At 49.0% G+C, this 70,584-nt stretch overlaps 1 protein-coding gene and 1 long non-coding RNA gene across 3 annotated transcripts; one reads left to right on the forward strand and one right to left on the reverse strand.

Moving 5' to 3' along the window:
* Positions 1–27,254: 27,254 nt before the first annotated feature.
* CXCL12 (C-X-C motif chemokine ligand 12) lies at positions 27,255–42,173 on the reverse strand. Of its 2 annotated transcripts, none has more exons than XM_039223625.1 (4): positions 42,069–42,173; positions 37,983–38,100; positions 35,700–35,786; positions 27,255–30,484 (listed from the first exon to the last, which is right to left on the reverse strand). In XM_039223625.1, the coding sequence occupies exons 1-4, from the start codon at positions 42,127–42,129 to the stop codon at positions 30,469–30,471; spliced, it is 282 nt and encodes a 93-aa protein (XP_039079556.1). In that variant the 5' UTR covers positions 42,130–42,173; the 3' UTR covers positions 27,255–30,468. The 2 variants fall into 2 exon arrangements, with proteins under 2 accessions (XP_039079556.1, XP_039079557.1); XM_039223626.1 differs by lacking the exon at positions 27,255–30,484 and adding an exon at positions 32,947–33,086.
* Positions 42,174–43,403: 1,230 nt separating this feature from the next.
* On the forward strand, positions 43,404–44,170 carry LOC120225424. The gene is made up of 2 exons (XR_005526803.1): positions 43,404–43,581; positions 43,807–44,170. It is a non-coding gene; the product is annotated as an uncharacterized LOC120225424 (long non-coding RNA).
* The last annotated feature ends 26,414 nt before the right edge of the window (positions 44,171–70,584 follow it).

Raw genomic sequence — 70,584 nt, forward strand, 5'->3', positions numbered from 1 at the left:
GTTTGAGAAGCATGGCTTTCAATGAAAGAGAAAGGCCTCAACCTGGCATTCAAGCACATTCATAATCAGGTGGCCAGCCCCATCCCCTGTGTTTGTTCCATGCATCTCCTTCTGCTCAGTCAGGTATTGCTGGTCAGGGCTGCCAAGTGTGTTCTTGCTTCTGCATAGCCACTTATCCTGTGTCTGCCCGGAAAGCCTGTATCCTTTCACCTTGCGCCTGCTCCTGTCCCAGCGTCTCTGTGCATCCTTCTCTTACCCAGACCCTTCCCCATTCTGCTCGATTCCACCTGCTTCAGAAAGCCTTTTCTGACCCCACTTGTCAGGACATGTTCATTTCCTTCCCTTGCTTTTGGAATAGCCTGTGAGCCCATCTCTTCTGGTGCTTATCACAACATTTCTGTGCCTACACATCTAAGTCTCGTGTACCCTACTCAGATGCAGGCTTACACAGACGCCGGGCAGCACAGTGGTTAAATGCACATGCTTTGGATGCTGGCTGGGCTGGTTTCAGTCTGTCCTCTGCTACTGTGAAATAGTAATATTTCGTATAAATACTATGTGCAATGGTTTTTAGGCGTGTCTGAAAATGCTTTAACACTCCTCTTGTTGAGTACAGCCTGGCTGTAGGGACTCGCTGGTAGCAAATAGAGTGTGGTGGATGTGAGGCACCACAATCAGAAGTGCGGTCAGAAGGGGCCATACTGTTGCCTGGTTCTGTTAGGATGCGCTCTCTTGGGATCCAGCTAGTCTTCCTAAGCAAGCCAATACAGAAGTTCCAGCGGACATCCCCAGGTGAGGTTCCATCCAGTCTTATATCAACAGCCAGACTTGTGAGTGAGTGACCCTCCAGCTGACTCCTAGCCTCATCACTGAGCCTGGTGACCCAGAACCACAGGAGTGAATAATGAAATGATTGATGTTGCTTCATGCCATTAGGTTTTGGGGTGATTTGCACTTATGTTAAAAGCTAACGGAGACAATGGAAGAATTTCGAGTACCGCCTGGTGTGCAGTAAGCACATTGAGAGGAGCCATCTTTTGGCTCATTGCTCAACCATCCTCCAATCTAACCTACATTTGAATTCCAGCTTTTGCTTATATGTGATGTTCCAAGTTGCCTAGGTCGACCAGATATTTAGATCCATGACCCATGTGCTTGCTACAGGCTCCTCCCAAAGCTCAGGACAAGGCAGCAGTTCACCTGGCAGTTGGTCCTCCCTGAGACCTGGTTCAAATGTGACCCTGACTGTCTCTGTCTTGTCTCTAGTAGGAAAATGCGTGCAGAGGCCATGCCATGGTTTCAGGGCTCTTGGCAGAGATGTACTCCTCAACCTGTTCTTCACTGGCTTCCTAGGCAATTTTCAGGAAACTTTTTTCCACCTATGATCTTGGTTCTCAAAGGGCCATTATGAATATTAAAGTGTGCAGCTGTAAGACATGAACTCATATTCCTTGATACTCCCTCTGTCAAAAGGTGGGCTGCATCCCCTGCTCCAACCACCCATGAATCGGGGTTTGACCAATAGAACACAGGAAGGGATGCCTTGTGACTTCTGGGGCTCAGCCAAAGAAGGCCTGGACACTTCAGCCTTCATCTCTTCCAATAAGCTCCCTTGAGATTGTCTTTCTCAGGTGCCTATTAGGATTTTCTAGAGAAAAAGAACTAGATACATAGACATATATATATATGAAAGAGAGAGAAAAAGAGAGAGAGAGAGAGGTGTATTTTAAGGAATTGGCTTGCATTATTGTAGAAGCTGGCAAATCCAAAATCCATATAGACTGGCAGACTGAAGACCCAGGAAAGACTTGATATCACACTCTTGAGTTTCAGGGCAGTTTGGAGGCAGAATCCCTTCTTTTGGAGAGGAGGTTAGTCTTTAATCTCTTGAGTCCTTCAATTGATTAGATGCGACCCACCCACATTATGGAGGGTACTTGATTTAAATGTTAATCCCCTCTAAAAAAAACAAAACAAAACACCTCTCAGTGGCATCTAGATTAGCACTTTAACAAATATCTGTGTACTGTGGCTTAGTCATGTTGACACATAAAATTAACCATCACGGGTCAGCAGTCACAGCAGAACCCAGCATGTCAGCCATCCAGCTCAGGTGTCAGACACTGAGTTAAAGCACCTCCAGATGAATCCTGTCCAACCCCCAGTTGTTAGCATCATTCCTGACCATCCAAGTCTTCTCAACTGTGGCCCCAGAGATCAGGAAGGGGAGACGAACCAGCCTTCTCGGCATTGTTCAAACTCATGACCTACATAATCTGTGAACACAGTGAAATGGGGATGGTATTATTTCTCTGCATTTGGGGATGGTTTGATAGAGAATAATACAGAACTGGAATACTAAAATCTTTAGGAGGAAAATTCCAATGTAGCCCTGGGATTAGCTAGGGGAAGATTTTGTTGGTATGGCTGAAAGCCACAGCTCTCCAAACAGTTCTCATTAAAGCAAATCATAAGGCTTCTCATCTTTTGCCGTCTCATCTTTCTTTGTTTTTCTTCCCCAGAAATCTAGCCTTCTCTGAAGCATCCCAAGAGCTCTTAATTGTTGAGTGTTAACTCCCCAGTCCTCTTTATTTCATCTTACGTGCCACTGAACCCTCAACAAACCAGGTATATAGGCTGGATCAGTTTAAAGCTTAAAAAATCCAATTATGTACAGGCAATGGAGTCTTTATTTGATAAATAACTTCACTGAGAATACATTGGGGGTTACTCTGTTAATAAAAAGAAAGAAACGTCATAATTACTGGAGTTAGAGAGGGATTCTTTCCATCTCTGAAGGATCTCTTGTGAATTTCACGGTTAGCCCTGAGCTGGCCCAGAGCCACCTGTAATGAAGGACACTGGGAACATATAAAAATAATAAGATCACTTTGGAGGAAAATGCATTTCTTTCAGAAGGAAAGAGAATGCAACAGGCTATTTCCCAGCTCCCACTATCTAGGTTGGTATAAAGAGCCACTCCTGCTTTGTGGAAGGAAAGGGAGGAGAGGGATGGAAAACCTGGCTGTCCACATTGTGACATGGAAGGATTCATCCAGGCACTTCTCGTTAAATTTTTCTGGGAGATACGCTTGGAAAGCTGTCATTACAGACCTGGTGTATCTTTAACACATGAAAACATTGATAAAAGTGAAAGAAAGAAAGAAAGAAAGAAAAGAAAGAAAGAAAGAAAGAAAGAAAGAAAGAAAGAAAGAAAGAAAGAAAGAAAGAAAGAAAGAAAGAAAGGAAGCAGTAGGCAAAGTCATGCTTCTTTCTACTTGGGCATAAACGGGTCACAATCCAGTTGAGAGAGGTAAGAATGACTGTGAAATGGATTGCATGAAGGGGAATCCTGATTCTACCTTTTCCTCTGGGGGCATCTCAGAGCCCTGAGTTCTGGTCGAGACTCAGGTTCTTGGTGCCGTTTATTAAGACAGGAAGAATGGTAAGCTGCCGAAAGGGCTTTTGAGACACTCGCTATCAGCATTCTGATCAAGACTTTGCATAAAGCTGGAAGGAATTTCAAATGCCTTGTTCACGGAAGAAACATCCCAAAATTAACTTGGCCAACCCAGAAAGATGGGAAAAAATTAGCTAAACAAAAATGCAAAGAGGCTACCTTGGGATTAATCATGGCTCCCAGACCATCCTGCAGAAGGAAGGACAAGAGAGAACTTGAAAGCCTTAGGCATCCAGCAACCATGCATCTGGGGGTTTCCTGGAAGATTCCAGAGATCTTGGGGCACGTAGACCACCTGCAGTCCTCAGAATGCACGTGACTTCTCTGCACTGCTCAGGGTCCTGCACTTTCGTGGCCACATTTCAGGGACTGTAGGTCCTGGTGGCAGAGGATGGGGCGTCCCTGAGCCCACAGGCTGTCAAAAGTCCCTCTGATAGGGTGCCAACCATGGGTAGGAGTCACATGACCCAGCTTCCCAGCCAGAACTACCATCTTAGACCCAACCTCCTGTCCTCCCGTCTTAGTTACTAGCACAGCTTTGGGGCATAACATTTTTTTTTTTTTTTTTGCATATATCTTTCTGTGCTTTCTTTCCTTCAAGATAGGGCTCAGAAGCATCAAAGTAACACAGATTCCTCTGAATTTCCTACACATTGTTAAGATGTCCCAGGGGTTCTTTGGGGGAAAATCCCAAGAGTTTTTTTTCCCCCTGTTTCGGAGTGGGTGGAGGCATTCTCAATGGTTAAAAAATACATGTCATACGCTTTTTAAAATTAATCAATTGTTCAGGGGCACCTGGGTGGCTCATTCAAACTAAGCATCTGACTCTTGATTTCGGCTTAGGTTGTAAGTTCAATCCCCACAGTCCCAAGCTTAGGATTCTCTCTCCCCCCACCCCCTCCACTCTTCCTATGCTCTCTCTTTCACTCTCTCACAAAACTTAATTAAAAATAAAATAAAATGAATTGATTACTTGTTCTTATAGTCAGATGCATACCAACTACCCTCTGGGTTGAAAAAGTGGCCATTAAACACAGGGTCATCTGGAACCTGACAGTATAGATCCTGCTTTCAAATTTCCATAACCTGGGAAGGAGGGAACTTGGATTTCAGGACTTAAAGGAAATGGCAGGAACCTGCTTGTGAACCCTTAATTATTGTATTGAATGCTGAAGCTCACGATTATTTTTAATGAGCTGGGGTAATGGATCCAAGATTTTAAAATACCAAAATTGCTTAACTGGGAATAAAGTCATAGTGCACATATGAAGGGCAATTATTGATTTCTGTTCTGGATTTCTTATGAAAGGTGTTGGGAGTACAAACCTCCCGCAGGGGCTGGTGAGGTGGGGCTCTCCTCCCTAGGGACCCCCTCCTCTTTTTAATATTTATTTATTTTGAGAGAGAGAAAAAGAAAGCATGAGCCGGGGAGGCTCCAAAGCAGGCTCCAGGCTCTGAGCTGTCAGCACAGAGTCCCACAGGGAGCTCAAACTCACGAACAATGAGATCATGACCTGAGACAAAATCAAGAGTTGGACACTTAACCGACTGAGCCACCCAGGTGCCCCAGAGACCCTTCTCTTTTAAGGAGTGTTCACAGTGGGCTCTGAGGATGACTTGCCTTTTAGCCACTGATCTGGGTGCCAGGGAGAAGGCAGGGGGAACAGTGTGATCAGAGGGTGGCTGTTCGTCTCTGTCCCAGGGACCTGGCAGAGACACCATGGTGCAGCCCAGACGGACTTCTCTGGGAAGCTGTGGTCTGTGCCACTATGAGGTACTGGGTACACAGTCAAGTCACATGGACATATTTTCAAAAAGAGCCTTCAAGTATTACATGACTTGAACTATGGCCCTTAACTACGAGCAGGATTTGAACACGTGAAGAAACCACTCTTCAGGTAGGGAAGAGCAAAGGTGAGCACGCGGGGAAGGTTCTAGAAAGAGTCAAACCGGAAGATGAGTGGGATATCTGCCTAGACTGAGGGCTGTGCACAGGCCGGGAAATCCTGGAGTGTTAGACTGAAGGACGCGTTACAATGTTTTCTGGCTCTGGGAGCAGTTCAGTGTCTAGGTGAGAGCCCAAGAAACAGTGCAGGGATTCGCTGCGGCCTCAGCACCTGCTCCTCCCCCCCCCCCCCCCCCCCCCCCCCCCCCCCCCCCCCCCCCCCCCCCCACTGCCCCTGCGCTGTGCCACCTCTCAGCTCCGTTTCCTCTTGCGGCATGTGGTGGAGGGGAGAGGGGCATCGGCGTTGGGGTGCAGGGTGAGGGGAGAGAAGAGTACCTGCCTCACGTGGTGACCCGGGAACAGCAAGCAGGCTGATGTATGTGAGGTGATTAGCACGGGGCTGGACACATGCAGTAGGACACGTTTGTTCATGTTACATCACACAAAACCTTGGCTCAACGAGGATGTAACAGGCACACAGGAGCCGAAGGGAAAAACTGAAGAAGGGACAAGAAAGATACTGCTACAAATGCGGTTCGGAGAAGGAGAAGGAGCAGCAAGGCGGGAGGACCGGGGTCCCGGGTGTCACAACTGCGATTTCCGGTGGGTGGACAGTGGTGTCAATTCCTTCACTCAGGGAGCAGCGTTGGGCACCTCCCCCCGCCCCGCCCCACCCCATGCAAGGAACCAGGTGATGTGTCGCGAGATAGGGGAATAGAGCAGAAACAAAACTGCTTCTCCAAAGCCATTTTCCTCTTGCTTCTTATCTTTGTCGTGTTCCTCCCTATCTCTGTACATCACCTGATGCACCAAGACCAGAGTTTAGTAAGTCTGAGGGGTCAGTGGGGCATCAGGCTAAGGGGTGACAATAGAAAATGTGAGACGGGGGGCGCCTGGGTGGCTCAGTCAGTTAAGCGTCCGACTTCGGCTCAGGTCATGATCTCATGGGTTCGAGCCCCGCGTCGGGCTCTGTGCTGACAGCTAGCTCAGAGCCTGGAGCCTGTTTCAGATTCTGTATCTCCCTCTCTCTCTGACTCTCCCCTGCTCACACACACTCTCTCAGAAATAAATAAAACAGTAAAAAAATAAATAAATAAATAAATAAAAGAAAATGTGAGACTGAATTTTGGGCATGAAATGGGGACAGAGTGGAGATTTAAGAGCCATTCACATGGACCGAGTTCTGCAAGGTGGAGAGTGGAGGGAGGAGGGAGAAGAACACCGGGGAGACAGTCAAGGCTGGGGCTGAACCTCTGTTCTCTTCCTCAGTTTCCTCAGGGAGGAGGCTCCCCGAGGGAAGGGACAGCTTACTGCCCTGCGGCTCAGTTGCCCAGGGGGCTGGGCAGGACCTCCTGGGAGGCTCTCCTCTGCAAACAGCCTCAGTCTCAGGAGCTCTAAGCTACCCATCCCGCCGAGGCCCACACACATTGCCCCCCGCTTGGCAGCCGCTAAAGTGATTTTCTTAATGATTTAATTAAATAATTTTCTTAATTTTTAAGCAAAACACACCTGTGTGTTTAAATGCATGTAATCCCTGGCCTATATACTGGTTGACTTAAAAGTTTCTGTTAGCACCCGTGTTCGAAGTCATTCAGGACTCAGATGCCAAGTAGAAATATCCTCCATCCTCACCTCTCCCCGCCCCACTCAGGCAACAGGGACATTTACCGAAGGGTACGCATCAGACATGCAGAGGGAAAAAACAGCGGAGAATCAGCTCGGGACGAAGAAAGGCAGCACAAGGACCAGAGTTGTTCTCTTTTGGATACCAGCGCCAGAAGGAGCCCCATCCTGCTACATTCTCTGTCCTTGCCTGCCTACACTTACAGGTCACATCTCCCACAGGGCATCCCTCTGCCCATCTTGGAAAGGAAGCCCTCAATTACCAGGCCCCCTGCCCCAGCATAGATGCCATGGCTGGGATCATGGAAGAAGAGAGAAGATTCTGCAAAACGGAGTCTCTGTGCTGTTACGAAGAGGGAATGGATGCTAGGAGGTCTGAAAACAGCAATAGTCACTGCAGAGATCTAAGGAGCTCTTCACAGGCACCCTGGCCCCTGAGCAGAGCCAAGGACCAAAGGCCCTCCTTGGTCCAGGAACATTGGCCTCCGGGAAGAATGGAAGGAATCAGAACTTTTGGGAAGCAGTACATGAGCCTCCTAGAGAAAAGTTCTGTGCTCCTGGGAGACAGTCACTTTACAGCAGATCTTCTAAATTTATTGAGAGATGATTGGATAAATGCCATGGCCTCATTCACTGGGCCTCTTTCTAATTCCCTTTCTTATAGAACCCCCAGTCTCTGCCAATCTCAGAGTCATTCTGCGAGACCGAGTCAGTGATGGAAATGCAGTGTAGAGATCGCTATTGCCCTCCCCCAAGAGTAGTGGCTCCGAGTGTGCTGCTAGGACCTGAGGCATCAGGTGGGAACCTTTGGAACTCCGTGACCTGGGGAGAGGGGAAGAGAGCCCCAGACCTGGGGCACAGGCGCTGTAGCCTCTGAGCCTGAGTGGAGGAGGGGCTCTGTGGTCACCCTAGGGAGACTGGCCAGGTGGCTGATACCTCCCCACCTGGACGCCTCACCCGAGGGGCTATGCATCACTGCTGAGTAAGTGCCAGCTCTCAGCTGATCCGAGGAAGCTTCTGGCCTATTTTCCTGATTCGTGGCAAGTGTAACCAGCTTTCTTGATAGGGCCAGGGGGAAAGGGAAGTTTGCTTTGGCCAGACACACGGTTGTTGGGGCTGGCAGTTCCAAAATTTACAAGACAGGCCAGCAGCCTGGAAATTCCCACAAGAGTGGATGTGGCAGTCTCCATTCCAAAAGCAGCCTAGGGGCAGGTCTTTCCTTTTCAGAGAACCTCAATTTTTTTCTCTTAAATCCTTCAACTGATTAGACAAGGCCCACCTACATAATGGCAGATAACTTGTTCTATTCAGTCTACTGATTTATTTAGTTATTTTTTATTTATTTCTGAGAGAGAGAGAGAGAGAGACAGGATGAATAGGGGATGGTCAGAGAGAGAGGGAGATACAGAAACTGAATCAGGCTCCAGGCTCTGAGCTAGTTGTCAGCACAGAGCCCAACGTGGGGCTCAAACCCACGAACTGTGAGATCATTACCTGAGCCAAAGTCAGATGCTTAACCGACTGAGCCACCCAGGTGCCCCCCAGTCTATTGATTTAAATGTTAATCACATCCAAAAAATACCTTCACAGCAACATCTAGATTAGTGTTTGACCAAACTACTGGGTACCATGAACTAGTCAAGTTAATACATAAAATTAACCATGACATCTTCCATCTCTTTATCTGTGAAAGGGATGAATAACACTACCTCCTTCTGTTGGTTATCAGGAGAATGAAAAGAGCTATTCATAAAGTGCTGAGGTGAAGGTCTGCACGCGTCTGCACAGGGTAAGCATGAGCCGGCTTTGCCTGCCACCATCATCCTAGAGGAGATGCTTGGAAGCCTCCAATACACTGGATTAAAGCTGCGCCCACACAGATGCGGGGTCATCAGAGTGGCCCCTGAGGTTGGGGGGGAGGGGGTACTTCAGGGCACATCTCCACCTGTTTCCCCAGCGCCACCTTTTATGAACCTACCTGTGCCCCTTCGAACTCCCTGTCTCTTCTGCAAGGAGCCAGGGTTTCCCTTCCCTGGCTTCTTGTGCCTCTCATCCTAAAGGGCCAAATGCTCCCTGCCCTGAGGGGCTGTCCCGTGGCATAGGAGGCTGTGCAGGCAGGGCACTGTACTCTTATCCCACCCCCAAGGGGTCGTTGCACAAAATCTTGCTTGTTTTCGTGTCTGTTTTCCACCCACTCCCCAAGGTCCTCAAGGTTGAAGACGTGTCCTTATTAGAGGCAGTTTTGCGTGGTGGTTACGGGCAAAGACTGGGGAATCAGCACTTGCTGGCGGGCTCTGCCACTTAATGACTAAATGGCCTTCAGACTTGACTCAACCTCACTGAGTCTCAGGTTCTCCGTCTGTAAAATGGGAGCAACACTCTCCACACAGAACTGTGGGGAGAATAAAGGAGACAGAGGTATAAAGTAAGTGGTTAATGATCAGTGGCTGTTGTTATTCATCTCAGCAGCCCCTGCACACAGCACAGGGCCCAGCACGTGCCAGCAAATGCCTTGTTTATGTGCAACACGTTCGTCCTGAAAAACTGGAAGATACGTCTTTGCCCTGTGCTGGGCGCTTGGAACAGTGGAAAGTCTGTACAGGGAGCACACAGGCTTTCTTGGGCCTCCTGGACATGTGAGTTTACCCACCTGCTTCGAGAGGCCACAATTTAAAGTAGAGGGCTGTGAGCAGCAGACAACTCTGCTGTCCGATTTCCCTGAGGGAGCATGCGTTCTGCTTACAGATAACTTGCCCTTGCCTTCTTCCTCCTGAGCTTTGTCAATGACCCTGAGAGGCTGATGCTCTTATTCTCCCCATTTAACAGAGGAAACACTGAGGTTCAGAATACTGAAGGCCATGCGACTAGCTACTAGCCATGTGACCTCACTTCCAAAAAATGTTTCTTTCCATTCTTCAGCACTGCTTTCACGTGGAGATCAGTGTCACCAGGATCCATGCAAATCGCGGCAGGACCGGCCCAGAGCGGCAGAAACGGAACACCCTACCTGGTCTTCCTTCTGAGGGCCCAGGGTGCTGGAGAGCAACGGGAGGGCCGCTTCGGGTGCCGGGAGGACCACGTGCTGATTCCTAGGGGACTAGGGACATGAGCCCCCCCTCCCTTACCCCTCACTGTCTCAGGCTCTGGCTGCCTTCCTGGGGAGAAGAGCACAGGCTAGAAGAGGGAATTTCTGATGAGACCTGTTTCTGGAAGGAGAGTGTTTCTGACTAGGGTGTTTTGCAAGCAAGCAGTGCACAGAAGTTCTAGCCTATGAAACTGTGTAGTTTAGTGCCTTCAAAATTTCCGTTCCATTTAGTTGGTTTAGTTTAGAGAAATTATATAACCACTCAGTTCTTTCTTTGCATCTTCCTTCATGTCTCACCTTCCACTTCCCTTCCCTCCTTTCTGTTTCTTGCCTTTTTCTCTCTTGCCTTCATGTTCCCTCTCTCCCTTTTCCCCTCCTCCTCTCTCTGTCTCCTTCTCTCCGTGTGTGTGTGCGTGCGCGCACGCGCATATCTCTCTCCGCCCCACTCCTGCACAGTGATTGTGTCAGGAAGGAGGAAAAGTGTGAAATTCATTTTCCTGTACCAGAGATGAGACCTCAACCCAGCGGAGAAAATGTTCAGGACACAGAGACCTACAAGGACTTAGGGCTTATCAAAGGCAGTGGACTTCCTGTTTACACAGCTCTTGGTCCCCGGGGAGGCCCAGCTGAGCTGGCCAGCTGTGGCCTCGGCCAGCCGCCTGGCCTCAAAGCCCAGGATCCCACTGGTTGGTGTCAAGCCCGGCCTCTTATCCCTGGTTCTGGGCCTGCGGGGAGCCCAGTGCGCATGTGCCCCCCACGCTCCCCACACCTGGATGTCTGCCTCTGAGTGTGTGCTGCTTTCAAACCCTGCTCCTGTGTCAGGGGTCCCGGGCCTGAACTCAACACGAGGCTGTGTAGGCATTTCCACCTCCATTAGCCCTGTGGCGCAGCAGGTCCACGGGGCTGTGTGGCCGCCTGGGCTGTTCCTGGCCCCTCTGTCCTGGAGCTAGGTCCCCATGTCTCCAAACTGGAAAGGCACTTGGGGACCATTCATCCAGCCAGTCCTCTCATATTCATTACACACCTACTACATGCTCTGCACTGTCCCTCCAGGGCCCTGGGGACACCTCAGGAAAACAATGAGGCTCTGTCCTCATGCATTTATGTTCCCAGACAATGAATACAAAATTCATTGTATTTTGAAAATTACCAAATTACCAAATTACCAAGGAAATGCCTCTAGACCCTAATTGCCTAAATGGCCTGGGGGCAGAGGCTTAAGTGGTAGAGTGGTCTGCCTGGGTGATCTGGGGAGGCCTCTCTGAGGGGGTTTCCTTAAATTGAGGGTAAGGAGGGGGCAGCTGTGGGAAGATGGAGGGGGCAATGCTTCAGGCAAAGAGAGCAGTGCAAATGTCCTGAGGAGGGCGCAAGCTGGGCTTGGTCAAGGGACAGAGAAGCAGCTGAGGAGATTGGGTGGCAAGAAATGGCTGGGGAGAGGGGAGGATGAACTTTGGAAGGTAACCAGAGGCAGAGTCCTGTGGGCCCTGGAGAGGCGTTTGGATTTTATTCAAAAGGCGCACGCGCGCGCACCCACACACACACACACACACACACACATACACCATTGGAGAACTTCACTCGAGGAGAAGAGTTTGAACTCATTTATGTTTTAAAGATCAAATTGGCTGGTTGTAGGTGTTGATCACCCAACAGAAGGAGTAGAGGGTCTGGTGCCACAGGGAACCTGTTGCTTGTCACACGTCACATGGCTAGAGACAGGGCTACATGGTGGAGACCACGGAAGTGAGCCCTGAGCTACACAGATGTTGCAAACGTGATCTCCCTGATTTTCCCGCAGATCTGGGACTGCAGATGAGTAGAAGGGAGAGGACAGATGCAAGAGTGAGGCAAATTCTGCGGAGCCACAGCTGTCCCCTTGCGCGCCATCCTGAAAACTTCCCTTGCGTCCACCTGGGATGGACGAGGAAGTGTCTTCCACCTTTCAGGTGGGGATACATCCAGCTTCAGGCCTACTTTCCTAATGTCACATCTGGTGATGCCCACTCGGTGGGCGTCCAGCTCAGCATGCTGACTCACTAAGGCTCAGGTGGCGCCTCTAATGGTGGGTCAGGTTGCCAGCAAGGACAGGGTACTGGTATAATGAAATTGTCCACGTAGGGACCCAGGGGGGAGACGCAGCTTCAATCTCACTCAGGAAAAGACTCTTCCTGAAGAGCAAATGTTTGTTTGTTTGTTTATTTTTAGTTTAATTTATTTTTAAAATTTTGATCCAAGTTAGCATATGGTGCAACAATGATTTCAGGAGCAGATTCCTTAATGCTCCTTACACATTTAGCCCATACCCCCTCCCACAACCCCTCCAGCAACCCTCTGTTTGTTCTCCATATTTAAGAGTCTCTTATGTTTTGCCCCCCCCGTTTCTATATTATTTTTGCTTCCCTTCCCTTATGTTATTGTTTTGCATCTTAAATTCCTCATATAACTGAGGTTATATATTTGTCTTTCTCTGACTTAACTAATTTTGCTTTGCATAATACCCTCTAGTTGCATTCACGTAGTTGCAAGTGGCAAAGTTTCATTCTTTTTGATTGCTGAGTAATACTCCATTGTGTGTGTATACATATATATATATACCACATCCTCTTTATCCATTCATCCATCGATGGACATCTGGGCTCTTCCCATACTTTGGCTATTGTTGATAGTGCTGCTATGAATAGCGAATGTTTAAAAAGCGCCCCCCCACCCCCACCCTGAGCCAGTCACAGAACCCTCAGGTGACCTACGGCAAGATGCTTGTCCCAAATTGATCTAATAAGGGATCTTTCTTCCTTAGGCCTCGAGTGGTGATGTCTCTGTACATGGAGTGAGCTTTGATGGCAGGTGCCCAGACTGCAGATATTCTGCCAACAGTGACAAAGGCCCAGGTAAGGGGGCTTCGCCACACCAAGGCAGAGCAAGTAGGGCCTCCTGCTGTCTGGACCACACAGCAGGGATGGACAGAATAAGGGCTGAAGACCACAGAGAAGGGTCCAGGCCAGACTGAGACAAAAAAGCCCCTTTGCCTCAGTGAAAAGGAAACCAGAGGTGGATGTACCATAACCCACCCACTTTCCTGTGCTCATTGACGCTCTATATGTGGAGCAGCATTTATAATTAAAATGAAAACCATCCCCACATTTCAAACGCTTACTGGGTGCTTATTATACTAAACATTTTGAACATGTTATCTCATTTATTTCCCCCACAGACAGTACTCTTCCAATGACAAGGTTGGGGCACAGAGAGTTTAGGTGACCTGTCTGAGGTCACACAGGCTAAGCCTGGACCAGAGTCAGCCAGGTCTGGGAACAGCCCCGTGATCATACAGTACGCTGAGTGCTGCCTTTCCTCCTCCTTCTTTTTTTAAAATGTAATTTATCATTAAGCCTTTCCTTCTTTATCTTTGCAGATCGCTTTTGCTATAAAAGCAACGTGGGTTAGTTACAGGAAATACAGACAACGTGGGAAAATACAACATGAAAGTGAGTGTAGTGGTCAGGGTCCTGGCAGAAAACAAATGGCATGCTTACGTTAGGGTCACTTCAGAAGAGTTTAATAAGAAGACTCCTTACAAAGGTGTGACAGGACACAGTGTCACATACCTTCCTGCCCCATCCACCAGAAGGGAGAGGGAGCAGTCACTGGATGCACTAGATGTAGCCCTGGACAGAGCTCCAACCTTCCAGCTGCCAGGCCCAGGGGTGGCCTGGGCTGAAGGTTCCCAGGAATTGACATCCTGCCCTCACCTCTGGCCCCTGCCCTCACCTCCTTCACTGCCCTCACCTTCAGCTGGTGATGCAGATGGCAGTGCTGGCCATAGGGGACCCCAGGGCAGAGAGCAGGCACAAGAGAGTGGGGTTGGGTCTGGGGGGTGACAGAAGATATTCCACACAGTTCCCCTGAATCCCTTCTCATAAAGTGACCTCATTTGGTGGCAATGTCTCTAGACACAGGCTTAGAGACTGAGTCTCCAGGACACTCACTAAATCTGGATTGTTCCTTCAGACCGAAGCCCCCACAGCTGGATGCCCCCAGTTCTGCAGGGAACTGAGTAGAATGAAGTCTTCTGGATACACTTAAGGAGTCCCATTAATGGAGTGAGAACAGTGGCGACATTAATGAAGGGTAAGAGGAGGCAGGACCATGGAGGCTGGATCCACAGCCTGGAAGTGGCAAATGGGCAGGATACTGGTCCCATTAAGGCTCCAGCTCTGGTTCCGGAACTCTACCTCTGGAGGCCCCTCCCGCCCCTCCCAGCTCTCTCCTCACCCTCTCTGCACATGCACTGAGAACTCTCTGGGCAGCCAGGTGAGGCAACAGGAAAGGCAGGTGTGGTCAGGTGTGGAGGCCAAGGGTATGGGAAGCTTTTGGAGAGCTTGAATTTGAGTTGGTTTTTAAACAATCCTGCTGGCTTTGCTGATGTGTTGGATGAAGGTGGGGGTGGGTGGGTGGGGTTGCCGATGAGGAATCACAGGTGTTTCTGGGTTTTGGAGTGACGCCTTGTGGCTTACTGAGATAGGAAAACTGGGAAGGGAATTACTTGACCAGGAGAAGGTGGATGTGAAAATCAAGACTTCATTGTTGTCTATGCCAAGGTGAGATGCCTTTGGTGTGCAAGCAAGTAACTGAATGCATGAGTTTGCAGCTTAGCTGAGAAGTCAAGATGGAGGATGTGCATGCATGTGGGATTCTCAGAATCATTTTTTTTTTTTTTTTTGGATTGAGAGAGAGAGTGTGAGTGGAGGAGAGGGCAGAGAGAGAGAGAATCTCAAATAGGCTCCATATTCATTGTGGAGCCCAACTGCGGTATCGACTCCATGACCCTGAAATCATGACCTGAGCCCCAAACAAGAGTCAGACACTTAACTGACTGAGCCCCCCAAGGGCCCTTCTCAGCATCTTGATATCAGCATTTGGATCTCAGCACTGCCCAACCTTGAGGATTTTAGTGGCTGGGGCTTGGGTAGATTTACCTTCTTCCTCATCAAGTGAAATCATTCTCTCTCTCTCATTCTCAAGGTCCCAAGGCAGGTGGAATGGGAAGCCTGGGAGGGGACACCAGATGGGTCCAGGATGCCTTGCTTTGGGGCATTTGGGCTCAGTGCTCACTGCCTGGGAAGGGCAATCTGACCAGGGCCCCTCACCAGGGCCTCTCAGGCCAGCCTCGAGAAAAGTGCAGGGTCAACCCCACCCAGCCCCATAAAGCCTTTTATTACACACGGTGAGGAAAAAAGATGTTTCAAGGAGCCAGTGGGTTCAGAATTGAGAGAAGTTTCCACTGGTAGTAGAGCCACTATCTCAGAATCTGGCCACAAATGCTTTTCATAGTCACTGGAATTCAGGGACATGGAGGAGCTTTTTTAGGGCCTAGAAAAGGGACCTAGAAAAGCTTTTTTGGCAGAAAAGGGACCAAATTTTATACATCGTCTGGTGCCAAACTTCATATGACCTTCCCTCCCCTCCCTGCCCATCCTGTTTGGTTTTGTGGAGGGCTAGTTAGAAGTGAAGGTGTCATAGGGACTTCCCTCCTTGGGGACAAAAACAGAGTTCAAGGAGAAGAGGCATGGGAGGGGAGCTGGGCTCTGAAGTATTAAAATGTGCAGACATGGGCCGGCATGGGCCGTGAGCCAGGAAGGGCACTGCACCCCATCCAGAGAGATACTGGGGAGAAAATTGAATAAGAAATCAAGACGGTAACTCCCCCAGTCTTCACATCACCTGGATGGTGCAGCCTTCACTCTCAGGTGTGCTGAGATCAATGAATAGAGGATAGAGCACACAAAACTCAACTCTATTTAAGGGAGAATTTCACAGTAATCAAATTTGAAAGAAATATCCTGGACTCCCCTGGGAGACAGGGAACTCCCTGCACTGGCGGGGAAGGGTGCAGGTGGAGGGGGAGCCCAAGAGGCAGGGTTAACACTCCAGAGGATGGGTGTGACGTTCAACCTTGACATCTTATGGGTCTCCTGCCCTGGCACCCCTGGAACAGTGCACGATCACTGCCTGCTGCATATCATCCAGCACTTTTAACTTTGAAGGCTGAATGCTCCAAACTCCAGAGCACAGGCTCTCCCTCACACTGTAGTCCTGGACCTGCAGCATCACATCACCTAGGGCCAGTTAGAGACGCACCTGCACCTGGCCCCACCCAGACCTGCTGAATATGAAGCTCTGGGGGGTACAGTTAAAAAAAAAAAAATCTGTATCCTAAGAAGCTTTTGAGCGATTCTCTTAATCTCTTAAATTTGAGAACCACTGGTCCAGAGCAGTGATCTCTCAGTGTGAGATAACCCACAGAACAAAACATTGCTGCTGCCTGCGTCTCATCTCCAAGACTGGTTTCTCGGGTCACAGCCTGGGAGTCAAGGTCCTGACGTGCAGCTCGGGCTGAGAGCCTCTGGCCCAGGCCGTTCCCCAGGGGTCCTCTGCTGCCTCTACGCTTGCTTTTCATGTCTGCTTTTCAGTGTTTCTTTTACTAAATCCCCTTCTTGGATTTGCCTTCTTCTCTTTTCTTTCATAGAGTCACTGAAAACATGCTAAGGCAATAATTTCCTTTCCAAACATTTGTGGGGAAGGAAGTGCTAAACAACATAGATACTTGTGAGCAAATCCTTTGGGGGTTTGCACAAGCATGCTAAAAATCCTGTATTCCAGTTTTCCTCGCGCTTCAGTGTGCAGTCCTGTTTAGTTCTACACTAAACTTGCTATACTAAACTGTTTTATTTTTCAATACAATGAGTACTATGCTTTATGTCATATATTAACATATACTGCAAATGTAACCCACATGAAAGTGTTTAGAGAAATCTGAGCTTGCCACCCTATTGATGCTAATTGGACCAGTGAAAACTCCTCAGGGCATATGGGCAACAGTTACAGAAACGGGGCACTACTTTGTAAATCACTAACATGTGACAGTTTGCTGCCTTCCTTCTTGGTATAGTGAGTTAGGTTTTGACCAAAGAGAAGGGAAACAGACTTAAAACGGGCTGCACGATGGGCAGAGACTTTCAGAGACTGTAGAATGGCCAGCTGCTCTCAGGAGATGTCTAACAGGGCCAGCTGAGAGGTAAGTGTGAGCCCCATGGATGACAGATGACGGAGAAGTCTGTGGGCTGTGAAGGAAACTGGGTGGGGAAAAATGGTTATCAGGGAGGCATCCCGGGGAAGGGGAGGTTCTAGTGAAGGCTAAGTGGCATCGTGGGGTGGAAGGAAGGTCTGGGAAGAGGCCTTAGACCAAGGAAAGGTGTGCTTCAGGACCCTGGGGGAAGCAGGAAGGAGCCCATGTGATTGAGGATAGGGAAGGGAAAAGGGGGGTGGAGCGGAATGCCCTGGGAGGTTATTGGAGGTTTTCAAATAAAGGAGGGATATGATGCATGCAGAGCATTTTTATTTAGTGCCTACAGAAACCTCACTCTTTCCTGGGCACAGGAGCAGAACCCCAAAGCAAGGTGAGACTGATGTTTTTGCCCCAGAATCTAACACGTTGCTCCCTGTGAGGTGCCTTCCAATCTTCTGTGAGGAAAGCAATCATTGACTCTAAAATCCTAAATAGTTGAAGGCCATTGTAAAGGCTCTTCTCACATGGTTTAAATTTAAATGTGTGATATTATTTTATAAATTCTGTTTTCCATTCATTTCTTTTGTCTGTTTGTTTCTTCCAGACTCATTAAAACTCTGCATATCATTTTGCCCCGTGGATGACCTCCACTGGCTGTGTCCAGAGGGTCAGGTAGTCTCTGTGTTTCCATTTCTGGGTTCTGGGAAATATTTGCAAGGGTCCATGAACCTGCCCTTCACTGCACTAAGTATGGGAGACACACCCAAAGAGTCACAGATCAAGGTTGGAGCTGTTCCCAAAGGCTGGCAGCAGCCTCCTGGCTAATCGAGTGTTTGGGTTTGGCTAAGTCACTAAGATGAGATTTCTCATAAACGTCTTTAGTCCCTGACGCAATTCCAAGCCCAAACCTGCTGAAGATAGCTTTTTTGGTCTTGTTTTATTTTACTTTGATGCTGAAGGGTGTGAACATGTGAACAAAAACTATGAGGAAGGAGCAGTGTAGTGCTGGGAACCTCACAAATTTGTTCCGCTTTGATCTGATTTCTGTAAAACAACTCACGGTGTGTGGGGGGGGGAGAAGAGGAAATGGAAATCATTTCCAAGCCGCCTTGGACATTTCTGGACATCTTCTTAACACCCTCCAGGCGGGGACCAGGTTGAGGGGATTTTGTGCAAAGACCCTCGTGGAGGGCACTTGTCCATCTTATTTTACTTGGAAATCTTATTTATTTATTAATTTATGTTTGGATAGGGGGCCATCTGGCTGCTCTGAGAAGGGGTTTCTCTTTGCTACCCTGGCATTGCCAGTGCTTGGACCCCCTCTCCCCACCTCCCTCCTGGCAGGACAGCTGGTGGAATGAATTTGCTGATGCTAGAAAAATTGGGAGGGAAGGATGATTGGGAATCAGAACTCCCAAGGACACATATGTTCAAGACTGTGGAGGCCTGTGGTTTGTGAACCATCAGCAAAATTAAGACATGGTGAAGTCCAGACATAAGGTTTTCAGTTCACAGGTAAAGGAGCAAAACTGATTTTCGAACTACGTCCTTGGCGGCAGACTTATAATCAGATGTGCTGTGTGTGCCAACACTTAACGGGGATGGGCAGCTGTGTGGAGCCCCTGGGTCCAGCCTAGAGACCAGCCTGTCTCAATCCTCCTGAGCCTGCAGGTCTGGAGGCTGGAACACGTGCCAGTTATACATCCTCAGGCTTTCGTTTCAATATTTTGTTCAACAGGTAATTAAAATTTCTTGCATTGAGTTAGTGGTGGCCCCAGGATGGACACTTAGAAGTTAGATATCCATGAAATTGGGCAGAGCTGGTGGCCCTTGCTGATGGCTCCAAGGTCAAGGGGAATAGAGCCCAAAGCCCCGGATGAGTGGCGCACCTTGTGAGAGGGCTGAGTTCGGACCTAGGAGGACCCTAAAGGTGGCAAAGGGAACGGAGGAGGCAGGCTGAGCCCAGGATGGGTGGACTGTGGGCCTGTGTGCCCGAAGGCCAAGACCAGACCCCTAAGCACATGAACTTGGAATGACTCCTGAACTCTGACTTCATGACAGCATCCTACCTTTGGGTGCTTCAAACAGCTTAGGCCACCCCAGCAGGAGTGCCAAGGGAGACGGGCCTGGGGGAAAGCTGAAGCGAGGAATGGAGAGGAGATCTTTCATCCCAGCCTGGCTTCCAGCAAAGGAGCACTCTCAACACGGACAGCTGAAGGAACAGACGTCCCTGGGAGCAACTGCCACTTCACTAAGACCTGGATTTGATTACAAATGGAGAGCTTGGGCGGCAGCTCAAAGCCCAAGGAAGAAGGGAAAGATCTGCAGGGTTGCATGCGGGACCACGCCTTTCCTGGGATGGCTCATACCCAGCCGTTTCCAGAGAGGACACAGAATGAGCTTTGGGGTCAGGCACACCTGTGCATGGACGCCAGGGCTGCAGCCCAGCGCATGTGCATAAGCAGTGGCTGTCCCCCTGCACCGTTGTGGGCCTCCTTGCCCTTATCTCTGCCTGGGAGTAGCGACCTCTTTATAACACAAATCAGTCAGGTGCTTTACTCATGAAGGACTACCTTCCGGATCCACTTAGAAGCACAGAACAAGAGGCTCCGTACAGGGTAGGGATTATGGTCATGGGCCTTTGGTTCTGAAAGATCATCATTTACTTGTAAAGCCTAAAGCTGTCTAAGAAAGAAGAAAATGCCATTAGGTGTATACACTGTGGGTGTAAAATGTACGCTGATTTTAGAAATAGTCATGCTTTTAAAAAATTTTTATTAAATCAAAGAAATCTGGTGTCCTCTTCCAACTTCTTTCCTGCTACTCAGGGAGGCAAGGCCATATTCATCATCGAGTTTTATGTGCACAAGAGCCGAACAGTTTTTTGAGCATCGTGGACAACAACAATTGGATTTGATGCTATAACACACACACAAGCACACATACACATGTGCAAATTTTTCTAGTAGGTGTGACATATGCCGATGTTTTCCCTACTCTTCTCTCCTTCCTTTGCCATTTGATGTTATTCCACTTTTTAAAAAATTGCTACTTCCTGACAGTCTATGATGATTTCACAGCCTGAGCTTGCCAAGCATTTCCTCTCGTTTAACTCCCCAACGTACCCTTGGGCCTTACAGAGCAGACCTCAACCTGAGCCCAGCAGCCCCTGACTACAACCTCTGCCTTGGGGGCTTTGTGAACTGTAAGAAGATGGTGTCAGGTACACTGGAGCCAATCTCCTCCGGCCTCTCACGTCCCAGCTTTAGACTTCTGTCTCTGTGTCCTTCACACAGAAGGCTGTCGTCTTGTGACTGTGGGGAGCACTGAAGGAGGAGGTATCCAAGAAGCACCTCTGTGGGCTGGTAGGCACAGGCTGCTCCAGAAATGTCCGCAGGGTGGAGAGCACCTGACCAACGTGTTTGTTTGTCCTCAAGGGGAACTCTGTCCTAGCTACTTAAGGAGAAGCGCAGTGAATGCATTAGCCTCCAGTTCCCCTTGGCCGCCTGAGCACCGGGGCAGCCCCACACGGAGGAAGAACTGGAAAGAGCTGGTCCCTAGCAGGCCTCATTTCCAAGAGCCAACGTTTGGACATGGCGCTCGAGGGTTCCCAGAGCGGCCGGAAGGAGAGCCGCCTCCCCGGGAGCTCAGGAATGCCCCAAATGATTGTTTCCTCACGGCCTACAAGCCCACGTGACCTGGGCTGATGCTCAGGGAAATGCTTGGGAAGAGGCCGGGAAAAGGTGGCTGCATCTAGAGCTTTCCAGACTGGCCCAGTCCGGTCATTTCTCCTCTGGAGCAACATCCCCAGCTAAATTGCAAAGCTTGGCTGTGCTTGGGAGAGCAGAACACTGCCTCTGCTGCCGCCAACCTTTCCTGAGTTCTCCTCTGACCTCCTCCCCAGAGGGCTGCCCCTCCTTCTGTGAGCATCTGCCTTAAGTCAAGCCAGCGGCAGCCATGTTGGACTGAAGCCTCCCCACTGGGCAGGTCAGTGGGAAAGGCATGGAGAACCCTAGAAGTGAAGCATGGGATCCTAATGGTGAAGGGCTCACTTTTGGAGCCAAATAGACCTAGGTCAGAATCCCAGCTCTCTCATTTCCAAGATGTGTCCTTTTGTGGAAAGACACAACCTCAGCTTCTGGTAGTTGAGCCCTATTTATTGTTCTTTTCCACCTGGTGGTGGTGTCTTTGGAATCATGCTCCTTATTGCCCTGGCTGTGTCCTGAGGTCTGGCCAGCCATCCACTGCCCGAAGCCAGGCCTGGGATGAAGCTCTAATAGCAGAGATCCTGTCCCCAGGAACCACACCCCATGTAGCTGTCCTTCTCTTGGGCCCCTGGCTGCAAAGTCCAGACTCAGTGGACCCCAGGCCAGCACTGACACCCCTACACTCTGCACAGGAAGTGTGTACAGGTCCCCACAGGAGGGAGGAGAATCCAGGAGGAGGCACTCCTGGGGACAGGGATGATTCTTTGATCTGGGTCACAGGAAATGAATCACTATAGTTTGTCATGCTCTGGGGACTCCAGGTGGAAGGGACAGGCACAGGGGATTCTAGAAAAGTGGCAACGTGTGTGTATGTGATCACTGATATATGCACATTGGAGTGAGGTGAGTTTGGGTCCAAAGAATGACTTCACAGTGTGCCCTTGAGTGTGCGAACAAATGCATCATCTTGTAAGGTGAGTACCGCCATCTTCATTTCAGAGATATGCAAAGAAAGATTCCAATGCGTTAACATCCTGTTGATTTACCAGGAAGTCATCCCAAAACTATTTCTTTAGCATCTTCTATGTTCTAGCCACAAAGTGAGCAAAACAGATCAAGACCATCTCTTCCTGCATGGTATTAACCTTCTCATAGGGAGAAGCAGACAGTGCACAGGTAACCATGGCTGAAGATACTATGGCTGGTTGGGGGCAGGGAGGCCAAGCAGGATAAAGGGGCGGCGCTCATCAAGGAAGGGCTGCTGTGCAGGCTGGGGCAGTCTGCAAAGGCTTTTTGACAAGGGGATGGTGAGCAGAGACAGAATGAAGGGAGGGGTAAACCATGTGGTATCTGGGCAGAGGCCAGCTAGCACAAAAGTCCCCTGCCAGGGGCAGTCCTGGCCTGTTCAAGGGAGAGGGACCCAGTGTGGCTGGAGCAGAGGGTGAGGTGTGGTCAGAAAGGTGACAGGGGCTGGTGGGTGTAAACCTCTGTTGGTTGAAAACTGGAGGCTTGGGGGGTGCCTGGGTGGCTCAGTTGGTTAAGTGTCTGACTCTCAATTTCGGCTCAGGTCATGACCTCACGGTTCATGGACCCTGAGTTAGGCTCTGCACTGACAGTGTGGAGCCTGCTTGGGATTCTCTTTCTCCCTCTCTCTCTGCCCCTCCCCTGCTCATGCTCTCTCTCTTTTTCAAAATAAATAAATAAACTTTACAAAAATACTAGAGGGTTGTACTAGGGGCACCATAGCCAGGCAGCATGGCAAGCCCTTCTCACTACCTTGAGGGGACATTGCAGGGCACGAGGGTGCGCTGATGGGAGCTGGGACCAAGATGGTAGCAGTGACAAGTGACTGGATGCTGAATATGTTTTGAAGTCATTAATTGGGTTTACTAATGGTCTAGTTTAGGGTTGTAAGAGAATAGAATAAAATCAAAGATGGCTCTAGGGTTTTGGCCTGAGCAACTAGAAGGAATGGAATAGTCATTTGCAGAAATGGAGATGAACCAGTTGGGGGAAATGTGGATATCAGGAGTTTAATTTCTCATTGATTATTTTCATAGGAAGAGCCGGTGTACAAACCTGGAGCCCAGGAGACACATCAGTCTGGATTCCTTAGCCCTTGCATGGAGTTCAAGGCCAAGAGAGTGAATGGTGTGAAGTGAACTCCATGCAAGGCCAGTCACCTGGTGTGAAAACAGAGCATCTGAGGACTGAGCCAAGGAGTGTTGTGTTTAGATGGTCAAAGGAGGAGGAGGAAATAATAAAAATGAGAAGGTATGAAGCTGAAGAAATAGTCAGGAATGGTCTCCTGAGAGCCAACCAGAAAATGTGTTTCAAGGAGTATGATCAATACTGTCAAGGTTGCTGAGAGACCATGGAAACTGAGAATTGATATCTGAACTTTGGGTTTCCCAAGAGCCCAGTGACAACCTTGACAGAGGGCAGTTGTAGTGGAATGAGTGGTAGGATCAAAATTCTAGTTGGGAGTGAGTTCAAGAAAGATAAGAAAAAGAGGAGAGAAAGTGGACACAGGAAATATAGACAACTTTTCTGAGAACTTCCCACGTGAGGGGAAGCTATAGGAGATAAAGGTATAGAAAAATATCATGTAGGGGTTGGTTTTCTTTCTCTTGTTTTGCCTTGATGGGAGATCTTACAGCATGTTGGTATGCTGATGTAGAGTGAAAGGTCTATGATGTAGGAGTATGTGGGGGGGGGGGAGGGTTGGGATGGGTGTACTTGGGCAGGTGAGAAGCGCTGGGCTCCATGGCCAGGTGCAGTGTGGCCAGGGAGGAGGTGGCTTCCTGTGAGGTGAGAGCAGTGGCTGTGGAAAGAGGCTGGGTAGGGGGTAGACAAGAGGTGCAGCTCCTGGATTCCCCTTCGTATTGTTGTCTTTCTTTCTGACTTAGAAGCCAGACCATCAGCTGAATGTGGAGCTGGGTAAAGACAAATAGTCAAAGGCAGAGAAGAAAGTATGGCATGAGCACCTAGGAAGGGGAGGGGCTGATGGGACTGGGAAGTGTGGTAGGGTCCTAGAAGCACAGAGGACTGACTCCTAGTTAGTGTCACAAATTTAGAGAGCAGACAGTGGTGGGAGTATAGCATGGACTGGGTTGATTTTCCTCAGTCTGGGTTCCCAGCAATGGACAGCCATGAGTGACATTTCCTGCATGTCCGGGACTCCTGCTTCTCAGCCACTCCTCTGTGCCCCCTCCACTTACAGGAATAACAGAAGCCTGGGGAGTGTCAGGAGCTTCAGCTAGGGCTTCACTCTGCTTTGTTTCTGTTTGGGTTCATGGGCCGAGATGTAGCTGCAACTCATCTGCTTTTTTTTTTTTTTTTTTTTTAATATTTTTTTATTTATTTCTAGGAGAGAGAGAGACAGCGTGAGCGGGGGAGGGTCAGAGAGAGAGGGAGACACAGACTCTGAAACAGGCTCCAGGCTCTGAGCTGGCAGTCAGCACAGAGCCCTACGCGGGGCTCGAACCCACGAACTGCGAGATCATGACCTAAGCGAAAGTCGGACGCTTAACCGACTAAGCCACCCAGGCGCCCCGCAACTCATCTGCTTTAAAGTGAGTGTCGACTCCTGAAAACTGAAAAGAGCAACCTCCTTGACATTTGAGAGCAGATCCAGTCCCGGGTAGAATGCCAGGCCTTGGCTGGGGCTTGACCAGAGGCTGCCATCCTTGAGCCTGTTGATGCCTCACAACGTGCTCCCACATCAAATGTCTGTTAAACACCCACTATGACAAGCCCTCTTTGAGGTACTGGGAACACTGGTCCCCGCGTTCCCAACAGGACTCTCTAGGGATAGACTCCACCTGAGAATTCTGTTTTCCCAGTTTGTTCTCAGGGGAGCTCGCACAGGCTGGTGAGGTGACCACCTCACTACAACGATGGAGGGCAAGGTGGGTTGGTGCTGGTGGGTGCTTTCAGGGGCGGAAGATTCTAAACAGAATCTGTGCACCTTTGGGAGGGGGGTGGGGCTTCGGAGATGCCTCTGGGTTATTTATTAATCCCAATACGACATCAAGCATGAACTTAAATGGTCCTTTCTTGGAGTGCCACCTGAAGCCAGGGAGAGGGCTCAGAGAAGACCCCTGGGGAGGCTGGTGAGATCTCTAACATAGCTCCTGTGCCAGCACCAGCCCGTGTCCTGATCTGCCTTGCCCACTATACCAGCCTAATTGCCCCCAGCAATGGTTATTTGGGTGTAATTAGCAGAAAATCTTTAGCACTCGAGGGGGATTTATGTGGCACATGGGCACATGGGAGCCCAAGGGCAGGGTGTGTGGCTGGACCTCACCAGGGAAATTCACAGCCACTTCCACCCCTCTGTGCATGGTTGCATCTCACTTCCGAGTAGGGCTACCTGGCTCTCATCCCCACTTCTGTCTCTGAGTCTGTTTTACCCATTGTGTTTTCCCTCTGCTTCACTGTCTCTGGGCTAGCCACACTCTCCCTCCCAAGTGCAAGGTTCTCAGTCACAGACACAGAGAACCCCCGAGAACCTGACGAGCTGTGAGTCACAGCCCTGCACTCTGGGGAAGGAACATTGGATCAGTCATCCATCCATTGTGCCAAGGTCCCCACTCATGATGCTCCCCAGCTGCTGGGACCCACCCCCTGTGGGGGGCCCAGCTCTTCTCAGCTGCATTGAGTGGCTTGTGCTCTGCACAATGATGCAGCAAGGGGAGTGAGGGGGCTGAAACCCAGCTTCCCCTGCTCTCATGCCGGACCCCCCGTTGGAGCGGCACCCGTGGGAGAATAAGCTCCCATCCCTACAGCAGAACATTGCATGGACTCTCAATGGTAGTCCTCAGGGCTCAGTAGGTCACCCCAAAAGAATCTGTAGGTCTTGGCTTGACCAGCACTTCGGTTCCGAGCCTTTGATGGTGCTCTGAGCTTCCCTGAAGCATAGGACATCCCCCATCCCATGTTACCTGTCCCGGGTAAACATGTCCCATAATACATGTTTACCGTGTATTCTGAAGATGCTCATCATTGCAGTTCGGTCCCTCATACTGCAGGTTCCATGAAGTCGGGGGCACGGCACCCACACCACCTAATACAGAGTCTGGTGCGGCTACTGTTGGCTGACAGAACGGGGACCATCAACCCTGGGAAACACAGTAGGCCATGGACTTTTTGTTTTTTTACACTACATCATTCAGCATAATACCTAACCCCAGAGGATGTTAGCTCCCAGTGGTAGAAGAGCGGTGGAGTGTGCCGGAACCAGCACTCACAGGCATTCGGGGAACCTACAGGACCCAACCCAAGAGGCTTCTCCCCATCTGTCAGCTAAGAGGAAGAAGCTCACCTTTCAAGATCACTTCTAGTATCTGAGCTTTGCTGAGGTCTAAGCAGAGGCAGGCGGACCCCAGGAAACAGCAGGTGGAGACAGAGAAGAAAACATACACTGCCCCTGTCTACTGTCTGCACAACTCCTGGGGATTCTGAGCTTCTGGGTTACAGCTGCAGGGGTCGGGACTCAGGACAGGTGGTGTGTCAAGTCACAGAGTGAGCAGAGAGCCCAGAGTTCTGGCATGCTCTGCAAATCTGCACACCCACGCTCGGCCCAGGCCACCATGCTGCCTCTTGTCCTGGGCTCCTCGAATCCTTCTTTCTTCCTCGGGTCCATCTGCAACTGAGCAATCATATCAGGTTCACCCTATAAATAACCAGGAGGTTCCAAGCGCAGAGATAACATGGTCATGTCTAGGCCAATGGGCAAGAGGATCTGGAGGACATTTGGGGCTTTTGTGCTGGCTTTTCTTTGCCAGTGTGGTTGGCTGCGGAGGATTAAGAATGTCGGAGAACGTGTGCAAGGCTGACGTCTGTGGGGACAGAACCCTATCTGGCTCGCCATCTGGTCACAGTATCCTGGACAGTACTGGCAGTGCTGGGAGGTTCGGTAAGCTTCCAGGAGGGACCCCAGGGCAGGGCAGAAAATAACGCAGGGTGCTGGACCCTTGACAGTGCCTTTAGGAATGGGCTGCTCTTGTCTTCCCCTAGACGTGGGAAGTACAAAGTGGAGGCTTCCTTCCCCAGGCTGTGGGCCCTTGCACAAAACCATCCCTACTGGAATAGAGGACTGGCTTGCCTTTAGGAAGGGATTCCAGCAAAACCAAGGACATTCAGAGAAACAGGAGTGCCCCCCGCCCCCCCCACGAAGGATCAGTTGACTAGCGGAGGCAAGCATGCCCGCAGAATTTTTACTTATGATTAGCGTGATTACAATGGCCTGTTTTCCACTAACCAGTGCAGCTAGGTTTACACGGCCCTTCTGTGTTGGGTTTGAGGAAGAAAAACCAAGTTTGGAAAATTCCAAGTGGCAGCACTAATTTCAACCGGTTGGCCACTACATTTGAATACATGTCTTTATTAGAAAAATTGTAAGTGCATATACATCTTTTCATTGATATGACTTCAAAGTAGAAATTGTTGTTTCTCAAAAGGAGTTGTTATTTGTTAAAAAAAAAAAAAAGAAAAAAGAAAAAAGCACACTGCATACGGAAGCTGCCTTCTCCTGGACCATTTTCACATTATTTGGGAGATGTAATTTAAACAACACAAAAATACAGTATTTATCACATTTAACACTGAACCCATCATTGCTCAGAGACTGAGAATCCAGCGAGGCTGCAGACTAACAACTTTCCTGGGTGTTTTGTTTTGTTTTGTTTTTCATCTTGGCAATGTCAATGGTCTGCTGAGGGAATTTGAAGGTTTCCAGGGAGCATTTCCCAGGGACAGGGCTTCCTGGGAATGGGTCAGGGAAGACATGTACAGGGACCCCACAATTCTCATCCAGCTGCAGGGTACACCGCCTGCCCAGGGTGGGGGGTGGTGATGAGCTCCCAATGGGGGAGCCCATGGCCATAACATCAGGCAGCAGTCAGAAAAGGAAGGTCAGATCGGATCCAATGAAAAAGCATAGAAGTTCTCTGGACTTCACACAGGGGGAACTGCAACCTTTGCCTATTCAGGGCCTCTGCTCAAAGTTGAACCTCCTTTCTCTGGAGGACAGGCCCACATGCCCCCCTTCTTTTGCCCCCCTCCTGAGCCTCCTCGCTGGGGTCTCAGCACCTGGCTGGGGGCTGGACAAAGAACAGTGAAAAACAACACATGGCGCAGATTCGGATATAAACACACAGCACTTCTGGGAGTCCCGGTCCCCACCCAGGCCACACAGCTGCCTGGGTCCTGATGCAAAGGCCAGCAAGGGGGAGCTGCCTTGGAGGTTACACGGAGCCCAAGGGAAGGTCAGGTAGAGCAGCACTGGACAAGGAGGAACAGCTGGGTGACCCCCAAACAACTGATGCACTTGACTTTTTAAAGCAAAAGGGGATCAGGGAGCCTTTTCCTTTGCAAATTGACTATTTAAATGCATATTTGCTTTAGTTGGGCAGTCTCCACTTAGGAGCAGTTTGCAAGGAGAGCAATTGTTAGGCAGATAATTTTCCTTGAAGTTTCTACTCTTACCTGTTTCCCCCCTTTGGGGGAGAAACAAACAATTCTTTAACAGAAGTCAAGATTTAGGGCCACGTTTATTTTCTCAGAGTAAGAGATTTAATGGCTCTGGTCAAGATGGTTCCACTTTTTCCATGAGAGTTTTAAATATCCTGGATGACTTAGAAAAAGACTATCTCACTGAAAATCGATCATTTCACATATAATTCAGGAGCCCTGTAGTGTTGGGTTAATTTCAAAAGAGAGTTTTGAAACCTGTTCTGTATTCCTTTTAACTAATAAAGGGTCCCTGTACTCTATTCTATTCAATAAAGTAGATTTGAAGATACACATTTTTATTTGGCTGAGGGATTGGCTTTCCACCATGAAGATCCTATATAAAGGAATAGTTATGGAAATATTAACATAGTACTGATAACACAAAGATTATTAAACCTAAAAACACCTGCAATTCAAGATTATTTTGCTAAATTATACTTTCTGCATGTTGTTTATAGTGTCCTCTCAACAGATACATTTCCTTGTTTTGCCCTTCTTTTATTCCATTTTCTTAAAGTTTTTACTGGGATATTGAGCCAAAAAGGGCAAAGTATTAGTAAGACGAAATGTGAAACGAAACACAACAAGCAAAAACCCCTCAAATGCCTGCCCAACACATTTAAACTGTTTAATGTAACTCTACAAACTGGTCTCGGTAACGGAAAACACTCTACACGTCAGGGTTTAACCTACTTTCTCAAATACCCCCTTTTATAACAGGAAAGCTGGGGTGGACGTTCTGGAAGCACAAGATAACAGCAGGGGCGAAGTCCAGACGCCACCGTACAAGATGGCAGGTGATGGGACTGCCAAGTGGGGAAAAAGGTGAGGTTAGATTTTAATTGGGAAGGAACTGTCACATCCAGCAGTCATTATTTTATGGGTCAGCTTTTCAAAAACCAAAATGAAGAGCTGAGGATTCTTTTCATATTATCGCCTTAACAATCATGGTTGGATGCAATGGAGAAAAAACTCCCCAGTGTTCCAAGATATCTACTGTAGAAGTGTAAAGGGCTGGGATCCACATGGGTTAACACTGCTGCGCGCCAAATTTCCTTGGGCTCTGTTGATCCATCTTGGGTTTGTGATCACTGGGAAAACCCAGGTTGTCCACCCAAGAGGGATCACAGCCCTGGTCAGAACCTGGTCAAAAGACCTCTCCTTACTCTGAGCCTTTGCATCGGAGGAGCTGACAGTGCGTGCCCCGAGGACATTGGCTTTGAACAAGAACACAGGATTGGACAGCGGACAATATTCCAAACAAGACACAGAGGTGCACAGTGTTTTCAGAATCGGGTGACACGAGAGACACTTTGATTTGCTTCTTGGTGCCCAGTTTAAATGAAAGCTTTGGTCTTGAGACAGTCTTTTTCCAGGGCGATGGAGACAGTCTTGGAGACACATGATGATGGATGAGAGAGAGAATGATAACAGTGTGATGGGATGTAGAGAAGAGCTCAGGATGAGGGGTGCGTCTCCCCCTGCCCTGGCCTCACACCCCTGCCTGTCTCAGCTCGGAGAAGCCCTGTGCTGCTCAGCAGTGGGGAAGGCCCTAGCTCTCACTCCGAGGAAGGGTGAGGCTCCTGCCTGACTCTCTAAACTTGACGCTGAAGCCCCCCCCCCCGCCCCCTTCATGGGGCAGCCTTCACTAGGGTCTGCCCTGGTTCTGATACGTCCCAGGGGCTCTCCATCCTAGAATAGGATGACCTGGGGTCTCAGACTGCACAGCTCGGGGAGATACCAAACTCAGGAACCTCCAGTTGGGTGAGGGGCTCCACGGGAAAGATATTATAACAAAGCAAGTAAAATAATGGCCTTAGTCTAAGTTCCTATCTGTCACCAGTGACACTGGATAATCACACTAAATGAAGAATAAACACCATATATTTTGCTACATAATCAAATGGTGAACGTAAAGGCAAACTGTGCAAAACAAAGCCCTTGGAAATGTACTGGGCCCTGCCTGGGCGCAGGGGGAGCCGCTGCGGGCTCTTCCTAACACTGGTTTCAGACCTGGGCTCCTATTGTAAGGTTTCCTCAGGCGTCTGACCCAACCTGCGCCTCTCACATCTTGAACCTCCTGTTAACAAGAACAGAGGGAGACACCGTTAAGGCGGGTTCCCACGGCGCCCAGGCCGCAAGCCTAAGACGCCGAGCCCCCGTCGCAGCAGGACCTCACTCCTGACTTCCAGATCGCCGCCGAGTGTGTGCCTCCTTTCCGAGGCCCTGGGAAGGGGGAGGGTGGCGAGAGAGGCAGCCAGGGCTGAAGCCGAGGGATGGGTGGACGATGGGAAGTGGAGAAGAAAGCCAGGCGCAGGCAGCATGGGAGACAGCGGACAAACAAGGGCACACAGACAGACGGCATGACACAGTGGTCACATGACAGGGCAGGGCACACTGCCTCAGCCCCGACACGGAGGAAGGGCTCACCTCAGTGTGGCCCGGTCCTGCACTGAGCCCGGAGCAGGCTGCCCGCCCGTCCGGGGCTTTGGCACCACCAACCACCTCCATCTACCTCCCTCCAGCCCCACAACTGGCCCTGGGACCTCTTGGCCAGAACGGCAGGGATGGTCCTGGGACGGTGCTGGGACTGTGCGCCGTTCACTTGGCATAGCTGCGTGAGCACTGCCTAGATTCAACCCAAAACAGAATGGAGTCCAGCACTTCTCTCTTCCATGGCCACCCTGTCTTCAGCAGGGCTGGTGCTACGTCAGCTTGTCACATACAGTGAGGGCCAGGAGCCAGTGAAGTCATAGGAAGACAGGACTGGAGCCCGTCTGCTTTCCTTAATGTGGGGCCAACTGTCTTAGTCCCCTCAGCCCCAGCTCCCCCAGCAGGAGCAGAAAGCACAGCAGAGAGCAGGTTGTCATCTCAGGACAGCAGTAGCTTGACCCACCACTGTTAGATGGCAAACGACCCCTATGGTATTCAGGAAGGACCCGCCGCCCCTCTGGAGGCACTGAGATGTGCTGTTCCTGGTGTATGAGGAACGGAGAACATGGGGCACGGGCCTGCCCGGCTCCCGAGTGCTTTAGTAAAGGTAGGACTACCCAGCGCAGGTGCCCCAGCCCAGGACCAGCAAACATCCCGATGCCTTAGGAGGCAGGGCGGGTGGGAAGCGGAGGGCACCCTGCACAGCCCGGAGCAGGCCTGCTATGCCCAGTGCTGGCAAGAGGGGCCCAGGCTGAGATTGGCCAGATAAAAGGGACGGGGATGGGAAATAAAGGAACTTTGGGGGCAGCACCCTAGCAGGATGCTTCCCTAATGGGGGCAAGGAATGGTTGTCATGTTCTGTGCTGCCATCACAGAGGAGGGCATTAAAGCACGAGGGGGACACAGTGTTCCAGGTGAGTCTGATGGGTGGGGACCTTGGATTTTCATCTCCTGATTTCATCTGTTCAACGTGCTCCAACCACTTCATCTTTCTGGATTCACATACTGTATCATGACCAGGGGCCTGGGGTGCAGGGTGCGTGTTTATGTGGGATGGGAGGAACACAGTCCAGACATCCGAGGTATCCTTTTTCAAAGTACTACTGAAATCAGGGCCTTGCTCTCCCTGGTAATCCCCCTCCTTCCGGTCCAAATTAGGCAGACTTGGCAAGAAAATCTTAGACATAAATCTGTGGGTGGTATGAGGAAGGTTCTAGACCTTTCTAGAACACTATATTCACTTTAAGCACATATTTCCTGTGAGTGAGGACTGAGGCAGCTGTGTCCCAAAACCTAATCGCACAAGTTCACAGAGACTCTCCCAGCAGATGGGTAGGGGTAGGCCCTTCACAAAGTTGCTCCGCGTCGGGGACCCGTTTAAAGAATCTATAAAGTGAATCGCCCAGCCAAGAGGCTCCCTGAGAAGTATTTTCCACAGTTGCTCCCCGGGAATGCAGAGCTGCCACCCACTCGGTGTCCAGAAACCACCCCTGCTCAGAGGTAAAGCTGCTCTCACAGCCTCAGGCCTGGAGAAGTCCCACCCCAGGCGGCAGAGGGGTGGAGGGCCACTTGGGAGAGAGTCAGTCATCACCTGGGAAAGGCATGGCCATAGCTAGCTTGGCCCCACGAAGGCTGTGCGGGCAGCAGCAGCAGTGGTCAAGGGGATTGACTGCAGAAGGCCTTGCTCGCCGAGGCTCCGCTGCTGGGACAGCAGATGGCTCTGTGCAGGCTGGGCAACCGCCCTCTGGCCTCAGCAGGAAGGCAAACTGTGAGTGTGTGGAGCTGGTGTGCTCCCGTGGTCACGGGCACTTCTGAGAGAGGGAGTGGAGGGTGGGGCGGGGTTCAGCAGCCCAGCGCAATGCTGGAGACCCCAGGGCCACTCCAGACAGAGTCCTGAGTATAGTCTCCTCTTCCCAGACCACACCCCAGTCTCTGCACAACTACTTTCTTCATAACTTAGCAGACCAGGAAGGGCCTTAAAAAGCACCTAAATATGGGAGCCAGTGTGGCCAGAGGAGTGCTGCTCCTCCAAGGAAGTCTGAGCACCTGCACGGAAGGCAAGGGGTGTGCCCTGGAGGAGGGTTAGAGCAAATTTACAAAGCACGGGAGAGACAAGAGCAGCGCGCACTGCGGTCCATCTCGAAGTGGCAGAGAACTAGTTTCTCCTTTTCTGGGCAGCCTTTCTCTTCTTCTGTCGCTTCTTTTTTCCTATCTTTTCTTTTTTCCCCATTTTTTCTTCTCTGCGCCCCCTTAGATAAAATCAGTAGAACCATTAATGATGTTGAAATGAACTCGGGTCTGTCTCAGTCCGCACAGTATTCAACACTGGCCTGGGGATCAGTCTTAACTCTGTCTTCCATCTTAGGCCTGGAGGCCCCTGGGCAAAGTACTTCATTAAAATGAAGCAGACATTTTCCCCCTGACTCAAAGAGAAGTATTAGCCAGACTTCCAGAACATCTGTGAACTGGCTATAGCCATGGCCAATTTCAGCTATTGCCTGAAATTTCCAACCTAGAAAGGCATTCACATCTGAAAGGGTGTGAAGGCAGTCCCAGGGCCAGGCTGGACCTGGCCTTCTAACTCCCCCGCCCCGGCCCCCCGATCCCATCTCCTCAGCCTTCCCTCCTTCTCAGTGCAGAGCTGAACTCTCTGCTTCAGCTAAAAAATATCTGCACTTCACATTGAATCATTCTTTGGAGGTTAGAGGCCCAACATTCAGATGGCCATCCAGGAGAGGAGAAAGAAGGCAGCCTGATCCCACCTTCTCCTTTCTGGATGCCTGGGGACTCCCCCTGGGAGTGACTGGGATTGTTCTGGAGAGCAAGGAGAGAGCTGGTTAGCACAATTTGATTAGAGAAACTGGCTCATGACTGTCACATTAAAATGATTCAAGCTGAATGGTATTTAATGATTTATGGGGTAAGGCCACCTGCTCCTGTGTAAGTTTGCTATTAACCATGGCTTGGAATTATGGGATTTTTACGTGGGAAAACGTGAAAGCTGGATATTATGAGAGTTGAGTCTGGAGATTACGTGGGAGTGTTAGGAGAACTGAGGAAGAGGAGGAAGGGGAAGAGGAATTAGTGAGTCAAATATTATTCTTCAGAAAACTAGCACTGTTGTTTCCATTGGGTTTAAAAAAAAAAAAAAAAAGGCTCAAAAACTGAAGTTGCAGCTCTCATCTGTTCCTGAGCCAGGCCCATGCTCACATGTGAACTCGGCAGGAGCGATTCAAGGCACCTGACCAGCAGGCCACCTCATCTTCATAAACTCCAGAAATGTATCTGAGCCCCATGTCTAACAACTAACGGATTTTATTTCAGGTAAATAAATTCCCACATCCAGTAGGAGGTTGATACCATGAAACAATTAGCATTTTTATTGCTAGTGCATATAATGTCACATTGGATACAATTTTAGTACAAGTGAAAAAATAACACTGTGGCTAAACATTAAAAAGCTGCAATCACATTTATAGATCATATATATTTCTTTACAAATTGCCAGTAGTTTAAGATCATAGAGAAACGTAACCTACTGACGTTCATATGGCTCCACTTCAAATATATGAATTGTTCGACTATAAATATATTCTGAAATACAATTGTTTTCTAAAGAAACATAAAAAAATGTGCACAAAAAATATATAAAAAATGCCTTGCAGAAAGTTACAAATACCACCAGGCCCATCTGTGTGATCACATTTACCCATGGAAATGTCACCCTGCCAACATTTCTGATTGGAGCCTGAAACTCGGCTGTAGTTTCAGGAGGAGGGGTTAGTGGCAAGAGGCTCATTTATTCATTTGTGTTTTCACTTCTGATTGCAGAGTGTGTACAGCCTCCGTGGCATATGTAAGCGTCAGAGGCAATCACAGAACCAAATTCCTCAAAACAAGTCCAGACTGAAAATTGCATTCGACTCTGCAAACACCTGCCTTTCGAGGGAAGGCGAAGACAGGATCTCCCACCCCACCAGGAGAGGGCCAGCCCCATTCTGGGGGAGGCCAGAGAAGATTCTCACAGAGGGCCTGAGCAGGAGGGGAGGGCGGAGGGAGGAGGGGGCTGTCGGGCAGGAGCCCTGGCAGGTCCTCTCCTCCAACTGAGCATGTACAGAAATGGGAAGCAGAAGCAAGATGAAAGCGTGTTACTGGAGGTGGGGAGAGGCCTGGGAATGACCGGGAGAGGGTCTCTGAGCACAGTCCCCAGGGACAGTAGCCTCTACACGGAGCCTACAGATCCAATCACTGAGCTCGAAAGAGGAGGTGGAGGTGGTGGCCGTTGCCTAGCACCGGTCAGTATCAGAGGGTCACCTTGGGCTGTCATTCTAGGACAGGCACCCGCTGCGGGAGCCGCCCACGGTCTTCCTCTGAGTCTGAAGGAAGGACACTTTTCTGAGCTCCATGCTTGGCCGCCACCTGACTGTGCCCAGATGCCCCAGGGGCAAAGGAAGAAAAGCTCCACAACAAACCAAATACAGATCGGGAAGTCATCATTGATTAAAAAATGATAATGGGAATGACGTGATTATGAGGATTACGAGAGAGAACCGACAGCGGGAAAAGCTGTTGGTACAACAGAATTCCTTAGAAAAACCCCAGTTGTAGAACAGCCAGTGCACAAGGGTATGGGGCACGGGTGGACATAAGCTGCGGTATCGTACCATAGGCTATAAATGCAGTTGTCTACATGCCGGGCCGACCTCAAGCCCGTTCCCAGGTCAATGCGCTACCCCCAAGGCACGCCTGGCCCCCCCATTCAGGCCTTCCTCCCCCACACCTCGCCCTTCCATCTGCCACACGGGTTTTTAGCTTTCCTCAAGTAGATCTAGTGGAAAGTCCTTTTTGGCTGTTGTGCTTACTTGTTTAAAGCTTTCTCCAGGTATTCCTGAATCCACTTCAACTTCGGGTCAATGCACACTTGTCTATTGTTGTTCTTGAGCCTCGCCCTGCCAAAACAGAAGAGGAGACGGTGTGCAGCCGGACCCTCACCGGTGCTCCACGCCCCACGTGGCGGGCTCAGGTTAGGGAGGAGCTCAGGGGAACATATTCCTGGCACTGTGGCAAGTCCAGCCACAGAGATAGGGGAGGTGAGAAGAGGCTTTCCGGGGGAGCCCAGGCAGAAGGCACAGCAGGGAACACCTGAGTTGGCCTTTGAGGGATGAGAGGGAGCTGAGCAAGAGAGCAAAGCAAGAGCAAAGGCACCAAAGAGGCGCCTGCATAGATATGAGGGCAGAGGAGTGGGACTTTCTCTGTAAGATCGCGGCGCTTACACTGGAGAGTGACAAAGGCAGGTTCTTATTTGGATGGATCATCTTGAAAGTACGTGGTGGACAGACTTAAGAGTAAGTTGGGAGGTAGGAGGCCTGCGAAGAGGGACTGCGGTAGTCTGGGGAAGAGGGGTGACGGGGCAGGGAGGGAGGGACAGTGTAGGCAATTTGCCAGAGAATGGTTTCCAGAGAGATTTCACAAGTTCCCTCAATGTTCCACGGTCACCTTTTTTTTTTTTTTTTTTTAAATTCGAAGGGCACCTTCTTCCAAGTCTCTGCCCCACTCACACTGCCCCCCATCCTCCCAGGGGCAGACTGGACTTCACTCTCCAGGTCCCCCCCCCAGATTGCCCTGGGTAGCAGGCAATCTGAAGCAGTCTGAGGACTCCGCGACCCAGCCACGTGTGGCTCTGTGGGGACAACTAAGGCCAGCACAGTGGCTTGGGGATACCGCCGGGAGTCATACAGCCCTCCTGTTAAGTGACTGACATACGCAGAGGAAGGGCGTGGTACAGAGCAAGGGGTTTAAATGTGGCCACGACTGCTTCTTATTTAATTCTGTCTTTGCCCAGACCAGCAAATCATGTCTGGCTTCTTTAACTTCAAGGTGCATTCCTAGCAAGTGGACCAGTGTAATCTGAACTGCAAAGCAGGTCTATGGAGCTAAATTCAATGTCTGATAAAATACTTCTCAAAGGAGAGATAGTATTTATTTTAAGAAAGTAAGTGAGGGGTGCCTGAGTGGCTCAGTCGTTAAGCGTCTGACTTCAGCTCAGGTCATGATCACTCAGTTCGTAAGTTCGAGCCCCATGTTCTGTGTCTCCCTCTCTCTGCCCTTCCCCCGCTCATGCTCTGTCTCTCAAAAATGAATAAACATTAAAAAATTTATTAAAAAAAAAAAGAAAGTCAGTGAAAAAAACATACATCTTCTAGTGAGTCTAAAGCATCCTGTAAATGACAAACACATTCAAGGAAGCAAAGGTTAGCAAAAAAAGACAAAAACCAACTTAAAAACAGTTGGTGTCAGGTGGAAAAGGTTTCTGGCAGTTGCAGCTTTCACTCCAACTGCTGTGCCCCCTCCCCATTCTCAGCACTGGGACCTTCCAGGAGGTGAACTCCCCACGAGGGACCCTGAGCCTCAGCACCTTAGAGTCTAGCCACGTGACCACACCTCACTGTGCGCAAGCATGGGTGCCTCAGAGCACGCGAGGGCCAAGCAACGAACGGCGAGCGTGGCTCTCTTACTAAACCAAGCGAGAGATTTCTGTGTGTTGTATAGGTGTAACTTTAGTCTGTCTCATTCCCCACACGAATGAGATCAGATCTCAACAGTTGCCCTCAACACCAGCAAAAACAAAACCTCATGGGTTGTGTTTGAGAAAATGCAGTGAAGGGAGCTGAAAATTCCGAGTTTTACCCAATGGCTAAAGACTTAGCCTGAATTTGGGTCCTGTGGGATTTTGCTGTTGATAAAGGATGGATTTAGATCACCAAAGCCTGGAGACTGGCAGGACAGACAACTGTTACTAGCAAAGGGCTAGACTCTGGAGGAAACTCTGGTGAAGCCCTTGCTTCTCCAAGTCTGGAGGCATCCAACTGTACTGCCATTTCCAGTGCTGAAGGACGAAGCTTGGAAAAGAGAAACAAGAACCTCTAGGGGCACAGCAGGGTGCCAAGGGTAAGAGTGGCTTTTGAAGCTCCTGCCCAGTGGCTTACTCTGAGGCCTGGTGGTGGTCATCACAGCTGCCTCTAATTATGCCAAGTTCAAGGCTGGTGGCTCAGCATGTGTCAGCTCTCCAGCATTTACAAGTTTTGAGCTAGGTGCTACTATGCCCATTAGATGCAACACTCCTGGGAGGTGATGTTTAGACTTACACGATCTGAAGGGCACAGTTTGGAGTGTTAAGGATTTTGAGATGCTTGACGTTGGCTCTGGCAACGTGGCTCTCGAAGAATCGGCACGGGCATCTGTAGCTCAGACTGACCGGTTTCCCTAGGAGAGGTAACGGAAACAACGCAGTATGTTAGGACCCTGCCAGACCTTGGGGATACATGTATGTAATATGTCTGCAGCCAAGGGTTAAGGCGTTGGAATGATGTTAGGATCCAGAGCCGTGGGACGGGTCACGGGTGCATCCTTGCTAAGGCCTCTGGGGCAGCACAGTGAGCTCTCCTGGGGGTGGGGGATTTAAAAGAAGCACCCCCCGCTGTGTCTTAAAATAAAATCTATTAATCCCAGGAGACAACTGTTTCAATCCAAGGTACTGGGGTTCCCAGTTATTCTTTGCAAAAAAAAAAAAAAAAACAAGACAATCCCCCAGGGCCAACTAGCAAGGCCTCCCCCCCCTTCCCCCCAAATCTGGGAAGGAGAAGGGGGAAGCAGGAGGCTCCAGAAGAAGCAGTAGTTGCCCTGGGAATGCTGCCCTCCCCCCACCTGCAATCTTCTCTCCTCACATTCACCTTACACCCAGGCAACCACAAAAGAATCCTGGCAGGCTTCCTACCTGGGAATCCCCAGAGGGCAGGCCAAGGGTCCACCTTCTCCCCTGTACTCCCCTGAAGGCTGGGAGATTATCAGCACTGGAGTCAAAAGTGGCTCTCATTGTGCAGGATGCTACAGCCTCCTGGGCTGTATTACCTCTTTGTTTGCCAATTCACCAATTTGCAAAATACCATAATTGACACTCATTAGTTTAAATAAGCAAAGGGCTCTGGCAGAACCCACCACTCACCCTTTAAGTCTAGAATTGCAAGCCCTGGGGGGCTGCGATCTTTGTGGGTTATTTTTTTTTCTTTTCTGCAGATTTTATCCAAGCCCCACTTAATACCCCAAATTATTTGAATTTGTGGATCCTTTCATCAGGGCTTAAATGTATGTCTAAGAATATTTAGTCCAGAGATTAAAAAAAAAAAAGTTTGCCTGTTTACAGAGCTCTTAGAGGCCTCCCGGTGGTTCTGAAGTTCTGCGTTTTGGGGCAAGAGACCTAAGGACGCTGCAGGAACCTTGTAAGGGACTTAATTTTTCTAAAGGCTGTGTTTAGTTCAGAGAGGGCATGGCTTGCAAACAGCAGCCTATTATAGTCATCAAGTCAGGGGAAAAGGATCAAATTTGAATACCTAAAAACCAGCAAGGAGAAAGCCTAACTTCAGGGTGCTCAGTGATTCAGGGCCCCAGAGCGCCCCCGGAGCAGCCCTCACATGTATACCCGAACTGACTCCAGAAAGTCATTGCTGGGGCCCAGCTTTCGGCAATTGCACCCAATCCCTGCAGTAGATGCTTTTACTGTACTGCCCAGGCTGCCCTGTGACCAGATCACCTGGGAAAGCCACCCGGGGGCTGGAGGCTGGGTGGTCTGGGTAAAGGGGTGCCGGGGACTAGGGGGTCTGGGTACAGAAGCCAAAGTCTCCCCTCTGAGTGTCCTGCCTCCAGTCTCCCTGGAATTCTCCTGTGTCCTCCTGAGCTGACTAGGGACTGGGGAACCAGGGCTGAGTGGTGACACAGGAAGGGTCCCAACCCTAGGGCAGCAGCAAGCTGAAAGGGACCCAGTGTGAGTGCTGCAGCCGGTGGCGCTGCCTGCAGGTGGGGGTGGGGGGCTGCTGCTCTCCTTGTGTCTGGGAAGCTGTTCTGGCTCCACTAACCAAATAGTGGAGATCAGGCCAGAAATCAGAGCTGATTCTGAGCTCAAAACACAGGCTTTCTCTTCTCTCTTTCCCCTCCTTCTACCCCCTGGGATTATCCATTTCCTTCAAAGGTAATTCTTATTCCTGCTCCCAGGACCCAGTTGCCTGCCTATCAAGTGGGGCATTTCAATAGGTTTTTTTTAAAGGGACAGAGCAGCTCAGGGCTCTTACCTAGAGAACTCACCTGCTGTCTTCTCCTCCAGCTTTTTGTCAATATTACTAAATTTTCCCACTGGCTTGGATGTGACTCTGTGTACAGGTGAGACACCTGACTGGCCTAGATGTTACCAGGGTTGGGACCTGGTGCACTTGGCTCTGTTCAAGAGCAGTTCCAAGAGAAGTTTCCACTCCAACGCAGCAACAGGAGCCCTGGCCAGCCTCTCCAGCTGGGCCTCAGAATGGGGCCCTGCCTAGATGGATATAACCCCTGAAAGTCCAGGGCATCTAGGGGCCCAGCTGCTTGGCTGAGGTCAGGTGGAGGGAGGGCGGGAGCCAGAGCCTGACCTTGAACAAGGGTATCTTCAAGTGCAGCTCTGGGAGTCAGTATAGGGATACAGGCTCCAGGAGGTCAAGAAGTACATTCGAGCCCTGTACACACAAGGAGAGCCAGACAGACCTACAGACCTAGAGCCCAAGATCCTACCCTGATCTGGCCCCTTGGCCATCAAGAGGGCAACTCAGAGGGAGAAACAACCAACCCTTCCCTGGGTCAGGATGAGTCTGTTAGTGAGCCCTCCTGCTTCTTCCGTGCTCCTTCCCGGCAGGCTACACCTGGGTCCCTGCATTCCTGTCTTGTCTGCAGCTTCCCAGGGGAGGGGGACAGCTAGAGGAAGCACCATTTCCCTGGAGAGGTGCACGATGACACCTCCACTCTCACCACTCAATTGTTAATGCTCAAACCACAGTGTCCCCTGTGACCCAGGGCTTCCGCACAGAGACTCAGCCTCGCATACTTTTTCTTGTGGCTAGAAGGCCCCTCTGCAGCTCTGACCATCAACTTGGTGCACGTTTAAAGAACACTTCCCAGGCAGTCAGCTGTGAACCCCTGCTAGCCCTGGCCCTCATGCTTGCCCCAGACACATGCGTGCTCACCGTACCCACGCTGGATTCCAGGCCACTGCCTGTGAGGATGCAGAGGGTCAGCGGCGGAACCCAGCCTGGGGCTGCTGGCCCTCAGGGCCCCTGGCCTGCGGCTGCCCCGCGGAACACCCCAAGTGTCCTTCAACCCCACGCAGGCTTTGTTGGCAACTTTGCAGCCAAGGAAGGAGAGCGTGGTCTAACTAACACGGCTTGTTTTGTGTTTAAAGCCAAGAGTTTATTTTTGTTTTGCAGCAGTGGTGTCCTGTGACAGGACAGCGAGGTTTCTCTTAAGCTTCGGAAGAAAATAAAGCTCTCTCCCTCTCCCAGTGAAACAGGACACCACCTTCCCCAGTGGCCTAAGGCCCTGGCGATTGAACTTTGCTGCAGCGCTCATTCTGAGGGAAGAGTGATGGCCTGGCCGGTGACAAAGGCGCCTGTCTGCAGGTGTGTTTGGGGGACAGGGAGGGGCACGAGAGACCCCGGCGGCCCCTGGGCCTCTCTTCAGTGAGCCCGGGAAGAGGCAAGGAAGCAGTGGCTGGACGCGCGCCCAGGTTAGCCGCGTCGTTGCGGACCGCGGAGCTGTGCAGAAGCGCGACCGCGCTGGTGGCGCAAACCCGACAGCTGCTCTGTTTGGCTCGCCCGAGAAGCCTTGCCAGGGTGGGTGCAGAGAGAGGGCCGGCCTCGGCTAGAGGGGACGCCGCGCAGCAGCATCGGCCGCACCGCCACCAGGAGCGCGTCGCGCTGCGGGACCCGCTTCGCGAAGCGCTCTCCCGCACACGCCTCTCCAGCACCCAGCGCAGCGGGGCCTCGGAGTCCCTCGGCTTGCAGGCACCGAGCCGCGCGCTGGAGGGCACTGGCTGGGGGTGGGATGAGGGGGGACAAGAGCCCGGCGCCGCAGGCTCCCGACTCTGCTCTACTCCCCGGCGCCCCCGGCGCGCTCCCAGTCAGTTATCCAGTCCGACCCGGTGCGGCCGCTCGAGTCCGGCGGCCGCCACCGTCCCAGACCCCGAGCCCTGCAGCGGAGTGCGAAGCTTCAGGGCGGGTGGTGGGTGCTACGACTGGGCTTCGATCGGCGCGGCCGGCGAAGGGGTCTGCCTCGACCTCCCCTGTGCACGGCGGCGCGAGCCAGGTTAGCACGGGACGGCGCGGGCGTGGGCGGAGGAGCCGAGAGCCCACGCCTCCGCAGCCCAGCGCACTCACCGTCGCTGAGGCAGAGCGCAGCCAGCACGAGGGCCAGCACGGCGACGACCTTGGCATCCATGGCACCGGCGGACAGCGCGCGGACGCGGGCGGGACGCTGAGCGAACGCGGCGACGGAGAGTGAAAGTGCGGCGGCGGGAGGCGCGCGCCGGGCACTTTAGAGGCGCGAGCGCGGCGGGGCGGGGCGGGGCGGGGCGCGTGGCGAGGGGCGGGCCTGGGGCTGCCGCCAGAGGCCGCGGGGGGCTCTGGCGCGCTCCCCCTCCCAAACGGCCGCCAGTCGCGTCCCCTCCTCACCCCTCCGCGCCCGGGGTGCTCCAGGGGCTGCGACGAGCTTCGGCCTCTGACCTCCGCTCCGCTGGGCCCTGCTCCGTAAGGCTCGACCTGCAACGAGGAACGCAGCGGGGCTCGGCTGAACGCTGGTTGTTGTGCCCACTGAACAGGTGGAAAGATGGAGTCCCAGGGGAACTGAAGGAGGACCAAAGAGAACCAAACAAATCGATGCGTGCCGAGGCCCAAGATGGCTAAGAGCCGTCCCGTTTTTGGAGTCTGGAAGCACGCGGTGACCACCGGCCCAGGATCGCGCAGCACTGTGGCCCCGCAAACTAGGCCTATGGGGGGGAGACCAGTCTTCGCAGTCCGGGGGCGGGGGGGAGACCAGTCTTCGCAGTCCGATCAACTCTCATTCCAAGCCAACGCCGTCATTGGTAACCAAGCCTCAGTTTCCTGACCTGTAAACTTGCGACTCTAGAATATTGTGCGGCGGAAAGGAAACCGTCTCCTCTGCCGGCTCCGTGAATTTAACGTGAATTCTAAGTAAACGTGAATTTACTTAGTTCTCTGTACCTCTGTTTTCTCAACTGTGAAATGGACTGTTCACAGTGCAACTGGGGGAGGGGAGGGGATGATGGACACTCCTGTCTCAGGCGTGAAGTACTCACCCCTGAGTCTGGCACATAGCACTCGGTAAATGGAAGCTAGAATAATTGTTTAAGCTTCAGCAGTTTCTCCGTCTCCCAGTGAACACCCTGCGCGAACCAGAGTTTTGGGAGAACTCCCCTCTTCCTCTCTCCCTTATACCCCAGGGCAGTCCTCCTTGCGTGGGCCTTTCTGGTCCAGAAAACCGCACCCACAGAGTCGTCCCTGGGCGGTGTGGGAACTCCTGGCTGGCCGCGCCCCAACCTGGACACGTTGAGACCGCCCTAGCCCAGCAGTGAGGGGTGCAGGCCGGCGGCCCAGGGGGCGCAGGGGAGAGAGGAGCACGCTTTGTGACCTCATTAGTGACGATAGGACGCTCCAGCCACCTCCTGCTTACTGGCAGAGCTAGACCTTGGAGTGGACTCCATCCCCGCCCCCATTCAAGGGGCGCGGTGGGGTGGGGACAGGTCTCTCTACCTGGGCAGTCCGGTAGTCGGCGCCACAGGGGAATGGGCAGGGGCGGCGGGGCCTGGGCTCAGCAGCTCCAGCCAAGGGCCACATCCAGCAGGAAGCTGCAAGAACTCCGAGGACTCAGGTGGTGAGGATGGGTGTCTTTTCTATCTCTTTTTCTGAAACGACTTTCACGCCCGATTAGATGCACCGTGAACTTCCATTCATTCATTCACTCCAAGCCGAGCTTATTTCTGGGCACTGGGCGTAGAGCCGGGAAACGCATTGGGTTGGTCTTGCCCTTAAAAACTAACATTCCAGTGGACAAGTCAATCCTCAGGCATTTCTGGGACTCCACTTTTTTTTTTTTCAGGACAGCAGGGCGGGTAATCGCGGAACTTGTGCGGCTTGGCCGGCTGCGGACGAGAAAGAGCGCGCCGGCTGAGCTCGGGCGCCCTCTGGTGGCAAAGTCTCCCACACTCTCTGCTTCCCACCCCTGCTTCACCCTGGCACCTCCCACGCCCCCATTCCTCCCTCCCCCCTCCCGTCCCCGAGGTCCCGGTGGACCAAGGCTCAGGCTCTTCCCTGATCCCTGCGCAGCGAGGTGAAACTAAAGTGTTCTGTGGAAAATCGAGAAGGCTGGAGTTGGCACGTCTTGGAGCCTGGAACTCAGAGCCTGCGGGGAGCTGCGGGGAGCCTTCCTGCTAAAGGGAATTACAGTTTCTCGCTTGCTGCTTTTTTGCCTCAAATATGGTTTTGTCCCTGCAGCCTAGGGAGTCACTGGAGGGGCCCGCGTGGGCTGGGACAAAGGAGAACGGAGACCTCCTCCCTGGCAGTGCCCCCCACCCCCACCCCAGGATAGGCATTAGCATGGGACACATCAGAGCCGGCCACTTCCTTTATCAATTTATTAAAATACTTATTGAGCACGTACTATGTGCCAGACACTGGCTAAGTGTTTGAAGTACTTTACTAAAGGAAGAGAAAGAAAGAAAAGAAAGAAAAGAAAGAAAAGAAAGAAAAGAAAGAAAGAAAGAAAGAAAGAAAGAAAGAAAGAAAGAAAGAAAGAAAGAAAAAGAAACCCTCCAAACCTAGTCTGGGAGTTTATATCCCCAAGGGAGGGGAGGAAGCAGGGAAGAGAAAAGCTACACAAAACATAAGTAAGTAAACACATAATCTACAGAAGGTTCTTAGATTCTATGGGAAAATGGAGCCGAGGGAAGGGGAGCGAGTTAGGATTTTAAATAAGGACACCAAGAATCGCATTTTAGGTAAAAATCTCCAGTTTTTCAGCTGGCAAGCTATCTGAATTTAACAATTACATGCCAATGCTCTTGGAGGCCAGGGGCTACTAGACTGTGACTTTTCTCCTGAGCTCTGTGTCCAGCCCTAGCGGTGCCTCCCAAATTCAGGACAGTGGCGCCCATCACTCTTTCTCTTGTGTCCTTTGCTTATGTCACTATCTCCAGTTACAAGGCTTCACCTTTCTTCCTCTGCTAGGGAACTCCATTTTCCAGCAGAGCCCAAAGCAATCCCCCCTCCCTGTGAGGTCTTCCAGATCTCTCTCTACTCAGCACCCAGAGTCACTGCTCTTCAGAAACACCTCAGTCATGTGGAGTTCAAGGTGGGAGGCAGGCAGAGGTCTGGCAGTTGAGGTGCATCTCCACGGCTTAATTGCGCGTGATGATCCTTACACCCCCGGTGCCCAGTCCAAGGGCCTGCCCATGGCCCTCTGCCCTTTGGCCTGGGTTGTTCATTCCTTTAGAGTTGAATGGTTGGCCTTTCAGGGACGTTAGTACAAGGTGAAATGTTTGCACCAAATCATTAGTAACCGACAAGATAACCGACAAGATAATCTGAAAACATTATTTGTAAAAAAAAAAAAAAAAAAAAAAGATATGGATTTATATTTTATTTTTAAAAGTAAGAAGAAAAAATTATAACTAGCACATTAAAGCAGACATTTCAGATATTGTTCAGGGTGGATCTCATTTTTTTAAAAATACATGATTTAAGAAGCAAGGAAATTTAAATTAACATAGTATGCACTAGTATAGGTGGTTGGAGACACAACAAAACTCCAGACAGTGATACAAAAAGATCTGAAGTTTGAAAACGCTGCCTAACGACAGAGCCTTTTTTTTTTTTTTTTTTGGTATTATTTGATACTACCTCTCCCCTCCCCCCCAAAACAAACCACGTGGACCCAAAGAGGTAAAACAAAGTCACACAAGGGAGTCTCTTTCATGGCAGATATCTGGGGATCCTTTTAGAGTCCAGTACGCAGGGCCAGCGCTGAGTATCCGTCAGGCTGGCCATGCTTTCCTCAGCTGGATCCCAGCTTGGCCTCGGAGTCAGTTCCAAGAGCCTAGTTTCCTCCTACAGGGAAGGACCCCAGGGAGGCTGAGTCAGGGCTTGTGGACGAAGGGCCTCGAAGCAGGGTCCTGGCCAGTTTGGGGGCACATACACAGGCAGGGCTTACCGTAAGTGGATGTGCACATCCAGCAAGCCAGATCTTCTGTCCAAAGACTGCCTCAAGGACACCCCTAAGACAGGGGTAGTAGTTTCCAGGACATCCTCAGGAGCACTGGACGAGCAGAGCTAGTGTTCTAGGCAAAGCGAGACCCAGGGGCTCCAAGGGTTCAGGTCTATGCTCTCAGCAACCACACTAGCTCTCACATACCCACTCAATTCTCCCTGTGCCCATCACCAAAATCATTGGAGTCACGTCTAGATGAATTCTGCTGTTCCCAGCCTTACCCCCCTCTCTCTCCCGTTACCCTTGCCTCTGGGTAGACTGGTTTCAGCATCTGGAGCTCCATCAGCATCGAGCATAGGGAATGCACACCAGCTTCTACACAAACCCCTGGGTGATGGGAGGTGTGAGCCCTTTAGGATAAATAACATTTACATATGAGTTAATGTTGTATGCCTTTCTCTTCCTTCATGCTCACGCCTGCCTTTGAGGTGGGTTCAGTATTAACCCCACTCCCCAGATTTGGGAGCTACGATCACAGCCACTCTTTGCAGAGCTGGGAATAAAATCAACTTAGCCTGGCTCTGGAGTAGGACTGTTCTTGGTGAAGGATGGAAGAGTGTCCTACAAAGCCCGGTTAAATTTAAATTTCAACTAAGCAATGAATGTTTTCTTTCTTTTTTTTAATATATGTTCCAAATATTGCATAGGACATACTTATACCAGAAAGAATCACTCATGTTCATCTGAAGTTCAAGTTTAACTAGGTGTCCAGGATTTTTATTTGCTGAGCCTGGTAACCCTACTCCAGAGTCTACACTCTTCAGGACATAATGGAGTCCCTCTTTGTGAGCTTTCTCCCTGGGCCTTCAGGACATGTGGGAAGAGGGTGGGGAGGGTACTGGGAAGACAAGTTCTGGAATCATCCACTTTCTCAGTGAGGGGATTTCTGGAGTTTTATTACTATGGAATCTGTTTATGGTGTGAAATGGTACATTAAAGCAGTACGGGAATGATCCTTTTTTCCATCTCTCTTTTCTGCCGTGAAAATTTTATTTTATTTTATTTTTTTAGAGTTTATTTTTATTTATTTTGAGAGAGAGTGCAAGCGTGCTGTGTGTGCACAATGGCGGGGTGGAGACAGAGACAGAGGGAGAGAGAGAATCCCAAGCAGGGGCTGGATCTCACAACCATGAGATCATGACCTGAGCTGAAATCAAGAGTCAGACGCTTTAACTGACTAGGCCACCCAGGCACTCCTGCCATGAGCATTTTAGTTCTATATTAGCCCCAACCCTGATTTTCCAGAAACAGTCTGGTCATGACCGAGTCGGAAAGAGACAAGCTTTCTCCCCAGCATCACCAGCCTTCCTTGTCCTCTGGCCCAGGCTCAGGTACACGAAGCCCAGCTCCTTCTGTTTTAGGTGGCATGGGCAGAGGCAGGGCGAAGACAAGGAGCCATCATCCCAGGGGTGAGCATCGCATGAGGAGTATCCTGCTCTGGTGGGATGCGCAGATGAGGGAAGAGGTCAAGCCCCGCTGTGGGTCATGGAGGAGGCTTTAGGCCTGCTGCCTGCACAGCTGGTCCCCTGGTCAGAGAAGCCAGGATTCCAGCCTCGCTGGCCCTCCTTGTCCAGAGGAGGGACTTGTACTTTTTTCTTCACCTTACCTCCCTGTGGCTGGGAGTTTGTGGTCTTGCAGCTCAGATGCACTGGATAAGACCTCACACGGAGGCTGCTCCGAGTGGCTTTCAAGGCCAAGTGCAAAGGCAGGCCCCACCCACCTGTAGCCTGGCCCACCGTTGCAAGTGGGAGATGGACTCAGCTGGGGAGAACAGCCCAGCACCTCTAAGGTACCTATCCTACCAACCCACTGCTCAGAAACCCACTGGGGAGGTGGAATGGTAGTTTTGCTTAGGGATAATTTATCAAACAAAGAATCTGTCAATTTGTTTCTTTTTTTTCTTAGGCAATGCAAATCCAGGATGTCTACTGGGAGTTCTGGCTTCATCCATGAAGTCTCATTGGCTTCCAGCTTGTAGCAATCTTTTTCTTCTTAGGTTCCCAGACTAAAGTTTCTATGTTTGCAGCCAGGTTGACTGATCGTTTATACTCCCATTTCCTCTGTAGAGTACCCAAGTTTTGCCTTAGAGCCCTAGGCTGTGCCACCAAGGGTGCTATACTTCCTTCATAAATCTATAATCCAACCTTCCATCCATCCATCTACCCTTTTACCATCTACCCATCTATTCCTTCCTCTATCCAACATCTACCCACCCATCTATTCACCCATCCACTCACCAATCCATCCATCTATCCATCCATCCAGCCAACCATCCAGCCAGTCAGCCAGCCAGCCAAATGTCCACCCCCCACCCCCCATCCACCTGGCTCTCCTCTTTAACCACTCCCCACCGATCCTTTCCAGGTGCTCTAGCCCCAAGATGCCTTTCCTGCCAGAAGCAGATGTGCCTCCTGCTTCCTGGGCCACAGGGGAAGAATAATCAAGCATCAAGGGCCCCAAATCCAGAGATCACATAGCAAGCCCTCACCTTGAAACAGATTGAAGTCTTTGCTTTCCCCTCACTGAAGGAATGACCTCTTGGAAAGGCAGGGCGGGCTTCCTGGGGAATGCCCACCCAGGAAGGAGCTGAGAGCAACATGTGAACACTCTTTATCCCCTATCGTTCATTTCATAATTTTCTTCCAGAAGGTTACCAAAAAACAAAGAACCGAAAAGAAAAGAAAAGAAAAGAAAAGAAAAGAAAAGAAAAAAGAAAAGAAAAGAAAAGAAAAGAAAAGAAAAGAAAAGAAAAGAAAAGAAAGAGAAAGACAAAGTAGCAAAGAAACGAAACTTTCTCTGTTTACTCCTCTGTATTTAATGAGGGGTTGTTAACATGACTAAAACCATCTGAAGAGTTTTGCCAAATGGAAAAATCTCCCTACAGGGGCAATAAAACAAATATTCAGGCTAGAGAGAGGCAGTCATAAAAGGCATTACCCAGTTGTAAACAGAGGCGGGCGGTGGTGATGTATTACCCCTGCCCCCGCAGCTTTCACCAAACTTCTGAGATTCCAGGAGCGGCTCTGACCCGAGGCAATATTTACTTCTGCGGCTTCTTCAGCAGGTCAGTGTGGGTATAATTCTGTCTACCAGTTGACTGGAGTTGAGCTTATGAGCAGGAAGTCCAAACCCTGAGCGCTCATAACTCAGGAGGAGTCAGGCACCCCTGCCCGGTGCGCGCCAAGAAAAGCACATTGTACTGTCTTGGCCGGATGGGGTGAGGGTCTCCACACACCCAGGCCACTGTCAACAGAGACTGATGGCCTCAGTTTGTACCTGGTCCAACAAAGCCACCGGTTCGTGCGGTTGTCAGCCGTATTGTGTCCCAGAGCTCTGGGGACACCCATCCTGTCTGATAGACCACCACATGGTGACAGGAGTCTTGGCTGGATGACTGTCTCATGCATCTTCAGTAGATGGAGTCGTGAGCCCCAGCAAAGGTCTTGAAGCCTGAAGGGAAATCAGAGCTCTCACTTAGGAGATCCGGCATCCTTTCCCAGGAAAAAAGCCCCAGACTGCTTCTTAAAACGACCACAGTTAGCCTATAGGTCCTGTGTGTGGTGACAACCACAGGATGGCTGAATGTCAGACGGAAGCAGAAGATTATGTAGACAGGTCACACTGCCGGCTCCCCAGTGGTAGTGCAGGGTAGGGTCGTATGCTTATCCTGCTATTAAGGTGTAGGTGTCCAGGCTCAGAGGGTAAAGGGACTTCTCAGCACAAAGTGAGCCGGCCGTGCAGACTTGATTCTCACCAGGGCTCATGATATGGCCTGTGGGTTCCCCTTCATTCCCCTGATCTAGGTGTGGGAGTGCTTGGCCTTTGCTTGCTTTGGATGGAGAAGTGCATCTGCTGGTGTGCAATAGGGGTGGGTAACATCTCTGTTTGGAACAGCAGACAGAATGAGGCCTGGGTCCCTTTGGACTGTGTCCACGGCCTGCGGTGGGGTGCAGGGCCTCAGAGGTTCAGGCTGGCTGGGAGCCACAGAGGGGGTCATAGGTCAGGTGCCCTGGAGGGCGGTGGCACCGGCTCCCACTGTTCCATGCTTACCAGCACCTTCCCCGGGGGGCTCCAGGCATGGCTCTCTGGGCTCCTGAAGAGAGGCTCCCTTGGCCGTGCCTTGGGAGACCTGGAATCGTCATGACTGAGGTCATGAACCCAGATACCAGGTTCTTAGAATAATTCCAAAGCACTGCACTAGTAATGCTTTATTAGTATTATTATTTTACTTCCTCCTAGTTTATAGCTCGTGTTGGTTTACAAAGCAGCCTTCAGGTGCATCTGTGTCTCCCACTGAACTGCAGTGAGGCAGGGGCTCTCCTCCTCATTTAATGGAGGAGGAATCCAAGACTCAAAGACTTGAGGGACATTGCTCAGGTGATGGGTGAAGATGCAGGGTCCTGAGGGTTGTTGTTCACTCAGCTGGGGGTGTGTCTAAAGGGCTGGGGTGCTGTCGGGAAGCAGCACCTCATTCAGGGGTGAAGGTGCATCTGCCAGGTCTCCCAGTAGATTTGTCCTTAATAAGACACTGGAAAAACAATTCACCCCCAACAGTCACTGCCTGCTGCCTCACTCTTAACACGGGGTTTTTTAAGGCAAGTGTTTGTATACACCCAGTTCCTGGGTCAGATGAAACAGGTTGATGTCAAAGAAAACAGGTTTTGAGCCTACACTGCTCACTTCTACCCTTTGCTGTTCTCAGCTTGGCCCCTTGACAGGATTTTAAATAGGAGCTTATTTTCTGTAAGCTTCAACCCCTGGGATCTGGGCATTCGTGGTTTTAGTGAGAACCTGCCTGTCTACCCGCCTAGGATGTGATGGGAGATAGAAGTGAAGATAAATTGATCTCTATCCAGGGACCCACTCTCCAGTAGCATTAGGGAAGGGGGAGGTGAGGTAGAGGAGACAGAAGGAAGTTGCAGGGCTTGGAGCCCCTGAGGTCCAGGGAGGGAGTACATTTTCCAGGAACCTCATCACTGTAGGAGGAAGAGGGTGCCTATGGGTATCCGTGTTTGTTGGCCTCATCGGAGCAAGCTTCCAATCCCAGGATCCCAGGGAGAGCAGTGAGCACAGGGCCAGGCTGGGAGAGACTGGCCACCTGTTCCAACCTCCATCCCTGAGCAAGTGCAGGGACTTCCCTCTCAGGCCACGGAAGGGACCGCCTCCACCCCCTCCGCTTTTCCCTTACTCACCCATCCCAGGTGTATGTCTACACTTGCCCTAGAGTACACCTGGGGTCAGGAGGTAGCCCCGGCTGTGAACAGCTGGATTGATTCTGGGAATGACAGGGGACCCAGACAAAAAAGGAACTTGTTTATTCAGGCTGACATCCTTCATGTGTGCAACATTTGACCTCCATCTCCCCAGGTTGACAGATGGTAGATGTGTTTAGTTTGCAGATAAGCAAAAAGAAGGAACCGGAGTGGATGGTGGTCCACCAGCCACACCTCACAGTGCTCGATCTCCACTTAGGGCTCAGCAGAGGAGAGCACCACTGGGTAGCAACACCGAGAGTGCCCCAGGGAAGAGTCTTAACCTCCCGTGCTCGTCCCCTCCACGTCTCCAGCCTGGCCTGGGACTACAAGGACCACTGAAGGACCAAGCGAACTGCTTAACAGATGCTGAGTTGAGCTCAGATCATGGCCAAGGTGCGATGAGATGCACTCAGCATTGAGGCGAGCCAGTCTCAACCCAACACCAGGCGCCTTGAACAGAATCCATTTGGCTGATGCAGCTGCAGATTCGGGATGCTTTGGAGCACAGCATGATGGGTGTGAGCTCCACACTTTCTGCCCCTTGGCCGGTCAGCTCGGGGAGGGTGGAGTAAGGGTGGAAAAGACCAGCCAGCAGCCACACAGGTCTCCATGCTTTTGCCCAGTAAGTCCCTTGCCTCCCAAGACTTATTCTGGGAAAGAATCTGGAGAAGCATCTCTACAATCCCTGGGCACTGAATAGCTTCCTTGCCCCCTCTCTCTATACCCTTTGCAAGTGACTGCACAAAGTTATTTAAGCAATGCCAGCAGCTACACCTGAGCGCAGGGGGGTGCCCCTCCTGATGCCCAGCACTGTTCTGGGGCTTCTCTGCCTCCACTCCGCCCTGCGGAGGGGCACACTGGGATGGTGCGCACACTCCCTTCACAGTAGCCACGTGGGATCTTCCTCATTCCCTCTCAGGGGGTGACTGACAGTCCCGGAAGGGCATGATCCTCGAGGACAACTCTTGCAGAGTCAGAGTGGGCAAGCCAGACTCACAAAATTCTTCAACTTCCTGGGACAGAAGTTCTAGAGCCATAGCAACAATGGGGACAAGAGAAAGGACCCACCATGGCACTCAGCGCCTACATGTTAGTGCACATTTTTCCATCACACAAGAGGAGGCTGAGGCTCAGAGAGTTTGTCATCAGTCAATGGGAAAGGTGGGATTTGAACTCTTAACCACCAGTCTTGGGCTCTCCCTTCCCTTCCTGATGTACAAACCCCCTCAGGGCAGGTAGAGGAGGCCTCCCAGAGGGATGGAAGGGGTCTTCTTGAGTTGCAACAAGAATACCCATGAATCCCAGAAGGGGAGCTGATGGAGGGTGGAAACAGAGGACAGATGCAAGTCTCAGGGGCAACTTGAAAGGCTGGATGGAGGGCACATCCCAGCTAGATGTTGAAGACAGAAAGGATCTAAAAGCACAGCTGAGGTGGGTGGAGGAGAAGGTTAGGGGAGGAAAGGAGAGTGTGTGGCCACTGGGGTGTGTTGGGGTCAGCAAGGAGGATGATATGGCGGAGTAGCAGATGCATTAGGGAAAATCATGCACTGAATGGGGAAGACAGGCTGTGACCAGGTCTTGGAGACCTTGAGTGTTCGACCAAGGAGTAGGGAATTCTTCAGTCTTTGGTGCCCCCACCATCCCAGCCCTTGGGCACTGTGGGTTTGCATCTGCGGAAAACTCTCCCTTCACCAGGCTCCCAATTCTCCATGTCCCCCCTTGGGGGGGTGGGGTGTCTTAGGAAGGTCCAGATGCGTGTCCAACTCCGCTCACTTGTTCTTTCATGTCCAGCCCCCACAGCTGTTTGAAGACATGCTGATACTGGCCCCGCTGCTGGACCAGCCCTAGAGTTAAGCCATCGGGGCCATGGGCTGAGCCCCATGCCCAGCATGCTGCCCACCTTTAGCTGCTGAGGCAAATGCTGGACTTGTCTGTGCAGGGTGGGCACAACCCCCTTCCTTGCCTGTGCCACACTCTGCCCCAGGATGGCATGCTCTGGGTAGCTTCCATCAGCCCACAGCATCCCTGCAGCTGCCTCAGCCCCACTGGAGGGGAGTCACAATGCCCCCTACTCCCCTCCTGCCCCTGCCCCTGCAGCTAAATGTCACTTTGCTCTTCTCTCCAGCCACTCTCCCAGCCGACTGACTCTCATCAGGTGAGCCCTGGCAAGACATGCCCAGAATGACCTGGTCTCCCTGCGGCTTGTCCCTTTGGACCACTGCTGGGAGTGCTGAGTTCTGGAGGTGAAAAGGGAGCCCCTGATGTTTGAGCCCAGGATTGTTGGGATCAGAGACTAAGTCTCCGATCTGTGTGTTTTGTTAACATGCACAGAGTTTATTCCGGCTTGCTCCTGGGCTTGACACCTGTGGAAGGGGAAGGAAGGAAGCAGGGTTGGCCAAAGCGAGTTAGCATGTGATACAGCCTGAAAAGGTCTCAGCCAATCTCATGGGAAGTCTGTCTGCCATGGAGCAGGGCCCTGAGGCTCCTATGAGCCCCGGGTGAGACTGCCTTTCTCCAGCAGAGGGCAGCTTCTGATGGGGCAGCTGACAGGTGGCCATCAGCCGGTGGCACTCCCAGCCAGCACTCGAGAGAAAACGAGTCCTTCAGGCCCAAGGGGGACCTGGTGGCTCATCAAGGCATTTTACCCCCTCGCCTTGCCAAGCCACATCTAGGAAAGTTTTGTGTTAGAAGAGGAACCTAGCCAGTTAAGTCCCTGGATGGGGACTGGGAGAGGAATCCATTCATGCACACAGGAGGTCCTTGGGGGTGGGCGCCCAGCTAGGACAAGCCAGGGGGACAGATCCTCTGTGAAACCTCAGGGTACCAGTGGAGTTTCATGGGACACCTTTCAGGCTATTGGTTTGGTGTTGTTTAAGATGAAATGTAAGTTAAAGAAACTTTTATAATGAAAACAGGAGAGGGGAAAGGGGGAGGATTGGTGTTTCAGTGGCTCAGTTGGCTACGCATCTGACTTTTGGTTTCAGCTCAGGTCTTGGTCTCAAGGTCCTGAGTTCAAGCCCTGTGTTGGGCTCTGAGCTGGGCATGACCCCTACCTATGAACAACAATAAAAAAAAAGAAAAAAAAAGGTGTACCTAGGTGGCTCAGTTGGTTAAGCGTCCGACTTGCGCCCAGGTCATGATCTCACGGTTTGTGAATTCAAGCCTCGCATGCTGACAGCTCAGACCCTGGAGCTAGCTTCAGATTCTGTGTCTCCCTCTCTCTCTGCCCCCAACCCTGCTCACACAATCTCTCTCTCTCTCTTTCAAAAAATAATAAACATTAAAAAAATTTTTTTAATAAAAAAATAAAAAAAGAAAGAAAGAAAAGGAAACAGCAGGGATGTAAAAATTACACCAGATTGTAGGAGCAGAATGTCAAAACTTTTGCTTGGGTTTTTGTATTAGTCTCTTTTATAGTCACAAGTGACTAAAACCCAAAAGAATTAATTCAGGCCAAGGCGAGGGAATTTACATGTTCTTGTAAAAAGACCAAGGAAGGGAAGGGTGGACTTGCCTCAGGGAAGACTAGATGTTCCTTTCTCTTCCCTTCCACCTATTTGAGGGTGGGAGAGAAACAGTAACTATTTTGCCCCTGGGTCTAGTCTTGGAACACTTTTAGGAGCAGGGAGAGGGAAGCAGCAGCAAGGAGAATGGCTGGGAGTGCTCGATGGCCTCTGTTGCCCCTGGACAGCCACTGCGGTCCCACCCCCGCTGCTCGAGGGAGGTCCAGGTCCCGGTGATTCCAGTGACAGCAGTTCAGCCAGGGAGCAGTAGATCTGAGTTGTGCGGCTGCTGTCCTGATCCTTCTGGAGGGTCCTTGCCTGTTAGCTCCCTCCCACTCCCTGCCCTGGATGCTGGGATGCAGATGAGACCCAGGACCAGCGGAGGGACCAGCAAAAGCAGAAGCAGGGAGCTGACCAGGTTCAGAATCTGACTTACACTTTCCCGGCTGGCTTCTCCCCCTCCCTTTGCTTTACTGCTGGATTTCTTCAAAACCTAGCAGGATACTCAGCACATCTGGTCAGAGACAATAATGCCCTTCCTCTGGGCCAAATGGCCTGGCAAGACCCAGGGCGGGTAAAGAGTGGTGTTGGGGAGAAACTCACATATGTGATCTCTGGATTTTGGAAGCTCCAGTTTCCAAAGGGCTACTTAATTCTGGGCACACAGAAGACAGCGCCAGACAAGGAGGGCATGGATGACATCAGCCACCAGGTGCCCGAAGAGCTAGCTCTGAGTGTTGCCAGCACTCATACAGACATGCCAGCAAGTCTGCAAAATAACCATTTTTTTCTGGTCACCACTGTCTTTTCCCAAAGGTGGGATACTGTCAGTGCATGAAATAGTAGTGGAAAGTAGTGAGGAGTTGATTGTAGGTTTATTGAGCATCTATTACGTGCTGGTGGGCACCCTCCTGGGAAATAGACAGACATTATCTACTTTAAATGGACAAATGAGGCCCACAAAGCAGGCAATTTTATTGCCACTTGTTGACCCAAGAAGCAGGCTTAGGAGACATTAGTAGCTTGCCTGACCCTAGAGCTGGTGGGTGGCCGGGATTAAAATCTGGCCTGTGAGAGTCATACTGCCTGTGTCTATGAGGCAGCAGCTTCTTCTGTGCTCCTGAGTTAAGGGAAGGCGACTGCACAGTGCTGAGCCTCGTGCTGATGTCCTCACAAACAGAGCTGACCAAAGCTGCTTGCTGCAAGGAATAGGTAGGTATATGCGAAAGTGCCCTGTAAACTGTGAAGCGGTGTGTTCACTGCGCTTTGAGCTGTCATGATTCTTACCAGCACAGCTGGTCACCACACAGCTGTGTCAAGGTTACAAAGGCAAGTCTTGTTTGCTTGTTTTCTGCTTATTTACAAATGCCCTCTGGCTGGAGACGGTAACAAGCCATGGACTCCTCACCTCCCTAATGATGCGCCTATTTTCTTCGCAGGTAGGCAGTCTTGGAGAGGAGGCTCTGAATGTGAAGCTCAGAAGGTACTTTTAGATCTTGCAGTTACTGGGGTACAGCCTCTGCATTCCCGATATCTTGATACGCCAATACCCAGTGGAGACACTGTACAGAGGACCCTTCTTAAGGCGAGTCTGAGAAGGGCTTGTTGAATTGACTTAGGGATGGATGTAGGGAAAGAGATCAGGTGACAGGTTTGCTGGGGGACAGGATCTACCCAGGTCTCCTGATGTCCATTATGGGTCAGATTTGGCCACGAGAACTATAAAGTAGAGATAACTGGTCCCCAAAACCCTATGGCCTTTTTTTCTCTTTTTTTAAATCAACGCTGGTGGGTCCAGCAGTGGAAGTATCTGAGTTTCTTTCCATAAAGACTTAAGAAATCTCTCCCCCTCTTCTGATCTGCAAACACCAGGAGCTCAGAGACCTTTCAGGTGCCAGATACTTCTCTACCCAGTGGGGCCTGGGAGACACAAGTTGATTTACTTCTCTTTCAAGAAAGGCAGAGCCCAGAAGTGCTTCAAGGTAGATATTTCTGTTTGTTTCCTCCCCAAGAAAAGCACAACTAAAGACGCCTACACATTCCACACCCTCTTTTCAAGGCCCATTAATAAGGGGCCTGGGGCCAAATCATAAACATGGCAAACTCTGTAACCACCAAGGCCAGCAGAGAGAAGGCTGCATTAAGGGAGAATTTTAGCGAAATGCCGAACGGTTCCTAAATTCATACCAGATGAGTTCCAGGAGATTAAAGTTATTACAATAAAGCCCCAGGGAATCAATCATGCTCTGCCATGTAACCTTCTTGGTTTACCTCTTCATTCACACAAATCACTTTCTCCAGGGCCTTGAGGAGGATGTGGAGTCCATGGAGTTAAATGCGGCAAAAAGCAGAGGGACAAAGAGGAGAGGCAATAGCACAGCTTCGATAGGTTCGGAGGACCCGGGGGTGTTCCTGGGCTAGATGCGCTCAGGCTGGGCTGGACTTTGGGGTGGGAAGCCCCAAAAGCAAGGACAGCTTGGCCTGGATGGGAAGCTAGGGTCTGGCATGTGGCTCATTTTGTGACCCGTCACAGTGTGGGGGGCATGGTAGAGGTTGGGGGGAGAAGGCAAGGAAGCAGAGAAGGGGAGGCTTGTACTCCAGTAACTTCCCAGCCTGCCTGAGGCCTGTCCCTGGGGGTGGCCTTTGTCCAAACCTTGATAAGAAACAGACTAAAAGCTGCAAAGAGACTTGGTAAGTCGTGAAACATGGCACAGGTCTTTTTGTCCTTTGATGCTACTTTGATGTTTTCACTTTTCATACTTCTTTTTTTCCCCCGAGTGCCTTGCAGCTGTCTAAGATAAATCTGTGTGCTCAGGAGCTGTGAGCCAGCCCCCTGGCTGTTCCTGCTTGGAGGAGGGTTCTGTCTACCCCAGGCCACTGTGGTCCCCCACACCCTCCTGCACCTCTGCCCCTCATTCCCGGTTGCACCTGAGGCCATGCCTCAGCCCTTACTTCCGCTTTACTGCTGAGTCTCAGAACCATTCTTACAAGGGCATCCACCCTCTCAGACCCACGCCAGCCTAGAGACCCTGGCTGGGCACCTAATTCTTCTCCCAGCCCATCCTCTGCAGACAGGCCAAGCTTGGCCACACTTCATTGTTTTGTCCCCAAAGACCCTCAGTCCTGGTCTTCTCTTGAGTACTCACTCTTGCTTCATGATATTGAGAGAGAGGGACCTCCCAGTCCCTTCAGATGAGATCCTGCTCTCTGCATCAGAAACAGACTTGGACCCAACGACCAAGCAAGATGCTCACACAACTGGCTGGCTTTAGTGTGTTGCTCCGTTTCTCATGTACACATTCTTACTGAAACGAATATTTCATTTAGGGCTTATGCATTAATATTGTGGGGATTTTCTGTAGTTTTCTTTCTCTGGGCCGTCCCTTAGGTTTTGATGTCAGAATTATGTTAGTTTTCCAAAAAACAATTGAGAAACCCCCCCCCCCCCATCTAAACTCTGGATCAGTTTAAATCCAGCATATCCAGAAAAATGTTTGGACCAGGTGCTTTACAGGGTGCAGTTTTTTGACAGTTGTTCTGGTTTGCTCTTAGGCTTTCTTATCTCTTCTTGAGTCCATTTTGATCATGTATTTGATCAACAAATGTATTCAAAAATACATTTGAAATTTGTATTTTTCTAGGAAAGAGGCCATTTTATTCAGGTTTTCAAGTCATTAATATGTTCGTATAATTCTGTGTTGCTGGCATTCATGCCAGCAAGTCTATGAAATAACCATTTTCTTCTGGTTACCACCGTCTTTTCCCATAGGTAGGATACTGTCAGTGCATGAAAGGTAGTGCATTTTTACTCCCAAACTTGGGTATTTGTGCCTTGTTTTACTCTGTTTCTTTCCCTTTTTCCTCCCTTGCCTCCTTCATTTTTCTTTAAGTAGTTTATTTTTGTTTTTCTTAACAGGGTTAGTTAATATTCTATTCTATTCTATTCTATTCTATTCTATTCTATTCTATTCTATTCTATTCTATTCTATTCTATTCTATTCTATTCTCCTTTCTCCCAAAGATCCACCTTTGGTACTAGGATCAATTGTAGGCTGCTTTTCTGTTTTAACTTCTTACTTTGCTTATGACTCTGTTTAATATTCCTTTTAACGATGTTAATTTTTAAAAATATTTTGAATTCTTAACACTTGTGTTTATCATATTTATTACTAAAAATATTAATGGCTACCAGTTTTTCTATGATTACAGTTTTAACTGTATCGCAAATATTTTAACAAGGAGTGCTAGTTTTAGGAAGCTCTTTGATCTACCTTAAGTCTTATTTTGAGCACCGTATTATTGTAGGAAAGTGCTTTTAAAATTCCAAAATTGTTTCTTGATATTGGTAATGACTAAATGTTCATTATTGGTGTTTCTAGTTCAACTCTATTGACGTGATGGCAGGTGGTTTCTGCTAGTTTCCGTTTATTTGCGATTTTCTTGGTGAAATAACATAAGAAAATGGACCACAGAAAAGCCTGTAAACTTTCTGTTTACAAGGCATGGAGACATGATGATATATAAAGCACATGTGTTTATGTAAATATACATGTGTTACATATACTCAATTAAATTAATTTTATTATTTGGATTCTTTATATTTTACTCATCCTTAGTTTCTTGACATACAGGATTAAGTAAGAGCAACAGTAAAGTCTTCTAATGATTTCTGTGTTTTGCCAAATTTATTCTTTTGTTTATTCTGGCTTTTTCTTTAAACTTATATTTAATAAATACAAGTTTTTGATGGCTTTATTTTTACTGTAAATGGAATGGATAACAAAGCATTATAAATATTTTATATTTTTATGTTGAGTACATATATTGAGTACAGTATTTTTTAATCGAATACAATTCAATATTTTTGTGACATAATCCTCATTTTTTGGCCCTGAATGGAGCTATGTATGATGCTTAACATTGAGGTTTCTATTTATACACATGGAACTGGAATATTTTTGCTCCTCTTTTTACTTTCAACCTTTCTAAGTTCTTTTATTTTAATTCTGTGTTTTTGTAAAATGCACGTAATTTTGATTTATTTTGTTTTGGCCCTGACTGATAGCTTTTCTTTTCTTTCTTTCCTTTTTTTGTTCTTTTTGAAGTTTTTATTTATTTATTTTGAGAGAGAAGTGAGAGAGGTTAAGAACAAGTAGGGGAGGGGCAGAGAGAGAGAGGAGGACAGAGGATCTGAAGTGGGCTCTGTGCTGATAGCTTTTCTTTTATGAGTTAGGTTTATACATTTTATTTATCACTGTAAGACATAGCTTTGGCGGTCAGTTTTAATGCTTCCTGGGTGTTTTTAATTTTTCCTCTATCTCTTGAACAATGGTCTTTGTTCTTCTACCTCAAAACCAATGCCAGGAATTAGGAAGGGATATAATTGGCTTTCAGTCTTATTTTATAATTTAAAATAATGAAGTAGATCTATTACCATGGTATAAGACTCAAAATAATGTGAAGTCAAATTAGAAACATGCCTTGTGGCTCAAGAACTTTCAAAGATTTGACTTCAGCGTATTTTTTTTTCTTTAGCAAGTCACCTGTGATCTATTGTTACAAAATTAGGTGTCTCTTGACCTCCCCCTCCTGTGAAATCTGATGACAGAAAGTAAAAACCCTACGTGGTAACGAGTTTGTCTTTAGCCCTCAGTGCCCATGCAGATTGGCATTAGGTAAGAGGACCTAAAATGGGGTTTTTCTTCCAGTCTCAAAGAAGTGCCAGCTGTTGGACCTAGTGGTATTCAGAGTGCCTTTCCCTCAGCCAGACAGAGCTCTCCTTGGGTGGCTTGTTTTGTGATGACCTCTGTCCCCGAGCTCAGTCCCAGCTGTGGTGTATCTGAGGGCTAGTTTGCAAAGATTGTGGAATGAGGTGAGACTTTCCTAGGCCTGTGTAGATGATTATTTCCCCTTATTTCCAGATTGGCATTGGCATTTCCTTAAAATCCCATCTTCAATTACCTCTGAATCTGTCTTCTTCTCCAAGATGGGACTCTTTGACGCAAGAGAACAGTGATTGCCAGAATATGGGAGGTGGGGGCAATGGGAAACTAGGTCAAAGAGTAATGTGTTCAAGTTATGTAGGATGAATAGGTTTTAGAGATGTAATGTACAACATGGTGATTCTAGATAATAATGCAGTATCGTATGCCTGAAATGTACTGAGAGTAGATCTCAGATGTTCTTAGCACACATATCCCAAAAATAGTAACTGTGAAGAAGTTGGATGTGTTTAATTATTGTGACTATATCATTCCGTTATGTATATGTATATTAAAACATCATGTTGTACACCTTAAATATATATATTTTATTATTTTTTAATAGTTTATTGTCAAGTTGGTTTCCATGTAACATCCAGTGCTCATCCCCACAAGTGAGTGCCCTCCTCCAATTTATTTAAAAACAATAAAAAATTAAAAAATATCTCACTATAAAAAAGAAAGCTTTAAAAAAAGGAAAGTTTTTCTTTAAAAGAAAATTTAAAAACATTTAGGGTGTGTTTTCCTGCGATCTTGATCTTATTATGAAAAAGTCCAGAAATTCCTTGGGAGAAATAATTAACGGCCAATGCTCAGAATGGAAAGCTTAACTTTCACTGAAGAAGAACCATTTTGAAGTTCATATAGACAGTAAATTAGCCTCTGGAGCCATAATGCTGTCTTCAAGAGCCTCAACCATCTGGAGAAGTGGTTTCTATGTGAAAATTTACAGTTGCATGATTGTATTTTAGTGCTTCCAGTTTGGTTTCTCATGAGAACTTTCCTTCTTTTGGTGAAGTTATTTAAATTTCAGTATGGCTAGCATGGTGACCACAGTTCCAAATTCTCATTGTAATAGAGTCAATGTCTTGGCTGTATGTAAATGGTCCATCCTTTTGATAGTATTTAATCTCCTGAAAATGGATATCCATTTTTTTATAAAATAAATTGCTGTTCTCAATTTGAAAGACGACCTTTAGATTCTATTTCAATAATCCTGAAAAATGCTGCCAAAGAAATAACTTATTTCTTCTCTCTCTTTCTGTGGTCATGAACCATCAATGGATTTATGAATTTAAAGGATTTAATGTTGCATCAGTAAGAAGATAATTTTGTCCATGTCTATTTCCCTGTTTATCGGTTTTCATTTATGAGAAGCAAAAGATGGATTAAAAAGATAAATGCCACCAACTAACAAATAATACTAAGAATAATGTAGTTTATTATTAATAAACCTCTTACAGCATTTAGGCTTTGTTTTGGTCAACAAAGTTTTATTCAGTACATCAGGCATTTTATAAGCACTTGGCCATGATAGACGTGAAGGACCAAATACAGCACAGAAGATCAAGAAATTGTTCAGAAAAAATATTCTATGAGTTGACAACTTCTCTAGTAACAAAAGGAAGTACTGATTTTTTTTATAAGTTAAGGGGGAAAAGGCGATTGTGGACACTTATCTTTAAGTGACACACTTGTATTTAACCAAGTGGTTCCCTCCTACTTCCGGTTCCTCCCATGCTTGTTGAGACTGAGTTGAAGGAAATCTTCACCTAGTCTATTTTTCTATTTTCTCTCTTCTATTAAAATGTGTGTGTGTGTTTAATTTTTTTAATGTTTTTATTTATTTCTGAGAGAGAGAGAGAGAGAAAGCGTGAGCAGAGGAGGGTCAGAGAGAGAGGGAGACAGAATCTGAAGCAGGCTCCAGGCTCTGAGCTAGCTGTCAGCACAGAGCCCAATGCGGGGCTTGAACCCACAAACAGTGAGATCATGACCTGAGCTGGAGTCGGACCCTTAACCAACTGAGCCACCCAGGCACCCCTGTGTGTGTGTGTTTTAAAAACATTTTAGTGGTTGCCTTAGGGTTTACAATACACATTTTAAAATAATCCAACTTCACTTTCAAATAATATTGTGCCATTTCACATGTTGGATAAAGATATTTACTTCCAATTTTTTCTTTTATCTTTTGTGCTACTGCTGTCACATATTTCACTTTTACATAGACTACAAATGTACAGTACATTGTTACTATTATTATTTTAAACATTCAGTTGTCTTATAGGGTAATTAAAAATAAAAACTAAATTTCATTTTACCTTAATTCCATTCTCAACACTCTTCATTTCTTTGTGTATATCCCTTTTTCTAACTTATATCATATTCTTTCTCCCTAAAGAAATTCCTTTAACATTTCTTATGGAGAGGTCTGCTATGCTGAATTATCTCAGTTTATCTCAGTTTGTGTCTAAGAAATTCTTTACTTTTTCTTCATTTGTTAATTTTTAAAAAAAATTTTTTAGTTTTGAGAGTGAGAGAGACATAGCATGAGCAGGGGAGTGGCAGAGAGAGGGAGACACAGAATCTGAAGGAGGCTCTAGGCTCTGAGCTGTCACAGCCTGATGTGGGGCTTGAACTCAGGAACTGTGAGATCATGACCTGAGCTGAAGTTGTATGCTTAGCCAGCTGAACCACTCAGGCATCCCAATTTTTTCTTCATTTGTAAAGGACTATTTTCACTGGCTATAGAATTTTGTTCTGACAGTTTTTGTTTTTCTTTCAGTATTTAGAAAATATCCCTCCATTGTTAATAGTTTCTGATGTGGAGTCTGTTGTAATTCTTATCTATGTTCTTCTGTAGGTAATGAGCCTTTTTTCTCTGATTGCCTTTAAAGACTTTCTCTTTGGGCTTTCAATGATTTAAATATACGTTGTATATTTTTTGTTTGGTGTGTGTGTGTGTGTGTATGTGTGCGTGTGTGTGTTTGCTGTTTATCTTGCTTGGTGTTCTGTGAGATTCTTGGATCTGTAGTTTAGTATCTGCCATTAATTTGGGAAACTTTTGTTCTTGGATGTTATTTCTTCAAATATTTCTTCTATCCCATTGTTTATTTTTTCTGGAATCCCAACTATGTGAGTCTTACAATACTTGGTATTGTCTCACAGCTGCTGGATGTACTTTTTTTTTTAGATGGAACTTTCTTTTTATAAGATTTTATTTTTTAGCTCTAGTTTTTAAAAATTGAAGTATAATTGACATAGAATGTTATATTAGTACAATACAGTGATTAAACAATTCTATATGTTACACTGTGCTCACCCCTATTTCTCTTTGCATTTCAGTTTGGCTAACTTCTACCAACCCATGTTCAAATTTGTGATTCTTTCTTCATCTGTGTCATATCTATTGATTGCATACCTATATTACAGACATTTTTCACCTATGTTACTGTGTTTTTCATTCCTATCATTTCTACTGGCTTCTTTCTTAGAATTTCTTTTTTTTTTTTAATGTTTATTTTATTTTCTTTGAGAGACAGAGCATGAGCTGGGAAGGGACAGAAGATCCAAAGTGGGCTCTGTGATGACAGCTGTGAGCCCAGCATGGAGCTTGAACTCATGAACCATGTGATCATGACTTGAGCTGAAGTTGGACACTGAAACTACTGAGTCACCCATGTGCCCCGCCCCCTCTTCCTTAGAATTTCTCTTTGCTGCAATTACCCATCTGTTCTTACATGTTGTGCTTTTCCCAGTAGAACCTTTAAAGTATTGATCATAGTTATTTTAAATTTCTTGTCAGCACCAGCTTCCCTGTCATATCTGACTCTGGATCTAATGCTTGCTTTGTCTCCTGTACTGTGTTTTTCTTACATTTTCATAGGCCTCCTATTTTTGTTACTATTTTTTAAGTTGGACATGTTATGTAAGGTAGTAGATATTATTTTGTGTTTGGATATGAGCATGCCTTTTCTTCTGCTAAGCCCATACTGTGGGGGGTTGTATTAATATAGTCAAGAGTTGGGTTTCATTGAAGTCTGCTGTTGCTCTGGTTACCTCAGTATACCAGAGACTTCAGATTCCCCCACTAATGCCTTGTGTTTAGGGTGTGGGCTAATTTTCCCATGCTTTTTCCCACCGTCTGCACTTTGCTTGACTTGGGATCTAGCTGGTTGGCGCAAGGGATTTGTGTTGCTCTCCAGAGAGAATCTGTTTGTTGTAACTCTCCCAGCTGTGGTCCAATGTTATTTTCACCTGATGTTTATCAGCAAGGTGTTAGGGAAACGGGAAAGGCTCAATCTCAGGCAGGCACAGTGAAAGTACCATTGGGGGTATGGCATTGGCAAGTCCTCCTTAACCTCCTTGCAGGGTCTGGCAAATTTTCCCGCCCTTCTCCAGGGAGACAGATTCACTTTTGCTGTTTGTTTCTCCTAGCTGCAGTGGGTTGTCACTAGTGTTCTCAGGCAACGCTGTGTGTTGTTCTTGTTCTGAAGATTAAGTCAGTTGTTACCTTTCCCTGGTGCAATGTGTTTGGCTGTCTCAATTCTCTTAATCCTCACTTTGAATCTCTCATGGAGTTGATGGAGAAAAAGTTCACAAGAGGCTGCCAACATCCCTATATCACCACTCACTTCCCCTGTCCCAGGGTTTCATTTGTCATGCTGGACCACGTGTGGCATTTATCAATTCACTAAGAAGTTTTAGTTAAATCTTCTTACCAGCTGACGTGGCACCTGGTAGTGTCTGCCCCAGATAACGCAAACACTCACATCCTGTTTCTCCTTGCATGCATCTGTCTCTCCCCGAGATGTTGGGCTGGTTGGCTGATTTGTGAGCTCTATTCTTTGATCATCTAGGTTCAAGAAATATCATTAATTTGCAATGTATGAGTTCAACAAAATGCCATCAATTTGCAATTTGTCTAGCTGTTTTCTTGGTCTAAGGGTGATATGTTTTCAGATTTCTATGTCTCTTGAGCTGGAACTGGAAGACCTTTCCTCAGATCTAAACATGTAGAAAGCAGCACTCCCTCAGATACATGTGCCAGAACTACCGATTCCTTTTTTTTTTTCTGGAGAGGAGATCCATGTGAACTGGCGTGTGAGGCCTCGATCTTGTTTTGAAAAACACATCTGTGCATATTTGTGTTTGCCAGAAACCTCAAGTTGTTCAGCTAGTCTCCAGAGTCCTATAGTTTTCCCATTTTGGAAAAAGCTTTGGAAAGTAAGAATGAAGATTGAGTTGTGCTTTAACCAGGGCTTATGTATTCTGATGTGAGGGGTGCCTGCTGGAAGAATCGTTATGGGTGGAATGTGGTCAAGGCTGAAACCGAGCTTTGCCTTTGAGACTGTCATGGTAAGCCCTAGAGTTAGGGCTTGTTAGTGCCCTGGTGCTGGAGCAAGAGCTCAAAGCTCCCCAGAGAAGGTCTTGTAATAGTGGCTTGAGAGAGGAAGTAAAAGCTTCCTCTTTTAAGGCATTTTGTAAACTCTCTCAGCAAAGTTGTTTGTAGGAAGTGGTAGAACAAATATTATTTCAGGAACAGTGTGGGGATATTAGGGTGCTGTCCAGCCAGGGAATTTAATCTCACCTGAGGGAAGGGAAAATGTCCAGTTGCTAAAAGCTGTTAAGCAAGATGGCTCAGGAAGGGATCTGAGACTGTTTGCCACTTACCTTCCCCAAGGGTGTGATGGAAAGTACCCTTCCCATAGGATCTGGGGGAACGGGACGGAGGGTGGTCCTAGGAGAGCAATTTGGGTATCCTCTTATACATCCTTGTATTAGTTTGCTAAGGTGCAGTAACAAACTACCACAGTCTGGGTGGTTTAGACAACAGGAGTTTACTGCCTCTTAGTTCTGGAGGCTTTAAGTTTGAAATTGAGATGTCATCCTTCTGAGGACTGTGAGGGAAGGTTTTGTTCTACGCCTCTCTCTTTAGCTTCAAGATGGCTGTCTTCTCCCTGTGTCCTCACATCATCTTGAATATTTGTCTTTGTGCCCAAATTCCCCTTTTTATAAGGGCATGAGACACCCTAGATTAGGGCCTAGCCTACTCTTCATGTTCTCTTAACTAATTACATCCAAAAAGACCCTATTTCCAAATAAGTTCACAAACTAAGGTATTGAGAGCTAGGATGTCAACTTACAAATTTTCAAAAAGCAGGACTTAACCTATACCATTCCTTATTTATTTATTTATTTAATAAAGGATCTTTTTAAAAAAATTTTAACGTTTTATTTATTTTTGATAGAAAGAGATAGAGATAGCATGAGCAGGGGAGGGTCAGAGAGAGAGGGAGACACAGAACCTGAAGACAGGCTCCAGGCTCTGAGCTAGCTGTCAGCACAGGGCTCAACTCAGGGCTTGAACCCACAAACTATGAGATCAAGTCAGATGTTTTACCGACTGAGCTACCGAGGCGCCCCTTCCACTCCTCATTTTGGAGATGGGGTACTGAGAGTCAGGAGGGAGAATGAGGTGGGAGGGGTACATTTGACAACAGGTAGTTCTCGAGGACAAACCACGTGGCACTGTCTGAGGCTAGCACCATGATTAAATTAACCTAATGCCCATTCTCTGGAGTCCCTATTTTAGTGAAGAAACAGAGACAATCTGCAAGAAAACAAAGGTAGTTCCAGGGAGAGATAGGTATTTTGAAAAACACAAAAGAGGGTGATGTTTTAGATGTAGCAATCACCTGTGTGTGTGCGCGCGCGCACATGTGTGTGTGTGCGTGTGCGTGTGTGTGTGTGTGTGTGTTCGGAAGAGTTCCTTCAACCAAGGTGGCCAAGAAGAACTTGGTGAGGAGTGAGGTTTAAGTCTGAATCATGACAAAGAGACAGCCACAAAACAGGGTGGCAGAAAAATGTAGAGGTGGGAACATCTTTTGCAAAGGGCCCTAAGGTGGGAACATGTTGGTGTGTTTGAGAAAAAGAAAGAAAGGTAGCCTTATGGTGGTGGAAGAGGGGGAGACTGACTGACATGAGGTTGGAGAGGCCTCGTGTAGAGCCACAGGGACCAAGGGAAAGAGCATGGGAGTCTTGCTAAGTGCATAGGAGGCCAGTGGAAGGATTTGAACTTGGTGGTTATTTGACATTCTTCTTTACTTTGTAAAAGACCATTCTGATGACTGGGGGCATGCATGGACAAAGTGGTCCACAAGATCCCTTGTAGCCCTCCAATCCTGTGGCTGTAGCATACCTCTCATTCTAGTGCAAGCTTCCATCTCTCTCATGATATTACCTATTCTTTAGGGATCCCCTAAAAAGTCAAATGTCACTTTTGTTGTCTCACTGACCTGGTTTCCCAGCTGCAGAATTTGCTTAGTTCCACATTCCTGGCACTTTTACATCCCACTGTGGGGTGGAGGCATGTGTGTGGCTCATCCTCGGAGAGGAAGGCATCCTCAGGGTTGGCCTCTGCAGTGCACAGGACCTCACTTGGATTCCTTCACATGATAAGGACAGGGTCAGTGCTTGAGGAGGAGAGGAAAGAAGTAGAGAAGGGTTGGAGGGAGGTAGGGAGAGAGGGAAGAAGGAAAGGGGAGTGGGGAGGCAAGGAGGGAAGAGAGAACGAATATTTACTAATACTGTGGTCATATTAAGTTAGCCCAGCGACCATTTATGACAGATGTGTGCACGTGTGTGCATGTGGGGGTGGGGTGGTGTCATCCCTTCCTAGGCAGCACAGCTGAACCTCCAGAGAGCCATAGGTGAAATGCAGGGGCAGGGCCACGGAGCACCAGCTTAACACCAGAGTTAACCTGATGAGCCTGAGTCCCAGCACCACTAGACTCTACATGACCTTGGGCATGTTACTTAGTGCTCATCTCCACTGTGGGGAGAACACTGGCTGTCCCATCGCATTGTTATGGCGATACATATATGTGCATTAAAGATTAGTGCACTCCCGTTACATGCAGTCAAACATCTTGCACCCTTTTGGGAATGTTTTTTGTCCCGAGTCCCTTTTCTTTATCCTGCTGTAAAGAGCAGACATTACCACGGTTTCCCATAATGTCCCAAAGGCCTAAATGCTGGGGGATGAGCCCAAGTCCTTGAAGCTCTTTCTCCTTTCCCAGGAAACCTGATTCAGACTGCTTCCTCTTTGTAGGATGCACACAACCAGCCAATTCTCTCTGTGTTCCTTGCCCCATAGCCAGGAGCAGGTAGGAGCTGAGAGGAGCATGTCAAGCTGCAGCCTGATGAGGGCGGTCCTGGGGGCGCAGGTTCAACCACTGTGCTTCCCTCACTGGCTCCTGGAATATCAAGTGAGGCAATGATGTGGTTCCATGGGGGGGGGGGGGCACTTTCCCCTTCACTCTTACTTCTGTCCCATTTGAAACCATGGAGCTCTCTCTCAGTACCACACAGGGCTGTTGCTGAGGGCTAGTGGGGGTGCACATGGAGAATTGCCCCTGCCTTCTCAATTTTAAAGGAAGAGATTATGAATCACAGACTTGAGAGTGCAGAGCGCTACCACATTACAAAACCAGATGACTGCCATGCCTGGCTGTCTGCAGAGCTGGGGAGAAGGCCGTCAGGGATCTGATTACTTAAGTGCACAATTAAGTGTTCCACTTGTGCCTCTACATGCAGTAAGGACACACACTCCGGGATACAGAAGGCTTTGAAGCCCTATGTTACAGACGCAGCATCTCTCCTGCCATTCTGGTCTATGGTCTCCATGGCCACGAGAATCTGCCCGCCACCCACCTCCATTCACAAAAACACCAGCACCTTCTTAGAATCTTACAGCTGGTCACCCAAGCCACTTTCCCAGATCCCGCCATTCCTTCTGCATGTTTACTACGTTAAGGTTACCAAGTTGAAAACATTAAGCAAAATATGACTGTTCTTATATACAAAGCTACACTTGAGTCAGTAATTGTGCAGCCAGAAAACTGGAAGAGAAACTCAGAGCTAACGGCCACTGTCAGAGGGGGAGTTTTCCTGGGCTGTCTTACTGTGTCTGGACTGTTATGGTCTCGTGCTCAGCTGATGGAAATGCCATCAGCCCCAGTTGCAGGAAGGCAGGGGGACATCGGAATAAGGAGGGGCTGAAAAAGATGTCACCTCCCTTGTCCTGCTGCATGCACACCCTGAAAGCACCTTCCTCTCTTAGGAGACACAAGTGTGTTTTGTGCGCCTTAGTCATTGGTCATCCCCAAGTGAGAATGCATGTGAACTCCACATTGACTTTCCATGATTCGTTTTCCTGATTAACTGCACTGGTTAATCCAATGTGGTCTGTAGTATAGCTACCTTTTTAAAAATGTATTCATATGTCTTATGTATATAGATCTTGTCTACGTGGTCAAATTTGGTATGATATGACAGATAAAGAAAAATAGATGTGTGCTGAATAACAAGAAGCTACCAGTGGTTTTCCAGTCTTTGGGACAGCTGCTCATGTAAGACAGTCAGAGGAAAGAAATACTTATGCCTTGGCCAACCTGGGTTTTGTTAAAAAATCAGGCATTTTCAGATTTCGTGAACAGACCCGGAGTCTCAGCCCAGTGCCTCACCAGCCACCTGCTCTCAGGCAAGCCCAGCGCATCTAAGGAGCCAGGTGGTAGACTGACCTCAGGGTCTACACTTCAGGATACCCTCCAGAACCCAGCCTTGGCTCTCTGACCATAGCAACTTCTGCACTCCAGGCTTGGCTCTCTCTCTTTGCATTTCCTTTGTTCAGCTGAGTTTCTCTCAGAATATTCTCCCTTGAGGCCTCATGACACAGCCTTTCTCTCTGAAAACATCCCATAACTGCCCACCTTTGACAGTCACCTGGACAGCTCCCAGGGATCCTCTGCTCAAAGACTTGCCCTATAGTTCAAAGCACTCATGTTCCAATAAGCCCTTCCCTTCTAGACGCCAAGCAGCCAAACCCCGGGTGGTCTAGGTCCCCTCAGTCATGTTTGTGGAAGATTCCCTGCATAGCACCAACCAAATGTGCTTGCCCTTCTGCCGGGCCTTCTCCCGGACCTTTTGAGAATATGATTCTGCCCCTCTCACTGCTCCTGGCTGGAACACATGCGCACAAAGATATGCATTTGTATAAGTCACCACTGTCTCAGTGCCTTTCAAAGGAAGAGA

The sequence above is a fragment of the Hyaena hyaena genome, unplaced genomic scaffold, assembly GCF_003009895.1.
Source record: "Hyaena hyaena isolate Hyena2069 unplaced genomic scaffold, ASM300989v1 scaffold_1395, whole genome shotgun sequence".
NCBI lineage: Eukaryota > Metazoa > Chordata > Mammalia > Carnivora > Hyaenidae > Hyaena > Hyaena hyaena.

Bases quoted from the DNA above. Each gene is read 5' to 3' on its own strand.
- CXCL12 (XM_039223626.1), bottom strand. From the start codon at position 42,129: ATGGATGCCAAGGTCGTCGCCGTGCTGGCCCTCGTGCTGGCTGCGCTC. The intron at 35,787-37,982 runs GTAAGTCTAAAC...CTGTTTTGGCAG, and splicing joins AACTGTGCCCTTCAGATCGT to GGCGAGGCTCAAGAACAACA. The intron at 33,087-35,699 runs GTAAGCACAACA...ATTTTATCTAAG, and splicing joins CTGGAGAAAGCTTTAAACAA to GGGGCGCAGAGAAGAAAAAA.